At 34.9% G+C, this 72,089-nt stretch overlaps 2 protein-coding genes and 1 long non-coding RNA gene across 19 annotated transcripts in view; 2 read left to right on the forward strand and 1 right to left on the reverse strand.

The window, feature by feature from the left end:
* The first annotated feature begins 638 nt into the window (after positions 1–638).
* LOC125650968 (uncharacterized) lies at positions 639–26,661 on the forward strand. Of its 8 annotated transcripts, none has more exons than XR_008802818.1 (6): positions 639–1,323; positions 10,613–11,127; positions 11,993–18,123; positions 19,507–19,958; positions 26,186–26,298; positions 26,509–26,661. It is a non-coding gene; the product is annotated as an uncharacterized LOC125650968 (long non-coding RNA). The 8 variants fall into 8 exon arrangements; XR_007361207.2 differs by having other exon boundaries at positions 11,993–15,128; XR_008802819.1 differs by lacking the exon at positions 11,993–18,123 and having other exon boundaries at positions 657–1,323.
* A 24,659-nt stretch (positions 26,662–51,320) lies between these two features.
* On the reverse strand, positions 51,321–63,224 carry LOC125652037 (uridine diphosphate glucose pyrophosphatase NUDT14-like). 5 transcript variants are annotated; one of them, XM_048880928.2, is made up of 5 exons: positions 63,085–63,224; positions 59,012–59,055; positions 58,226–58,290; positions 57,856–58,069; positions 51,321–51,732 (listed from the first exon to the last, which is right to left on the reverse strand). In XM_048880928.2, the coding sequence occupies exons 1-5, from the start codon at positions 63,163–63,165 to the stop codon at positions 51,513–51,515; spliced, it is 624 nt and encodes a 207-aa protein (XP_048736885.1). In that variant the 5' UTR covers positions 63,166–63,224; the 3' UTR covers positions 51,321–51,512. The 5 variants fall into 5 exon arrangements, with proteins under 5 accessions (XP_048736885.1, XP_048736886.1, XP_048736887.1 ...); XM_048880929.2 differs by lacking the exon at positions 59,012–59,055 and adding an exon at positions 62,747–62,790 and having other exon boundaries at positions 63,085–63,220; XM_048880930.2 differs by having other exon boundaries at positions 63,169–63,210.
* Positions 63,225–63,226: 2 nt separating this feature from the next.
* Positions 63,227–72,089, forward strand: part of LOC125652030 (E3 ubiquitin-protein ligase UBR2-like) — an 80,891-nt gene continuing 72,028 nt past the window's right edge. For all 6 annotated transcript variants that reach the window (XM_048880914.2, XM_056164578.1, XM_048880915.2 and 3 more), the window contains exons 1-3: positions 63,227–63,395; positions 70,180–70,442; positions 71,776–71,854. In XM_048880914.2, the coding sequence (XP_048736871.2) occupies positions 63,339–63,395; positions 70,180–70,442; positions 71,776–71,854 (399 nt within the window). In that variant the 5' untranslated portion in view covers positions 63,227–63,338. The remainder of the gene's footprint in view (positions 63,396–70,179; positions 70,443–71,775; positions 71,855–72,089) is intronic.

Consider the following 72,089-nt stretch of genomic DNA (forward strand, 5'->3'; position numbering starts at 1 on the left):
CCCGTGATACAAACACAGGATTTTTATATGTCTCCCGTGATACAAACAAACACAGCATTTTTATATGTCTCCCGTGATACAAACACAGGATTTGTATATGTCTCCCGTGATACAAACAAACACAGGATATTTATATGTTCCCCGTGATACAAACACAGGATTTTTATATGTCTCCCGTGATACAAACAAGCTAACATACACAGGATTTTATATGTCTCCCGTGATACAAACACAGGATTTTTATATGTATCCCGTGATACAAACAAACACAGCATTTTTATATGTCTCCCGTGATACAAACACAGCATTTTTATATGTCTCCCGTGAAACAAACAAGCTAAAATACACAGGATTTTATATGTCTTCCGTGATACAAACAAACACAGGATTTTTATATGTCTCCCGTGATACAAACACAGATTTTTATATATCTCCCGTGATACAAACACAGATTTTTTATATTTCTCCCGTGATACAAACAAGCTACTGTAAAATACACAGGTTTTTATATGTCTCTTGTGATACAAACAAACACAGGATTTTTTTTTGTCTCCCGTGATACAAACAAACACAGGATTTTTATATGTCCCCGTGATACAAACCAACACAGGATTATTATATGTATCCCGTGATACAAACAGACACAGGATTTTTATATATTTCCCGTGATACAAACAAGCTAAAACACACAGTAAATATGAGCTTTATGTTTTCCGATACACCTTCGTGAAAATTTGCTAAAATATGTTAAACTAAGAAATTTGCTAACCCAATGACTGTCCCGTGACTTAAGAAAATCAAAAAAGTATTTCACATCAGGCATGTTTATATTTTGTGCTTTATACTTGAATACATCCAGATACACGTGTATGATATTTTCCCACAACATATTTGATTATTTCTTCATTTCTTTCACATTAAAGGGTCTTGAAAATAGGGTATTTTAAACATATCAGAAATATTGTTAGTTTCATCATTCATAGGTATAAATTTCATCTACGTGTTAGTCAATGTTTTGACAATGCATTAAAATGATGTTGTTTTCTCGGGAAGGGTGGTTTCACGGCAAATTCTGTGTGATTTACGAAGAAAGGGTCGGAGGAATATGAGATGCATCCTATTATTAAAAAAGTAAATTTTAGAATGCTGTTAGTTCGTGAGTAAGATTCCGAAACAAGAGAATGAAAATGGAGAAGATATTCCGTGGACCAGCCATCTCAACACGACACTGTCACCTGTTCAGAGAACTCCCATGCAACACACTGTTCAGAGACAGAAACACTCGGGTGAACGGTATATCAGGCAGGGGAAAGTATCACCAAGGTGAAAATTTCTCTCAATTTTGATGACTTTGGTCAAATTTTCTATCTGTAATCTGTTTTACTGAATTTTCGATTTTTGAAACAAATGATATCTACTATAGTTAAATGTATCATTTGATACGAAAGTTTTCAAGTTTTAGTATTGATGAAAGAGGTATATAGATACAACTGTACAATTTTATTTACCTATGCTTTGATAATAGTTACTAATACTGTTTCAATGTATTTCATTTTCCGATGAAAATTTAACTTGACATAAAAATCCTGTATTTGTATCACGGGGGACATATAAAAATCCTGTGTTTGTTTGTATCACGGGAGACATATAATAATCCTGTGTTTGTATCACGGGAGACATATAAAAATCCTGTGTTTGTATCACGGGAGACATATAAAAATCCTGTATTTGTATCACGGGGGACATATAAAAATTCTGTGTTTGTTTGTATCACGAGAGACATATAAAATCCTGTGTATTTTAGCTTGTTTGTTTCACGGGGGTTTTAAACTACATATTCAGCTTCCACACAACTTTGACTCAAATCAGAAACAAATCAGGCATCTCATAAATGTGTGCTTCTTGTCTGTAATATTTAGAACCATTTCATCTAGTTTCAGCGATTATATCCCATGATTTGATCTAATGTTTTGAATATCCCCAGTATGGTTCGAATGCAGATTCAAGAAAACAAATGAGCGCAAAACTACGATGTTCAATTCCATTAATTTCGCTCAAGCCATATTAAATGGTACCTGAGGTAGTCTATGTGGAGTGTTAACCAAATGTAACAAGCATGTGTCCTTAATATAATCATGCTGACTTACTTTGACCGTTTGACAAATATTTTACCTTTGATCTTTCGGTCGGTTGGTAGGGCAGATATTTTATCTTTGATCTATAACCCGGTTGGTAGGAAAATTATTTTATCTTGGATGCAAAAAAGGTTAGAAGTGGCATTTAGTAAGCAATTGTTTCATTTAGGCCTAGGATAAGTGGTTGTTTTTTTTTTTTTTAGTTTTTGTTCTTATGGGGTGGGGTTGTCACGATTAAAAAAAAAATCGAAAAAAAATCAAAAAGCAACAACAACAGCATAAGACCTGTCAAGGATTGTAGAAGTATATAAAGCTAAATTCAAGGTGTTTACGTTTAAAGGGGAAGTCAACCCCAACCCCCCCCCCCCCCAACCCCCAATTTACTTGAAAAATGATAGGATTAATTACATGATACAAATTTGTCATACTATTCTGTTGATACAGCCTAGATAAGCTTCAGTACTTTTGAAAACGTTAAAATTTTAAATTCCCGTCATCTATAGAGGCTGCCATGATGTGGAACCCTTTTGTATTCAAGACCACAAAAATCAATAATTTTGACGTCACACCGTCTATTCCGGTTTCTATGAGATTCTAAGATCATCAAAGGTGGGTATGAGGTAGATTTTACGAATAAATAGGTTGATGCCTTCCTATCAAGCTGTTAATTTCACTATTGCAAAGGAGATGTGAAAATTTATTTTTTTTTCGAAATTCCGGACCTAATCAAGTAATCTGAAAAGAAAAAACTGTAGATCTAACATTTGCGTAATGACAAGTTGAGGTTCGAGACATTTGTATTAAGATACGTGTAACGTCCACCTGGTCTGCTATTCGAATGGACATCTTTTCTCAATTTCTTCTTGAGAAAGAATGGGCTCAAATCTATACAGCTTCAAACTTAAGTATTCGTGACTTGTCATGTTTACAGTGCTGCTGGTGAAATAAACCGGAAACGACGGTGTGACGTCATAAATTGAACTTCAATGGCTGTTCTCTTAGCGGTAGGTAATTTAAAATATATGATAGATTAATAATTGATTTAATAGTTAAGGAAGGATTGTTGTTGTTAAAGACTGTCATTTACGATATCAGTAAGTAATGCTTTATTCATGAAAGCAACAATGTGGTTTGCCTTTCCCTTTAAGGACAGTAGACACACTGATATCTTCTGAACATCATAGTGTGGCTTCTCCATAAAGTATATCCGACATGACATTGTACTTATGCAATAAAAAAAACCCAGATTTGACAAGATTGTCATATTTCTATTACATATGTGTGATGGGTTTACTAAAATAAGAGAGGAGGTTTTGTCGGCGATATAAGAGACAAATTTATTCAATCATTTTAACTAATTGAAAGACATTTGATTGAAAATAAATTTCATTTTTGAAAATACTTGGACATGAACTGCGACGCTTTACGCCAGCATACTTTATGTAGTGTGTTACGCCAGCATACTTTATGTAGTGTGTTACGCCAGCATACTTTATGTAGTGTGTTACGCCAGCATCCTTTATGTAGTGTGTTACGCCAGCATACTTTATGTAGTGTGTTAGCGCTTCATGGAAATAACGCGCTTCATGGAAAGTGCACGGCGTGAAGCGTTACAGTTCATACTCGTATTTTCAAAAATCTGTAAAATTTATTTTTTCTATCAACATTCTACTTTTATTTCTGTCGAAATTCACAGTCATTAGAATACATATACGATATATTTATCAAGACTCGTATTCACATTGTTCACATCTGCATCGCAGTCACGAAGAACTTGGTATCATTACAATTTGTAAAGGTATAGAAGACGAATCATTAATTGGAAATGTAAATACATTTCTATATCTACAATATTCGTCCAGCATGAAAAATGTATTAAAAAGACAAGTTTAACTGCGGTTGTTGTTGCAATTTAAAAGTATGTAAAGGATGGTAAGCTGGGTTGATATCAATTTAATTGGTTTCGTCTATATCATTTCGACACAGGGATTGTATGTATTCAAGAATAGTAGATCTAGGCCAAGTTGTTTTATTTTGAAACATACAAATATTCGGAAAGTTCTTTCAGGTTTTTCTTTTATTTTGCTACTTACTTGGTATTCCGAGCCTTTCCCCTGGCACTATTCTAAAAATAATAATAAGGTAACCTCTCGTGACCTGGCAATTTACAACCGGTAACAGAATGCTACTAATCTTATCAAATCTCCACTGGAATATATCTTTCGCATTTGCATGGTATCACAAACATGAAAAACTGCTCAAAATGATGCTATGAAATATTCAAAACATTTGATATCATATTTCACCAAATAGTCAAAAGACTACTCGGCTTTACAATATGAAATAGCAATAATCTGATACATTATTAAAACCCATTATTCCTCAGAATACGTTATGATGTATGACGATTAATGTAAACATTGCAAGAAACGAACCGCAAAAGTAGCACCGAAGTATATCATTAGTAAATGCATTCAAACAGGAGTCTTTTAAAGTAGGAGTTGTAAGTTTTTTTTCATAAAAAGTTTGATTTAAGCACGTTTATGACCAATGACACGATGACGTGAGTGAATAATTTATTATAGTGACATGTGTTCTACATATAACAAATTCCGTATATAAACAACAAACACAAAAACACCCTGCTCGTCGAACATTTGTAACTTTAAATATTTATTTGTATAAAGCATTACTTTATTTTCTCCTTTTCTTTTTTGTAAGAGTATTGACTGTCTGTAAGATGCGTATAAATGTTCGACAGTTTATCAAGGAAAATTTTGGTAAAATCTAAGTCTGGTGAAACATTGAAGGATTACATCGTAAAATGACAAATTTTCTCTGAACTTTTGTAAAATATGTGCTGAACAAATTGATTTCATCTCCTACATCGTTAAGTGATCCAAAAGAACAAGTCCTGTCTAGTAGGGCCTATGCTCATCAACCAATTTGTTTTAAACCTAGAGACAAACCTATTCAAAAATTCACTTAATCACGCAATAATAATTTTTAAAAATGTGATCCGAATTGACAGTTTCAGATTTGACGACTAACTGAACTGGCCTGCTTTTGAGTCCTATTTCAGAAGAAAACATACTTGTTTGTTTAATCATCATCCATAGAAATCTGCCGGTTCCAATAATGTACAGTGTTCATAATAAATGTATGTCTATATTGTTAAAGCCCACCCCTACCCCCCATTTACTCAGTAAAGTCGGTAGAGGAGTAAATCTATGTACGCCAAGGTAATATCGAAGGACACAATTTTGAACCATTTCAATACAACGAAAATTTTGAAATCCTCAAACTTCACTACAATAATTTTGGACAGGAACGAACATTTTGAAAGAGACTTTCATATGTTGAAATGCCAATGTTTTCGAAAGAATGGATTTTTTTTAGATCATTGCTCCCAGCACCATCCCACCAGCGTTTGAAAGTACTTCAGCATTCTAATGGAAGCTAAGCCTTTAATCGAAAATTACACCAAGATATTTATATTCAGATTTGTATTAAAGAGTTACATCTTGAAGCTTGAAATGGGGTGAAAATAGATTTTTTTTTTTCAAAATCACAGAAATTAGGCATAATTAGAGAGAAACTTCTAAAACAACTTGATTGTGAAATAAAATGATGGGAAGATAATGATTTGGAGTGATTACGTTAAAAAATATTATATGGTAATTCCACAGGCACTTGTTTCTGTAAAACACTTACGACCTCTGTATACTAATAACAACAGTAAGTGTTTTACAGACACAAGTGCCTGTGGGTAATTCGTATACCATTGTAGATTCAGGTATGGTAAACAGTGCCAACAACGAAAAATGATATGATTAATGCAAGAACACAATTAAAATACGAAATAAATCCAGGTGTAATGAACACTTTAAATAATTTTACGCGGGTACTCGTCGTTGGTCATTTTGGTGCTTTTTGTAATTCTTGCATTTAATTCTTGCATCCACGGTGTGGATCCGACACTTATACAAGGTATCAGGTATTGTTGGAAGTCAGTGCTTATAGATAGATAGATAAGATAAATGATTAGATAGGTAGAGAAAGAGAAATCACATTGTAAGTACATGTAGTTTGTCGGACTGATCGGACGTGTTTTAGGAAGTTCGATCTTGTATCCAAAGAACAATCGTGTAGTTTATTGTAGATACCAGCTTTGGTTAGTTACCTTAGAAATTGTGCTGCTAGTATTTATTTGTTTAGTTTCCAGTGACAATGACTTTATTCTCATGAACTAATTTACATCAGTGTAGAGAACATATAAGATACATACATATATACAATACAAATCAGCACATACGCAATTAGTAAACTTCTTAATCAACCTGGAGATTGGACTCTGTCCTTAATATAACTTATACATTTACATAATTTTAACAACAAAATTTTATCCTTTTAGTTCATGAGGTTATTATATTTAAATATATTAGAATTTAAGTGATATATTTCAGGTAAACAGAATTTTCTAATGGATGCAATATCAACATTACTACATTTTAAAAGATAATGATATTCATCTCCAATTTCATCTATGTCGCAAAGTGTACATTTTCTAGGGGAATATCATGCCATCTACCAGTTTCAATTGGTAGTTTGAAATTACAACATCTATATTTACATAATATTTTGCTTTTTATTTGGGAGGTGTATGAGATAACTTTCTAAATTCAGTGTTGTTTTAAAAATTCTGTAGTTGATTGCTTTAGGCGAATTTTTGTACAAATTGATCATACAATATTAACAGTATTTCGTAACCATTTTACACTAGGGAATCTATGAGACAACCACATATAGGATATTCCACGAGGGATATCTTCCCAATTCTCCATACACCATATAATTTGGAGTAGAGTTATTTTAAAAGATGTATTTACAAAATTTCAGGTGTAGTTTTTCTACAATGTCTATGTTTGAAAAAATCCATATCTCACAGCTATATAATAAAATTGGTGAAACAATTTTGTCAAATAAATCTAATTGACAATCGACTGGTAAATTATGGTTTCTACACTTAGAAATTACACTGTACATAGCTTTGTCATATGAATATTTAATCCCCAAACGCCCCTGTTCTTGAAAATAATACACCTAAATACTAAAACTTCTTTACAATTTCAATATCAGAACCGTTATATACAAACTTTAAATCGGTTGGTTGTCTCCCTCTACCAAAAAGCATGACCTTAGTTTTTCCTTCATTAACTTTCAAGTCCCAAAATGAGCAGTATTCACGAAAAATATCTCGTTTATCCTGTAAATCCTCTTTAGATTCAGACAACAATACCATGTCGTCCGCATATAATAGCACAAATATATGCCAATACATGTTGACGTTACTTGGCAATTGTATTTCATTTTATAACTGTCTGAAGAGACATTAAAGCCGAAAGCGCTAACAGTGAATTGTTATTCGAGTTTTGTGTTTCTTGACTTTTATTTCATATACATATATATATATATATATATATATATATATATATATATATATGTCACCTGTATTCATTATACCTCGTCTTTAGCGGTCATTTCAACTTGTCACATGGCCGTTTGTTGTGACGGTATCGTCAGACAGGATCCAGGGGCGGATCCAGGAATTGCGGTTACGTGGGGGGGGGGGGGGGGGGGGGGGGGGGCACTTTAAGAAGCAGGGGATCTGGATTTTACATATTTTATAGGGCTTGAAATATGTCTCCTCATTAGTCATTTGTACTATTTTCTATAATTTTTTATAAGGTGAAATTAATAAAATGACGCAAATTGCAAGGGTTTTTGGAAAAAATAAGTTCTCCCAATAAAGTAATTCAAGAAATCAAAAGATTTTGTCATTATTTACTCCGGAAGGGGAAGAAATTATTGCTTCTTTTAGTACATTTTTCTAAACAAGATACCACGATTTACCTTAAATTTGAACATTTTACGGGGGGCGCGCGCCGGCTGCGCCCCCCCCCCCCTTAAATCCGCCACTGGGATCAACAAGCATTCTGTACGTATTGAACATGTCCCCTATCGACCCAAGTCAACTCTTTTGCCTAATATTCAGCGTGCAGTCCCCTTGAACTCTCAGTGGTATCGCTTTTTTGCATTTTCCTTAATTTTTATATTCAGAATTTGTCAACGGTCATCTGCAAATAAAGATGTCTCTGTCAAATATGACAAGTATGCATTCGTATCCTCAGTCTTGAGTTCTATTGCCGTGTTCGGAACAACCTCACCTCCAGTATTCTGAACAATGAAGCATATAAAGATTGGCATTTTCGTTTCTACCCAGCGTCTTCAACATCCACGTTTCTGTCGACACGTGATCTCAAGGTCTTTTGCGTGTTTGAAAAAATAAATCAAAAATCTATACTCCGATAGTTTGGACGATCGCGCCGGTTTTATTTTTTAAAACCAGGAAATATGATTTAGATCTCTTGTAAATAAATGCGGTGAACCAATCGAACCCGATTAAAATTAGTATACCTTAAATTGTATAGACCTCACACAATAAAGAAATAAAGTGAACTAGACAGAGTGCAAGAATAAATTCAGTCAACCATGTAACTAAGTTTACAGTTTTTGTTAAAATAATACAACTGTAGCGAAAGCGAAACCTAAAGTGTATCTACTAATTCAATAACCACATATTAAATTTAAGATTTCTAAGGCATTATAGGGAATTGTTCGGAAAACTACATTCGGCACAAAGTTTCAAAAATCTTGTTTAAATCACTCAACTGTGACGAAACTTAAACTTGATCTGTAAACGTACAGTAGTAAACAACATAAATTAAAATATGGTGAAAAAAGTCCGGAAAAGTTCATTCAACCATGAAACTAATCTTAAAGGTATATGTGCCGTATCAAACAGTATTTTGTTCAACGTTAAAAACCAGACCAATATTTTGTCGGTATGATAAACTATGAAAAATAATACGATTTGACAATTTCGACGAATTATATACGGATATTAAAGGAATATTGGTCTGCTCAATGTAAGGAGAAAACGATGATTTTCTAATGTATATTTATGAAGAAATTATGTTTATGGTGGATGTGTACAATCGCGCGAGAAAAATATTATTAGAAACACCATGGGAGATTATATCATGTAGTCGTACTGAATGGTGATTTCATGTTAAACATGAAATTTATACACTCCCTCAATTGTACAAAGTGGTTCTCTCTACCTTGTTTCCGTCTGACTGTCTTTTATCGCCGAATGTGTCCCGCCAACAGCCTGCAGGCCGTTCACGCTTTCACGTCACCATGTAATTGTTGACTTTCCAATTCTGCGTGCAACGTCACATGATCATGAATGGGCGTTCACTCTCCGAATTGGAGAATACATAATATTAATAGGAAATTAGCTTGGTTACGTTTTACTCCCGATATCTGATAGGTCAACCGCAACAAAAATGAACTTGATCGGTATCTAATCATTATAGATAACCACAAATCAGTTAAAGCATGATGGAAAAAAGTTTGGAAAACTACATGTATATATATTCGACACAAATTCCTATAAATTTCGTAATAATGGCTCAACCGTGACGAAACTTAAACTTCGTCTGTAAACATACAGCAGTAAACAGCATATTAAATTTGAGCTTCCTAACTCAAAGCATGACGAAAAAAGTCCGGAAAATTAAGTTTGTGACAGACGGACAGACAGACTGAAGGGCGGATGGAGTGCAAACCAGTAGTCAGCTCTGCTGACAGCGGGCTAATAAATGATCACCCATGCCAATCGTAACTACTCGGCTGTGCAAGACCTGGTCGACCGTTTGTGAGGACGTCAACAAGTTTATATACAATAACGTCACTTGCAGGATAGTTTTATGGTTGTAAGTTGTGATTAAAAAGTTTAGATGTTTAGTGAGGTAACTTCTAAGGTGAAACTTTTACATGTAGTATTTCAGAAAAAATACGTTAACTATCTATGAAATGCATGTATTGTTTCTTTGATTAATTGAAAAGTTGAGGAAAGAGAGGGAGAGATATGCATATAATCGATAAAAGTACTATTTGTCCGGAGAGAAACGCAACACGAAAAATTTCTGTAAATACCCATGTGTCAATTGTATACTAGTACCCAATTTTTAAACATATATTTATCTATTACTTTGTGATTTATTCATTTTTCTGTTAAGGATAAATTCAATTCTTAATACAAATATGATTTAGACAACGTAATCTTTTAGATTGAGTGCTTGATTGATTGTTTTGCTGTTTTCCGCCACACTCAACAATTTTTCACGATATTTTTATATGATAAACTATACTTGAATATCTCTCATTTTCATTCTCTATAGAGTTCAAATTCTGTTGATGTTCCTTGCTAAGATATTCTAAGTGCAATTGCCATTTACAATTTCATAAACGAAATACTGGTATTTCATATTAACTTGTTATCCTTTGTTTGAATTATAACATGTTCATCACGGTAATAGTATATTTATATATTTTGATATTTTGGATAGTGATGAAAATAAAAGATCAGCAAAACAGCTGTTGACAAAAACACCCCGGATTGAAAATGAAGAATTTTATCTGATACCAAATGACGACGTTCGGAGATAGTGTGTCATCGCTGTGTTTTAAATGGAAACTTGATGCAAGAAGGAATATCCCTATATTTACAACAACAAAAAAATGGATGGTGCCAAATCACAGAGATTTCCTGTGATAATAAACTGACATTCCCCTATCATAAAGACCCGATTCTGAACCGCGGATTTCATGGGGGAAATGAAATTGTACCGTGGCATCAGAATCCAGTACTGCATTGCATAATGCTGTCTTGCAATATCCAAGCCCTATCCTTTAAAACAACTATATTTACGCCAAGATATCGAATTCAAAACGAGGTGATGTTTTATTGCACCTAAGGGGTAATTTCAACCCCACAAACAGGCGTTATATCAACCCCAACAGCAAAAGATTGGATCATCTCCCAGCATCCACTGGGACAGGCCATTGGAAGGAGTTGTTTGTGGTATTTTAACGACTCGTATTTCAATCCTAATTTTCTTTTAATTCGGAAAGTATTCTTTGTTGAAATAGCCATTTTCGACAGATAAACTCCCCATGAATTATTTACACACAGAAAACAGTGATTCATTAACGGTATTGGTGTTTTGTATATTCACACAAAATCTGACACCTAAATATGAAGGAGAAATGTGTCAATCTATATTAATTCCAAAGTAATTCGTAGATTAACACATATCCTATTGTCAAAACTCACGGATTTGTTTATAATGCAATATTTGCGTTTCCAAGGATAATACCCAAAAAGAGTTGAAAATCAATCACTTTAATGAGTTTCGCCAATTATTGTAATATTTTTTTTTTCATGAACAACGGTTCTGGATCATTTTTCGCAAGACTAAGATCGGTAGTACGGGCATAATATTATTTAGAGTGATTTCAATGTTTAGGTATAGAAAATTAATTGAATTCTAAATTGCTGTTTATATCATTTTAAAAAAAAAAGATTCTGTCAAGTTGGAATTTAAGCATGGCCACGTACGTCAAAGTCTATTTCGTTAAGAATACATTCGCTTTGTGACGAGTTCACACGAAGAGATTGTTGGATATACCTCCTGGAAGACGTGTATTTTCGCGATCAATTGCTGTCTTTTGTTTATAAAATTTCTTGGTACTTTATTTCATACCACAATTGTGAGACGACTTCAGTAGAGTGCAAGGAATAAAAGTTATGTACTTTATTTGTTCTATCGAGATTTTTCTTAACTGGTCATTGTCGCACCTCTTATTATGACGTCATATGTTTATTAGTATTTGGATGTCATAAACTTTTTTTTTTTTTTTTTTTTTTTTTTTTTTTTTTTTTTTAGATTTCCAGGTGAAAAGATGAATATATGCTGAATCAACATAGATCAATTGAATGTAAACATAATGGAGTTGCATGCCATCAAAATTTTAAAGATGGATGTTAATTTTGATATATATGTATATTCAATTTTCTCTAATTCCTACCCTGTTACATTTTTCTTGTATGTCAACATAAAAGTTGTATGTTGACATATTTATGTTGCATTTCAAAATAATTATCTTGCATGTCGACATAATCTACAGGAAAATAACTTGTTTTAGGGGGAAGAAGTATGTCACCGTATTTAATAAGCAACTAAATGTATTGTATAAGTATAAATACATGTACTGTTACTAGAGATTGCAAGGACCAAACGGCAGTCATGCAGTACCATGTGCGGATCCAAAATGTCTTGCAGATAGGTTCCACCCCTGGCATTTTCCCTAGGGATGGGGTGGGGAACAAAATATACAAGGTGTCTAACAGTCAATATTTTATGACTGGTTAAAAAACGGCAGAAATAAGTATTTTCAACTCTGGTAGTCATCGTGTATACCGGTCTTTCATTCAATTGATTGAAATATTCTAAAAGGTATAGTACTAGGTATAGTTGTGAATTCATACGAACTTCTGAAACTTCTCAAGGGAAATTTGATATGCACACACGCACGCACACACACGCGCACACACATTCTTTACAACACATGTAGGTTTCATAATAATTTGCATAATTACTGTCCAAGTATAGACCGTTAAGACCTGATGGATATTAGAAATTATCCAGCTTTAAAAAAGATATAACCCAGAATGCACATTACCTAGGGATGCATGATTTTAGTCTTATGTGTCTGTGTGTTTATCGGTGACTAAGATTATATCCAAATTACATGTTAACCAAGTTTTCAAAAATGATTTTGATAACTGGTAAAACTTGATTGAATTTGGGTAGAGATCTTTGTGTATGAAATGTATTACATACAAAGGGATATCAGGGAGCCGCGGTGAGGGTGTGCGGTCTTTAAACACTTTTGTTCAAAATTGCAGCAGCATCAATCTTGTCAATAAAAAGGTGTATTTATTTTAATTACGTACCTTATGACGTTTTAATAAACTATGAATAAGAAAAACAGCACCAAAAATTGTAGTATGCTTCCAAATCCATCCCCCCTACTACAATGTAAAAACGACATATTGTAGATTGGTTGTGATCTATAAGGAAAAAGAGAAAGAAAAAATAATGAGGAACTTTTTCTGCCAAAGAAGCACAAGGGTATTGCAAGTGCTCGGTAATTTGACTGCCTAGGTAGGTCTTTTTCTCCGAGACAATTAGCTATCTAGTGAGCCTGTGGCATTCTTTTACAAAGGTAAAAACAGCCAGACTCGGGTTCAACTTACTGCAAACACGAGACGCATTTTCCTCAACGGTGTTATTAAGGTAGTAAAGGAAGAAAAAACAAATTATACGGAAATAATGTTCGTCCGAGTGTTTATGCGACTAATTCTCCTGAACAATAAAAGACATCAGCGAGTATCCTACAGCATCTTTAACGTATTGTTCATGGATCCAATTTCTAATTGCGAACCCGATGCCACGTGCACGAGTAATTTTTTCCTTCTCTGGGTAAAATGATGCTACCAAAGTATTATTTACGTAATAAGCAAAAGAAGCTACTTGCTGGCTTGCACATGTCTTTTCATTTTGCCCGAAGATACGAACGCTTCTAGACCAAATATGACATCGAGATTAAACTTACCATTGTCAAAAAGAAATAGTGCTTTACTAGCTATAGATAGCTTATTGTTTAACACACACAGGTAACCAAATTCAAATTTTTTTTAATATCATGTCGTGAAGCGATTTGAAACCAATACTGTATCGTTTGTCAATAAGAATACAACTCTCTCTTTATTGTGCACAGATACACGTACATATCAGCTGACAATATAAAGGGGATGCCTGCAGATTAACACGTATTCAAATTATAACTGTGGTCACTAATTATCATAAAATATCTCTAAATGATTAATTAAAACTGTTTTCAATAGAATTAAAGATATCTTCAATATACAAACAATAAAATATATTCAAATCAATCAATCAATCAAATCAAATCAACTACTAGAGAGATATTTAATTCATCTGGATGAATCTCTAATTTATTTTTTGAACTATAGTCATTTTTAATAAATAAACGAACTAAACTTCCCTAGTTAAATTATTAATCTTCATAAATAAAACATTGAATTCTCCACATGAATTTAAGTAGGGTGCCTTAATTCGAGCGAGCTTTAGTAGAATTCGACAGAATATTTATTCATCGAAAGAATTAAAATTATCTCCATATGAATTTTATTTTAAAAATCTAAAGTAAGGCATTGGCATGTGTTTTCCCAAGCTCCCAGTTTTTCCTAGCTACGCAGTAAACAGGTGTTTGAAGTAAAAGTCGCTGGTTTTTCAGATATATGCCTACATGTAGGTCAGAGCATTTCACCGAAAGCTAGTGACGTGTCTAAGGAGTGAAGGAGTCTCGAATGTGACGTGAATACAATTCCTGTATATAATTTTTCAACATCAATAGTTTGATTTCACTGAATATGACTTGAGACACACCATTTTGAAATTTTACATAACTTGTAATTGATACAGTATGACCACTGGTTCATGATTGTGCAAACATCCATCACATGGTTAACCCCTTGCATGTCAGATACGCATTATGCATCTCTGTTTTCCTTAAATGCATTTTGAATTTAGAATTGTCGTTGATTCTTGAATTGTGTGAAATTATATATGACAAACACTATTTCTGGAGTCGATAACATTTTTATAGGCCTCTCTGTTATTTTTCTCAATTTTGGCATTTGGTGACTTCGGGGGCTGCAAGAGATATCAATACCATAATCCTCCATAATTAACCCGATTACTTGTATTGATCGTTTAATATGTTTTAGGATAAAGTTCAAATGTTAAAATAGATAAATTCAAAGGTTGTGGTTTTTTTTTAAGACAAGCTATCAATAGGTACCTTAAAAGCCCGGGTAGTTCAACGTGTGTTACAAAGCAGGCCCATGAGGTCGAGATGTATTCCCGCGAGCCGTTTTATTTTACAGCAATACATCTCGAAGTCAAGGGATTATTTATCAACAATTACGAAGAGGTAATTATTTTTATTCTGCTACGGTGATGTTAGTAACATGTACAAAGTACAATAATTTATTTGTACGAAACATCATGATGTAGAATCTCTAATATTTGAGGTTACTCAAATATAGTATGTCGTGTGTTAGAAATCTAACACCAGCGTTCGGACCATGGTAGAAAATATAGTACACACCATATTATCATGTACAACATATATACATATTTGCAGAGATATAATTTAAAGGAAATATTTCTAATGAAACAGGAAAGCTTAAATGAAATTTTGTACAATAGAAAAAATATAGTTGTTTTGAATTACATGTGAAAATCATTTGTTACTTTTCCCTACAATAAACCAGATTTTGACAATAAAAGTTCATTTTGTACATTAAAAGAAGTAATGGTAGGCATATTCAATTGTGGTCATATGAGCAACTGACAGAATATATGATGTGTTACGGGTATACTGTCCTCTCTATCTGCCATAAACATGTATGAATATGATAAAGAAAAGAAAAGAAAAAATGAAATGAAATATTGTATTGCATGAATTCAGGGAAGCGAAACAATGCAACTAAAGCCGTATATAAGAGAAAAAGGACAAAGAAGAAAATGAAACTGTAAAGCCGAGATATTTTTTTTTAAAAATCAACAATTAAGCATTCAAAACCCTACAATGCAGAAAAGTTAATGCGATACCAGTTGTAAATGATAGTGATTGATCGGATCATCGTCTGTGACAGACCCAATGATAAAATCTATCTTTAAGCAAGCAGAAAGTATATGAAACAATAATTTCCTGTTTCGATGACAATAGAAATACGATACAGATATTCCTTGTATATTTTACATTTTATGCAAAAAAGTTATCATTATACGGAAATTTCATTTAATCTGGTATTAATCTTTAATGCATTTGATACAATTTAGTTACATTTTCATCGCTGTGTTTTTATATTTATTCAAAATCTGAAATTAAATCGCACCCGTCCCTATTCCACATCTGTAGTTCGTCCTGTTATTTAAGATGATGATTGCAAACTCGTGTATATCGTGTTTTATTTCCGCATTTGAAAGAAATTGGTGTCTCCAGATTTTGTTGTTGCGATTTATAAAACTGTGCCTGAAATTAGTCTCTGTAGACGCACATTAGCACAAAACTTGTCCACCATTCAGAGTGCTCTGTTTTCTTATGTGTATATTTACATTCAATAGATTTTTTTCCTCATCAACTCTGTTGTAGAGTTTCAAGTTCATATGTCAATTATGCATAAAGCAGAAGGCATTATTTTACACAATTTGTAGGCCATGTGTCGAATGGAAACGACAGGTGTCAACTTTCCTTGATCTAAAATATTTATTTGGAATAGATATAGAGACTGCTTGTATCTGTAAATTTCTTAGATAGTTTTCAGTGCATTATCACATGAATCCAAAAGAAACAAACTTCGGACTTTTCCGCCAATTAAAAGTATGTGACCATCTGTGTTTGTTGTTACATTTAGTATTTTAGTCTACGTAACATGATTATCATAAACCTAAAGTTTCAGCCCTCACTTTGTTTAGTTGGTGTTGATATATAAATATAAATAATGAAATGCTTACGCGCGTCGTTACATTTTTCTACAATCCTTCCTTGTGACAGTCATTTCCCAAATCATGACAACAAAACCACACTTCATTGTATAAATCATTATTTCTCAGGGAAAATATCGATTATATCTAAAAGTTGTCAAAATACAGGTTCGTTTATGGATATTGAAGAAAAATTATTTACATGTAATAATGGTTACGCTCGAATTGCACATGCAAAGAATATTTGTTTTGCGTTAGATACATCACAACTTCCGAATGTTAATTTCTATCTTTTCTACGGGAAATAAGCAAATATATCGATATCACTTCCGCATCATCTAAAGATTTCGTCGAAAATATCAATGTCTGACCGAAATGAACACGGGGAATGATTTTCAGACAAGATATATCATCCACGAGTAATTGAGATCTATTTTATTCAATTAGCAAGCTGTCAACACATAAAAAGTTATGAAGTGTTATCAAAAGACAAAGTCCAACCAAACTTTAATCAATCATTTTACATTAATTTCATAGTTGCTGAATCATGATGACATAGTTTATCAATGAACTAGCGTATTTAGGAAGGTGTGAATCAAAGTGCAATTACTATTCAATAAAACAAAACTTAGGTTAAAACATCTATCTTTTTTAACCACCCTTTTTAAAAAAAAAATCTTATATACTAAAATGCACATTCAAAGATATCGGTTTACTGCTTCGTTGAAAATCTAAAACTTACTTGTCAGATAATTAACTTCGAGATGCATTGTAATTCTATTTGCGTATCTGTATCAGGTAACCCCCTCCCTTAAATTGATAAATTACTTCGCTTTACCTCACAGAATTTCTCTAACACCTTGCTTTTGTGTTCAGTAAACAATTTGACACATATTTCATAAATTGTTCCTGCCCTCCCTGATGGTACGTAGATAGGACGGGGGCTCATAGTAATACACTCGCTCAGCTGACATTTTGAAAGACAATTGTCGGGATCAGGTTTCGGTTATATCTGTTAAACCGGTCTCAAAATGAAAAATGTATTTAAAATATGGCAATATATCCAGGATTGGGGAATTGATAAATTGAAATTTTTACAGAAAATATCAATCCCCCGTAGTATCAGGTTTCCTTATCACGGGAGCATCACAGCTTTAGTCGGCCATTTTGTTTTTATTATACCGTGAATTATGGTCGATACTCAAGACAAATTATTTTCTAAATTTGAAATTGTTTTTCCACGATGAAAACTAGAAAGTTTACGAGAGAATTAATGAGACGGGTACACAAGATCGGGATGAATTCTATCACCTCAGATAAGATTTAATGTGATAAGTGAAAGACATCCATCATATATGCAAATTATTATCAAACACGACGGATTTCGGTTCTCCACTACACTACTTAACCAGTGACAATGATACAAAAACATATAGGTGATATTTTCTACGCTATCTACTCTGTGTAACTTAGTATATATATATATATATATATATATATTATATATATATATATATATATATATATCCGACTGCAGAGAAAAATCTAGGCATTTGATTGGACGACAAGCCGGGAATATGACTGTTGAGGCCATGATGAGATACAAAATGGCTTCGATAGATGCTTCGTAAATTAAACATTATTTGACGCTCTGCAGTAGGGAATATTCGTTGTATGGATTTTTGGCAGAGTATATATGAACTCGCATTTCCTGTTAAAGTGTATATTCTCCCTCGCCTAACGGCTCTGGAGAATATAAACTCTGACAGGGGATGGAGTTCATATGTACTCTGCAAAAAATCCATATAAGTAATATAGATCTTCTCTTGGGGCAATCTCTCCTGCTTTATAAAAAAAAAAATCAAATATAGTGTGTATTTTTTTTTACGATACTCTTTTAATTATGTCAAATTTCTGTGTAACGAATCACAGCGTAGCGAGAATTCCATCGTTGTCGAAAACAATTTTTTAACTTGCCTAGATCATGTAGATGGTCGAGCGGTTTTACGCGCTGGTCACATCCTGCTAGGAGAATAGTTTTGCAGGTCGTGAGTAAAACTCCGGGAAGTGGTTATCTATGTATAGTGATTTTCTCTGTGATTTATATAGGTATTCCTGGTCATACCTTACTCTTACAAGTACATGTACATATTGACTGTGTTTAAATTCAAATAATGCGAAATGACAACAAACACTGTTACAAATCGCATTATCACCCCTCAACTGCAATGGCAGTATAAGTCACGGTAAAATAAGGGCTTAGTTACACAAACGGTATTTCTTTCACTATCAGAAAAGCCGTCCCCTCATGACAACAATCAATGAATACCAGTCTTGAATATTTCTTTAATATGTTGAGAGAGCTACTGTTACAGCGAACGCAGCCTATTTATATTTGAGCGAATCCAGATTTTTTTTCCAGGAAAGTGGTTCTTCCCCATTTATATTTAGTGGTCCAGTTGAAACTATGGATTCTACAATTGTAAGTGCATACAAATAGGCAAATGTATTTATCATCTTCCTAGCCCAGAGGTGTTGGGTTTGGACCCTCAATCCACCCACATATGCGTGACTAACATAGCCTATACCAACGGGATTAAGATATATCATATATGATTTTAAAAAAAACATTAAAAAAAACCCGGGAAAATCTGTAGTAGACTGCAGTGTATTGAATATCGCACAATAAGAATCTGGATAATAAAATCTTAAAAAATCATTAATGGCAAGACGGTGATCATCCTGAAAGTTTATCTAGTAATCCCCATGTACAGTAGGAATGACGTATTCTAATTTAGCACGATAATTGAACATCTCAGCATTCCATAATAGCGTAACAGGAAGGGAGAAAATGCAACAGACCAGACCGAGATTCGGACCTCCAGTCAGGTGCTCTACCAACTGAGCTATCTGGCCACCGGCGATCGAACCCAGCTGACTGCTACATTCCCCCCTCCCTCATTTGTCTTCGTCCTTGAAGACATAAGCCAGATTCTTTTCGTCCCTGACAGGACTTTCACCTGCAAACCTAGGGGTGGTCAACGACACCAAACGTCATCCAAATATCCACACAGCCATAGACAGGAGGTACATACTGAACAGCGCAAATATGTGGACCTGAAGTAATTCATATGTCCTAGGCCAGCAATCCACCACGATCTTAAGGATGAAGCAGCCAGGAAAAGGAAAGCGGAGTCAGAATCACACCCCATGTTATTTGACCACCATTCTACAAATCCAAGAGACTGCCGTTATCTGTTGGACTCCAATGGTAAAGTCAAGAAATTTAGATTTGAAAAACTGTATGGACATATTATTCTGAAATTTTCATATCTTGTATTTCAGTTAATTAATCAAAACTATTTTGTGAATATTCTTTTTTTTATAACAAAATTGTTAATTTTGTTTTTATTGGGAAGGGGGTGTAATAGTTTTGATTTTTGTAATTCCAAACCGTGTCTACATTTCCTTATCTAACGTAGTTTTTAATGTTCCCTTTACTGTTCAATTATTCTTCCTGTCCTTAATCCTTTGATTTCTTTCGTGTGTTTGACTATCCCCACATTTATTTTGTTTTGAGAACGCACATGTATTTCGACAGGTAGTGATCGTCCATTTTGACAGTTCTCTCGAACAACATTTCTGATTGGTCAAAAGTCTTAGCTTTAAACGTTTCAGATTTCATGTTTCACTTGTGCGGGGTATTGTAAAGTCGAGTTTGATTGGTTAGAGGGGATATAAAAGCGTGATCGCGGCCCGTTTAAGTTACTGTGCAGCAGGGGCCCTACTGGGCAGTCTGCACTATAAATCTACAACATCGTCGTTTAAAGAGACACTACAGCTCATTTTGCGCAAAAATCATGACATGACAATTTTCCTAGTGCTTTCTCAATTTTTGTTGCATTGTTGAAAGTATGAACTTTGCGAAAATAACATTTATCTAAAGTTAAAAATTATCGTTTTAACGTAAAAATTAATACTTTTTGATGGCCTATACAAAAAATATCGAGTCTCCTCCTTTCAGTCTTCAGACGCATGCGCATAGACAGTAAACAGTGCAGCATGTCGTCCAGTGAGAGAAAGTGTAGTTGATAGATCTAGAATTTTGACAGATTCTGTGAGAAAAGAGGTAAAAATAGAATGAGATAAAACTCATATGTGAAATAGAATTTACCATGGTATCAGTTTGACCGTTGGAAAACAAAGAGTTCGGAGAAACCCATGTAACTCAGTGGCGGATCTAGGATTTCCGAAGGGAGTGTGAAAGTCAAAGGTTAGCCACAGTAATCGGCCATTCTGGTGCAAAATTTGGATTTTCATTCAAAATCTGTGGCGTAAAAAGGGAGGGGGGATCCTGCCCCCCCACCCCCCCCTAAATCTGCCATTGAGATTAGCTGCTAAGACACTACTTTTAAAAGTAAGTGCTATTTTTATCTGAACACGACACGTGTTAGTTGTAAAAACATCGATCAATGGGAACATGGACGGGTTTCTGTTGAAATAATGATTGATATAATTACTTATTTTAAGGAGCAGGGAATACTCTTATACTTGAAAGGTGAGTGTGGACCTCCTTGAAGGGGAATTTAAATAATTTCCTACACAACACCTTTGCTGTCATTCAAAACCACGTGATGTAAATAAGCATTCAAAAGTCCGAGTCAGAATGAAGAAACCTTTGAATTCCGAACGATCTTCAAAGCGCAGTTGAGAGTAAATTGATGCATCCCAATTGTTCAAAATTGTCAGTATCGATATGAATTTTATCATTTTATCAATACATGTTTTAAAAAACACTTTATTAAAATGTGGAAAATGAGCTGTAGTGTCTCTTTAAGTTACTTTGGGTTGTGGTTAAGGACCTCAAGGTCCGACCACTTTTCTTTTCCCTTCTTATATAAATAGGCAGTGTGCGGGCTTTTGCTGCACGATTTTCTCGCCTAAATTCTCTTACTGTCCCGTTTTGGCAATGAATTAATTCTTTCTGTTGTTAAAATCTAACCTTAAATTCTGGCTCAAGGTGAATTAGATCTCTTACCTAAGGAAACTTGATTTACTTTGTTAAATAAGATTTTTCTACATAGGACTTATATAGAATTTATAAGTAGTAGTTTTGTATTGCCACTGGAAAGATAATGTAAGATATTTTGAAGGTATTTTCAAGGTTCTGACTCACTTTGATTGATTGATTGAATATTGTTTAACGTCCCGCTCGAGAATATTTCTCTCATATGGAGACGTCACCACTTTGAAAAGTATGGTGGTCCATTAGTGTACTTTATAGATATATCTTGTTTTTCTTAGATCTGCTCTTTCCCATGATACTCAGATTATTTTTTCCGATCTTTTCACTTGTTATTTTTTTATAATTTCAGTTTTTATTTCTATATTACATTAACTTTTGACCTGTTGATAAATAATTGTAAACTCTTACACTGCTGTTTTCATTCAAGAATTCTGGTCTCATAATATCTTGAACCAATTGTAGTATTCATCCTACTTTGTATATACAGTGTGCTCTGCTTATATTAAATTCATCGACGTATGAATACGCATATTTAGAATTGAATTGAATTACATTCTAAAAACAAATGATAAGTTTGTGATGGCCCTGCAGAGTTTGGTATAGGTAGAGAGCACTGTAGACATGGGGACAGACTGGTTCTGATTACAATAGTAAATACCTATGGTAAATATCTATCTATTCAATTTAATTCTTTTATTTCTTTGGTCCAATTGGACACAATGATAATTGTACACTCTAAAAACAATGTTTAGGTTTGGAACACTTTTTAAACGTGTTTAGGTCTAAACGTGTTTAGGATTGTGCTTATATCCTAAACGCGAAGTGTAATAAACATGTTCTACCCTAAACATGTTCAGACTGAGAACATGTTTAGCTATGCAAAAATACAGTATCTAAACACAAAATAACATGCTAAACACTTGCTAAACACATTCCTAAACGTCTAAACACAATCCTAAACGTCTATGCGTTTAAGTTTTGAACATAATAAGCTTAGTAACATTGTTGACATTAGTTTTACAGTCTTCATGTAGAATATTCCTGTCTTCTGTAAATGAAATTCGAATTGCAGAAAAAATTGCATGTCAGAATTGCCATACTTCAAACTGCTATAGTGTACCAGGTCCCGATAGTGACCATAGTGTACATCATACGCCGTATTGCAAGTATACACTGTCGAGGTCGATATCCAAAATTGATGGAACCATTAGAAGAGCCGTCTATGGGCTTCAACCCTTTCCTGTTGGAAATGAGCAGAGTTTAGGAGTATCCAGAAAATTTTAATCTGGAATTCCATTTCAACTTGAACAGGTCTGGACACATACATATTGAATTTTAAAAAATAGTGTAATTCATTGTCTCTGGTATTAGACGTGCCTTTAGTGTTAATTTAAACCAATGCATCACTCTTACTTTGCATTGGAACAAAATTCATTTAAATCTTGTGAAAGAGAACATCAGTTGCAATTGATGCCCCCCCCCCCTTTTTTTTAATTCAACATGTGACATTGCCTGTTATGCGAAAACTAGCATATCAAAGACAAAAAAATTGTTGAAGTTGTACTTGCCGGATGATATTTAACCATGTATAGTTTACTTCTTTAATGTGCATAAGTGATTTTTAATGGTTTTGTCTTTAACATGTATCGCGGAAATGTCAACCGTGTTGTTTCGGCAATTAGAATATAGAAATAGACTTGCAATGTAATTTGAGAAGAACCGCCTAAACCCGTGTAGTGATTTTGGGGGGGTGGATTTTTAGTATTTCTGGTCGGGCTCGGAGTCCTCTGAGCCTGCACGTGATTTTCTCTCTCTCTTACCCGCGAAATCTAGGCAATCGGACGTGTTTTAGAAAGTGCAGCAGTGTAGTTATTGTATTTGTTAACCCCTTGTAAGTTGTTCTGTGTATTTGTGAATATATCTGTTTATAAGTGTTTTCCGGTGTTCTTTGTGTGTAGGAAATCACTTTACCCGCATTGTTCGATTTGAAACATCATGGATCCCATAGACACAGTTTGTAATGCAAGGGATATTCTTGCTAGATTTTGCAATGTTATTCTCCTATAATAGAAGAGAAAGCTACTATTTGAGACTCTTTAATGCTGTGGATTGAGTTTTAAATAGAAGGTTAGCAAATCATTTTGTAATTGAGACAAAGTCAAAACCTAAATACAAGGAGAACTAAACATGTTCAAAACCTAAACACAAAAGAGGTAAACGTGTTCAAAACCTAAACACAATAAGGGTAAACATGTTCAAAACCTAAACATAAGGGTTAAACATGTTCTACACCTAAACATAAAAAGAATTAAACATGTTCAAAACCAAAACACAATTAGTTAGACGTGCTCCAAACCTAAACACAAAAGAGATTTAAACATGTTCAAAACCTAAACACATTGGGTTGAACATGTTCAAAACCTAAACGTAAAAAGTGTCAAACATGTTTAAAACCTAAACACAGAAAGTGTTAAACATGTTTAGATTTAGAACGCGTTCAAAACTGTACACAAGAAATGTGTTTAACTTTGTGTTTAGGATCTAAACACCATTTTTAGAGTGTAGGTAATTCAGAGAGTGAACGTACAAAGTAAACAGGTAACAAAAATTAAACATCAATGTGACATTTTCTTTTAAATAGTATAGCAGCACTCAAAAATTTTCCCAATTTCAACAAATCGCTGTCATTACTAGTAGTTAATAATTGAATCAATTTAAAAACATTTGGTCTAGAGTAATAATACTTTTTCAATCCCCCCCCCCCCCCTCAAATCATTATACAGTGGACATTTCAATATGAAACGAAATTCGTCCTCAATATCACGGAGATCGCAACATGTACATAATCTATTAAAATTAGATTTGATAACGTTGTAGTATCCACCTAATTCAATATTCAAAAGATGGTTAAACAACCTAAATTTAGTTAATGACCTTCCGTATTTTTATCTATGGGTTTTGTTAAACATGTTTGCAAACAGAAATTATCGATAAGGTGTTGATATAAGTAGCCTTTTGAAGATCTAACAATATTTTCAAACAAATTTTGTTTATATACATCTAGAAGTCTTTGCTTTATAACAGAAAAATATTTTAAGTCTACGTGATTTTTCTGAACATATATAGTTTAAACCAATCTGTTTAAGCCCCTTTCACACATTCCCGGATTGACGGCGTCTCATCCGTGAATGTGTGAAATGTAATGGTAATACTTTGAAATCCATTCACAAACCTAGAATTAATCAAGCTAATCACGATCATATGATGCCAAATGTTTTCATAGACACATGTATATATACATCAATGAATTTCTCTGTCATGGCACGGCTGATGTTCATTGTAATGTACATGTATGCTAAATTCACCCTTCAACTTATGATTTAGACCCGCCACTGCTTCAATTGAATTGGTAGACCGTGGTGCCATGCACATATCGTCTGGTATTCTAGTAAATTCGTTACACACCAGGCCTAATTTTATGTGCGCACTGCATTGTGTAAGGGACCATAAGACTAGGAAGACATTTTGATAATCTACGTAGGTTCGTAATCTGAGACGAAGGAGATGTAACTTTGCGAGATTTCAGCCATTTTTATGAGGGAATTCTAGGATTGTGACCCCCCAAAATTCTAGGTGAATGTGCAGTTTTTAACTTGGACAGTTTTGAGCGCTTTAGTCCTTAGAGCTCACAGTACGTTAGAGCTCATCGTACGAGTCAGCTGCGCTGGCTTGCTATAGGTCTAATATATCATTGTGACCTTGACCTTCAAAATGAAAGGGCACCCACTAAGTGTAGGTCAACTAGACCTATAACACTTTGATAAAAAAAAAAAAAATCAATAAACAATTTTTGTCCAAACCAGCCATCTGTTTGAATGACATTAATTGTTACATTTAATTCTGACAACGAAGTGTGTGTGTGATCTTGACTAATGATACTTTGACCGAGAAATCAAAAGACAATTTTTTCTTCAAACCAGCCAGCCATCTGCACAGCATGTGTGAGACTGACGATGGCCTTGACTTATACCTGTTCACGCAGAAATCAAGATGTATCATTTCCCCCCGCTTTCTCCGTAGTGACTATGATTGAAACTGCAATTTGGTATGGTGCCGTATAATGCCACTTAAGTTGTTATAGTTAATTACTAACTATGACGCTATGACTCCGAAATCGATTTGAATGTACATAGTATATCTCCTCTATCTGTCAGAAGGTAAGAAACCGATGACTTTATTCTGATTACTGACAATGACGTTGACCTGTGACTTTTGACACTGAGGGGATTTTCCATTTCTGGAGAGAGCATGAAATGACGCACGGAACCACACTTTACACAGGTAAAGTCTCAATATACCTGGCGAATTGCCAATACGAAGCTAAAGTGACCAGGGTTAAAATGTAAATATGTTAAAAGAGTATTTATAGAATTTAAATAGTTTCATTGTTATTGATATCTGTATTAATATAGGGAGGTGACCATTCTACATTGATCCATTGCCTTTTTATGGGATCCGAAACTGTGACTGTGAGATGTATGAGAGTTTGACTTCTAGGCGGGCAATTCTACTTTCACTTTAAACGGTAAGTTGAAAAGAGCATGCTGCATCTTTGATGTAAAATATCTCGAAAAGGAATCAAGGACCCTGTTGCAAATTTGGCCTTGTTGGAAAGGTTAGGAATTTTGCTGAAAGTTGATGTCTGTCATTATACTGGGAATTTTTTTTTTTTATGAATTAGGATGGGTTGAAAATGGGTATATTTTCCTCATTTTTGTTGCTTTTTTACTTCCAGGATGGCAGGTGCCTGAGTGTATCTCGACCCATTTCCAGGCTAGCATCAGATGTCATGATGGACCTTTAAAATCTTTCACATGTGTACTTTCAAGAACCATATACATTATTTTTGATAATTGGTTGCCATGGTAATAAAATCTGAAAATTAAAACATGGGCTTCTGAAGGCGAATTTTCCTCCATTTCCTGGTAGTTTGTGACCTAAGTTACTATATTCCCTAATATACAGTGTAACACCACATTGTCAAACTAATTTTAAAATGTTGTTATTTCTTCATTTTTTAAATTATCCAATCATTGTTATTTAAAAAAAAACTTTGACTGATAGGTGAAAAGGTTTCTAGACCCTTTCGTGACAAAAAATGAACTGTTGCCCTCGATTGATCTGTTGACTGGCTGCTATGCAAGTTACGTGGTTATCAAATAGTCCTGAAAAAGGGAAGGTGTAAAACAAACCAGTTACTGACTAGGTTCTCGGACAACACCAGCTGTTTCCCCGAGAACACAGTTAATGACTATTTGCTTCATTAATAAAAATGGAATTTAGATATCTAATTATGATCACTCATCCAAAAATTACGATAGTATTTTGTTAAACACCATTCTTGTTTTACGCACAACTCTGAAGATTAAAAAGATGCTGAAGTTCCCCATTCACAATATCTATGAAGCCCTTGGAGATCAGGTCTTCCAACATTCAGTTGGAATCTCATGGGCACATATAGTGCTTCTTTATTAGTTGACCTGTCTTTGCATTCTTATGAGGTAATACTTTAAATCGTATATCGATTCGACATATCCCAGTGAACGCTATCATATTTTCCACATCTGTTTCATATTTGGATGTTTTACTGAACATAGATGTTCCAGACAAACATGTTAACAACTCTACGTTATGACAACGGACTGATTCTGCGCATGATCAATTTTAAATACAAACAAGCTACTGACAAATAAAATGATGCTACAGGGCTTTCAACAGACTGATTCTGCGCATGATCAATTTTAAATACAAACAAGCTACTGACAAATAAAATGATGCTACAGGGCTTTCAACAGTCTTCTTCAAAGTCAGCTTGATGGTTATCGTGATCTTATTTGCAAACACAGCCTGCTATTAGGTCGAATGCTGCTTGGTGTGTTTCATACAAATTGTTAGGTCATTTTTATATACCGATTTTGACTTCGGATCAATCCGATTACCTGGTCAAAATAGATTGATTGATTGATGTTTTCCGCCAAACTCAACAATTTTTCAGTTTTCTGATGGCGCCCAATTTTTATTGGTGGAAGAGAGAACCCAGATACAATGTACCTGGGAAGAGACCACCGACCTTCCGAAAGTAAACTGGGAAACTTCTCACTTACCGGCGCGAGCGGGTTCGAACCCGCGCCGACAGAGGTGAAAGGCTGTGTGCTTTTGAGCGCGATGCTCTAACCACTCGGCCACGGAGGCCTCCTGGTCAAAATAGAAAGGACACGGCGAGTGTAACCGGTCAACAGTGGATTCTGACTCCTCCTAGGCACCTGACCCCACCTCTGGTGTTTACAGGAGTCTGTGTTTTGTCCTGCTCTCAATTTTGTACTCTTTACTGGATTTGTGAGATTGATCACTCTGTTGTCTTCATCTTTTTTATTTAACTACCCAGCATGTATTTCTACTAGTGGATACTCTGTCCCCGATGATACTTGTCGCTCGATATATACTCAGTATTCTATCATGAATATTGACAAGAATAACGATTCCATACTGGCTGTCACATCGCCCAGCATTAAAAGGTGTCACTCTGTGGGGACGACGAGAGTCACAGGCTCTGAGATAACGGTTGGTGCTCCTCGGATTATCCTTCGGAATATCAAAGATTTTTTTATATGTACAGTCGTCAAATGGCCAGTTCTGGTACATATATGCAAAGTTTCAATGAGACATCTTTGATAATTTCTTTTCGGACATGACGTGCTCCATCTGTAAATGTCCTGTCAAACACTGTAAAACGCGATACATGTATTTTGATAAATAGAAATTTATATGTTAGTAGTCTAAATACGAAACAAAATCATGCAATGTTTAGGCAAGTGACCTATTTGGAATGATTTATGTGGGGGAAACTAAGGGGTCACTTAACATAAAAAAAATTCGGAACATAAATTCGAATTACGTATAGAGGTAATCAACCCTTCTATAAACATTTTTGATTACCCGGATCATTCTATCTTGTCTTTGAGGGTAATAATTCTGAAAAAAAAGTTTTTACCATAACTCTAACAGCTCAATTTTAACTACCCCTTTTTGTAGACAACGAAAAGATCACTAGATTAGAACACCAGGCACCGCTACACTAGGCATCGCTTTCCCCACATTGGTGCAATGATAATGTGTAGTCTTACAGTGCATGTGGAAATAATGTGAATGGGATGGTATTTTTTCACATTGCATAAAGATTCATTAAATTAGAATTTGCTAACAAAGGAACAAATGCCGTCAACGTAAGGATCATTCTTTGTCATGATTGCATACCATGGGCACGTGTATTCCATCATATCTAAAGTTCAAGTCGACACCCCGTATTTTCTTCAAGTATACATGTACATATGCTTCTACTACTGCACCCGAACTTTTAATTACACACAATGAATAAAAGATACCACATCTGTTTCATACTTAAGATATTTTCTTGAACATAGATGTTTCGGCAAACTAACAAATCAACTTTAATACAAACGGGAAGACCTAGCTTCCCCATCATCAACTTCCGGCATTTATCACTTGATGCTGTTAATTTTGTCAACGTTTTGTGATTTCAAATTTACTAAATGTTCATTGAAATTTTTGAGAATCCACATTTGATTTACACCACTTCTCGCATATGTTGTGGCACAATACGTGTAAAGTTTCTCTGTCAAAGCAGTTGATATTATAGGATTAAACATTCTTTTTGAAGAATGTATCGATGTGTAAACTCCGGACATTTTACTCACAAACTGAATAAAAGCGCGAAGCACTTTTATGTTAAGTTTGTGAGTAAAATGTCCGGAGTTTACACATCGATAAATTCTTCAAAAAGAATGTTTGATTCTTATAAAATGTAATTCCACTTCATTCACTTTATTATCAATTGCAAAAATTTGAATAGTTTCCCGCACTATGTTATTTGTTTTCAGGCGTGTATGAATACATCGCGTTTTCGGATTTATTGATGTATAAACTCTTGTTCAGCTTTATTTTTGTTCAATCAAAACAATTGTAATAAATAACATTGGAATTGTTTTCGTTATAATTAAACATAGGGACTTGTAGAACATTTACTGGATCCTGCCATGTATCTTCGTTTGTAAGGGGTTTGTGAAGTTTTGAAATCCAGTATAAGTACGGTAAGTTAAATCCATTCGTCCCATCCACGGTGATATTAGATGTGTTTAAAATTGGGACGTGATTTTGAAGAAAACCCATTCTTTTAACTGTACGTTAGATAACCAAATATGAAAAAAAGCAAAGTTCTGTTAAAATGTAGTTGTAATGACGAGCTTTACAAACGAAGACAATATTGTTACATGGTTTGTCAGCTAGAACCCTATCTAATTCTTTCATCACATCTGGTTAACTAAACACAGAAGGATAGATGGTACGTACATTTGTTTTAGCGTGACCAATACAATATTTTAATATTTCTATTGTACTCCACGCTGACCAAGTGTCAAGGTCTTCTTCTTCATAAAAAGTCTTGCATAATCTTCGACATAATTCAAAATAGAGATGAAGTTTTGTTGTCATTCGAAGATCAGGGTCCCTGAATTTTGCATATTTTAGAATTCAGGACGTAATTTTAACTATATTTACATCACCAGTAGCGACATAAACAGCTGAACTATAATTGAAAGAAAAACAAGGGCATGTAAGAGGATTTTGTATAAGGTAACCTATATTTAGGCGCTGTAGAGTTTGTGTGAATCTCAACTCCTTTAAATAATATAAAATAAAAGTAGGACAAACACGGATTCCTTCATATACCAAAGGTAGGATCAGGTGCCTAAGAGGGGTAAACATCCCCTGTCGACCTGTCACGCCCACCGTGAGCCCTATATCTCGATCGGGTAAACGGAGTAATCCGTAGTCAAAACCAGTGTGTAAAGAACGGCCTCAATTGGTAGATAATTTTAATACAAAGTATAAACTCTGCCGCTAAAATTTCAAATATCCAAAAGAAACACGCAGAGATTTTTATATGAAATATCATGTTCAAAAATGGAAACAAAATTATGAAACAATCTAAGCTGAATACCCACTTTAAAAATACCTTTAATATATCATTTATGTAAGAGTACTTGAGAGTTTCAAAAGAATTATAAATGAAGGAAATATCAATTTTTAGGTTTCAATATTGGATGTGTCCGTATTAAAATGCAGCACAATTTAAAATAAATCATCTTAAAATCAGCAGGTACGCCTCAAAAGATCTTAAACTTACAAGTGCTACAACATGTATATCAAGGAAACTCAGAGAAAACATATTTAAAAAATATGGACTTCACCCAAGTCTGTTTATGAAAGAGATGTTAGGCACAGGCAGCCAACAGCTTTATAAAAAACATGATTAGTTGAAGTTTAAAACTGAAACATTATTTATTTCCAGAATAGATTGCAGCATACCTACTTAAAAATTCGATTAGTTTTACACCAGATTTCATTATTAAAATATACTTACCGTAAAGACCCGGGGTCTTTACCCCCTTTGGCCCCCATCAGGGCAAAATGGGGACCAACAAGCAACCAATAGACCCTTGTCTCTCATACTTTTTCCAACGCTACTCTAAATTAAAATCCTAAACCCGCCCATGCTTATAAGGCAACATTGCATTGAAGAAGCTGAATTGATCTATAAAATGTTGAAGTACCATCATGATGACATGCAAATGAAGCAAACATGAATATCATTAGATTTTTAATTTCAATAGATTGCAGATACCAAATACATGTATGCTTCAGAAATGTGGTGTATGTATTCAATTTATAATAATTTTATTCACAAATAGTGAAAGGGGTTGGGCACATATAGCGTATTTTATCCCTCTCCCAATGTGGTGAATGTGTCATATAGTGTATGAATAGAATGTAATGGCAAGACATACCCCGGATATATGTCACTTGATCCTGGCTATATTATTTGCTAAACTGGCTATACTTGTCTTAAACTCCGAATTTCGCGTCATGGATTTTAAACAGAGCAATAATCAAGATATACATATATAAAAATATTTGCAGCTCCAGCATATTCAATCCAAAATAACTTTTGTTTTTATAAATTCATTCTAATTAATATTAGGAAAGTCATAATGAGTTGCATCTATATTTTGCACAGTGCCATTCCGGGGATTACTTTTAAAACTTTGTATAAATCGTAAATTCATAATATTTGTTTAATAATGAATAAAAATGAAACGTATTGATTACAGTTATCAACTCTTATATATAAATGTACATTTTTAAAATCCTTTATTCAGAACTTTTATAAATGTTATTGATATTAAGGAATCATTCTATCGAAACAATACAAAATTATTTCTCATTTTCCCATGCGCACTTTCTAACACAACCACAAATAGATCGGCCGCTCCTGGGGCCGATGATGAAACACGTCAGACAGCATTTTACCCAATGACAGCTTGTATTGGCAAACTAGATCGTTATAACGACCATAAAATTTGCGAAATGCTTTAAACGAGATTGTTGAAACCCCTGTAATATGAACTTATTTGTCAGTAGCCTGCTTCGATTTAAAAACTGACCATACGCAGAACAAGCTCTTGCACACCGAATCAGTTGAGAGACATGAACATCATATAGAGGTGATAATGGAATATCGCTACATAAATATGGGAAGTTGACGATGGAGAAGCTGATTTGTCATAAAGTTGAGTTCTTAATTTGCCATTAACATCTACAATGATGTATATTCAATAAAATATCTAAGTATGAAGCAAGTATGGAAGACTTTGTTGTGTCTTTTATTTCGAGTTCACTGGGATGCAAGGTGAAGATAACGAACAGTGATCAATCTCATAACTCCTATAAGCAATACAAAATAGAAAGTTGGGCAAACACGGACCCCTGGACACACCAGAGGTGGAATCAGGTGCCTAGGAGGAGTAAGCATCACCTGTTGACCGGTCACACCCGCCGTGAGCCCTATATCCTGATCAGGTAAACGGAGTTATCCGCAGTCAAAATCAACGTGCCAAGAACGGCTTAACAATTGGTATGAAACACGTCAGACAGCATTTGACCCAATGCGAGGTTGTATTGACGAACTAGAGCGTTATAACGACCATAGAATTTGCGAAATGCTGACTTCAATCGAGACTGTTGAAACCCCTGTACCATCAACTTGTTTGTCAGTAGCTTACCTCGATTTAAAAACTGACTATACGCAGAATAAGCTCTTGCATATCGAATCAGTTGAGATATATAAACACCATATGCAAGTGATAATGGAATATTGCTACAAAAATATGGGAAGTTGACGACGGAGAAGCTGAAATCATCCCGTTTGTCATACAGTTGAGTTGTCAGTTTGCCGTTAATGTCTACTTTCAATAAAATATCTAAGTATGAAGCAGAAGTGGACGACTCTGTGGTGTCCTTTATTTCGAGCTCACAGGGATATATCAATTCGACATATGAATGAAAGCTATTATTGTTAATAGACAAAACGTCATCGATATATCTATATGTCGAATTGAAGGCCACAGCGAGGGGTACATCGAATCGATATATGAATGAAAATGACTATTGTTGATAGATAATAGGTCGTCGATATATCTAATTGTCGAGGTGAAGGCCACAACAAGAGATTTTTCTTTTGATGTAGAAGCTTTTAAATACATTCTGTCTCGTAAGAATTTAAAAACAGGCCAGCTAATAAAGGAGCACAATTCCCGCCCATTGGAATTCCAACAGACTGTTGGAAGACCTGAACATCAAAGACTATGAAAATATTGTCAATGAGGAACTCCTGCATTTTTAAATGTACTTGTGCATAGAATCGGAGTGGTGTTTAAGAAAATGATTTTTTGAATGCCTGATCACAAAGTATGAACATTTCCTTTTTCCATTTTAATTGAAGAAGCAACTTTCCATGATGTATTTAATTTATCACGATGAATGGTCATGTAAAGTGTTGAAAAGTCATACGTTTTGATGTTGTTAATTTGAGAAAAATTGTAATTTCAAATTTACTAAATGTTCTTTTGAATTTTTTAGAATCCACATTTGATTTACTCCACTTCTTGCATATGTAGTCGCACAGTACGTGTAAAGTTTCTCCACAGCATGTAATATTTTCGTGAAGAGCAAAGATAGAACATTTAGTGGATCCAACAACGTGTCAATGTTTGTAAGGGTTTTTGTGAAGTTTAGGAATGCAGTATAGGTACGGTAACTCTTAGTCATTCGTCCCATTGACTGGGACTGATACTAAAACATAATTTCGAAGAATTTGATCTTTTGAAAATGAAGCTGGAGAATAAGTAGGATTGCCAAATGTGGAATTAATGTCAATTTGATTTAAAACACGGTTGTGATAATGAGCCTTGTGTGCGAAAGATCTCAAACCCAGCCAATTGCAAGGAGGAACAGGAAGGATGATAGCAGATATACTTGTCAGACACCAGTTTTTACCTCGAATGATCCAGTGGGCTATCCTCTGTGTATGACCCTGCATGCCAGTTGTTCGTAGGAACTGCGTATATAAAAAAAATTTGATACTCATTAGTGTCAGAGAAACCTTTATATCGTCTTTTTGTCTATGCAGTCGAATGCTTTTACATAACCTAAGAAACTTGAGTATAGGGAGAAATTCTATTCCTCACACCATTCAATAATGATGCTTAAAGTTGTTATCTGTCCCGCTCCAGATCCATTTCTACAAGTCAGCTTGTTGGTCACTTCAAGTTGTCATCAAATTCTTTTTTCCTTCTGTTTAGTATAATTACATGTATGTTGAATCCGTGGAATATATAAGAGAGTGATACTTTTTAATTACTGTTTTTTTTTTCTCTTTTCTTTATTTTTCTTTTGTTATCCACTCTTTGTGATGGTAGAGGGGGGGGGGGTACTTTCTTTTGTTATCCACTCTTTGTGATGGTAGAGGGGGGGATGGGTACTTTCTTTTGTTATCCACTCTTTGTGATGGTAGAGGGGGATGGGTACTTTCTAACAACTTGAGATGAAGGTATCCTTTATGTCACCCAGAAGAATCCAGTGTTACAAGTTCATTACAAACCTGTAGTACTTGGTATTTGTTCTTTACAACTATTTAATACTCTTATAATAGTTGGATATCTTTGAAGAGTCTGGTACTGTATGTGCATCTGTGAGTTTATTAGTGATTTATTTTTATGAAGCTTCAGCTTTATGTGTGTTACCAATAGATAATGGTCTGCTGCACCTGCTGCTCGTTTCACCCTAGTATCTTTAAGGACCTTAGTATCTTTTAGCTCTCTTCTGATTTAAAAAAAAATTATTCAGATATGGTCTATTTGGTTTTCAGCTGTGTGATCTGATGATACCCATGTGGCTTTGTAGATCCTCTTTGTGTGGGAATACTGTGCCAGCTATAATCAATTTGTTTAATGCCCAAAAGTCTGCAAGTCTTTCTCCATTTTCGTTTATTTGACCTAATCCATACTGCCCTATTGTCTCATCACACTCGTTGTTATCATTACGATATTGGCATTGAGGTCTCCCATCAAGATAGTAACATCTCTTCCTAAACAGATGTCAATACCCCTTTGCCACCGGTTTTAAATTGATCTTTTTGTTTCTTCCTCTGTGTTATTTTTTGGAGCATAACAGTAGATGACAATTGAGGCTTTTTTCTGTTCATTTCTGAAGCTATGATAAAACTAGGTCCTAACCTCTATTAAAAGAATGCTTTCTGTGCGGTTTTGGATAGTATTATTGCTACATTGTACTGCCGGGGTACGTGATGTATTATGTTCCTTGTGATCCGGGTATAGTGATAGTTCACCAGTTGTTAATCTGCACTGCCCTGATTGTATCCATCTTGTTTCATTAATGTTTAACAATGTGAGGTTACAATTTCTTATTCCTGTAGCTAATTACGCCATTTGTCTTGCTTCATAAATGGTTCTCGCATGCTATATTCTTACACGGATGGTTCTGTGTACGAGAAAGGTATTTGTAGTTTCCGTCTTTCACCACGCCGGCGGCCTTCGTCTTCCATTTGAACCTTCTCTTCAAGAATTTGAGAAGTCTGGATCAAATCTTGTTTGTGTTTCTGTAGCACTTTGGTAGGAGTCCCATGGGCGTACGATTTTAAGAGCTCGTTTTAGGATCGATTTAATTTGATCCAGGAGCGATAGTATCAGGACTGGGAACCACACCAGGCGTAGATATTCACAAATTGGTCTTATAAAGGATTTGCATATTCTAACCAAATTACTCTCACTTAATCCGGAAGATTTCAGTTGGCGCAAGTAGAATAGACGTTTTGAGACTTTTTCAGTTGTGGGCGCCACTTCAGATCTTGTCTTATAACGTCTCCAAGAAGTTTGCTCTTTGACACCCGCTCTATTTCAGTAAAATTTATGTTTAATATAGGAAATCCCGGTTCTTTTACATATAAAATAATCAATTTTGGAGGTATTTATACCAATTAAATTGGTTTTCAAAAGACCAATTCTAAATGGATTTGACGGAGGATACCATCAATGAAAGTTGGAGATCCGCCACCATGTGGATAAATAACTCTGGACTCCTTGGAACTCCTCCATTGATAATTGCGCAGCCTGATATTTTGTTCCCGTCGATTTGCAAGAACCTAGCAAAGTTTATGCTGTCATATAATGATTAGGAGGGGTAGACAGGGTGACAAAAATGGGAAAGAGAAATGAGTGGGAGGAGGAGAGTACAGAGAGGGAGAGAAGGGAGGGAAATGTAGGAGGAGAGAGAGAGGGGGGGAGAGCAGAAGGGTCTGAAAGGAGTAAGAAGATACATGGGGCGGAGGAGAAAATAATTCTGATATGTGATTTATGGTATATGGCGAAACGGGACGTTTCCCTATTTATGTGTATACTAGAATGTGTATAATCTATCTATTATTATATTATTTATTATATTAAATCTGTATTATGTGTATACTAGAATGATTTCTTGTTGGGTCAAATTAACATTTAGTCATGAAAACAAGATAGTAAATATTCTTTACAAATATTTATATACATAGTACTATAATGGCACATTTAAAATTCCATAGTTTGAATGTATTCATAGAATTTTGAACATATGTGGACTAACTAATATATGGTATGAACAAGGTACTGTGAATGAAAAATGGATAACAAACGCTTTAAAACAAAGTCTTAAGGATCAATTTGTCCAGACTTGGTCAAGTGATGTTTTCAGCTCTTCCAAGGGTACGATGTACAGAATTTTTAAAACAAGTTTTGGTCTGGAATCTTATCTTGAAAATCTGCCTAAGAAACTCAGTAGCATCTTTTTGAAATTTCGTACCACGAACCATCGCCTCCCAGTAGAGACTGGTCGATGGTTTAGTATTCCATATAACGAAAGAGTATGTGTTTAATGTAATGAAACAAAAATTGCAGATGAATATCATTTTGTATTAGAGTTCAGTGCTTTATCCGGTATAAGAAAAAAATATCTACACAGAAAATATTGTACGAGACCAAATGTATTTGAAATTTTATGAAATCATGTCAACAAGTAATGTTAAAACCTTAAAAACCTGTGCATGTTTATTTTAAAGATATACGAATTAGTATGTTTCCCTTAACACATAATTTTTTGTACATATTTATGTATATATTTCACTTTGTTTATTTGCATACCTATATACATTCCTCTGACATTACTTGTATTGATACTTGAAATTTCTGTATTGTACCTCATGTACCACTTCCATTGTGGTTTGAGCGAATAAAAATGAATGAATGAATGTCATTGGCTAACATCTACTTTCCGTCTCAATATCCGACAAGTCAACATCACAATCTGACAATTCGACATAATTATCTGACAATTCAACATTATCATCTGACAACTCGACAAAATATCATTAGATCAACTTGTCGGAGCATTTAGTTGACTTGTCAGATCATTATGTCGACTTGTCAGATCATTAAAAGGATGACACATATTGGATGTGAAAGCATTTTACGGTTATTTTCTCACTTTTTATTATTTGACAAGTGGACAGAATCAACAGACGAATCGACATAATTAACTGACGAGTGGACATGATTTAACTGACAAGTTGGCGTAATTAATTGACAAGTCGGCATGATTATCTGATAAGTCGACTTAATTATCTGACAAGTTATGGCAGAAATATGCCTCTGATAAAATAGAATATTTTAGTGCAAATAATGCAGAATTTCAGAAACGGGAATTGTATATCAGATCAGGAGAACACGTCATAGGACAAATTTACTGTAGAATAGCATTGCAATCGACACTAGCATTGAGTCGACCCCCATGGTCTAATAAAGTTGCAGAAAAGATAAAAATAAATAATTCAAATTTCCTAATATCAGCCAGGGTGGATAATATTTGTTACAATAATTCTGGTGAAGTTCCGAGAAGTCTATGAAATTAACATCTACAGAATATCAGTATTGAATAACACTATTTGCATATTTATTGCATATTTATCGGACATTTAAACCGGTCTCAAAGTATCGGTGCATGCAAAATTAATTTGCAAATAGCTGCTCTCTGTGTATATTTCACGTGTAATTCCTTTTCTTATTAGTAATGTTCGCTAATTTTAAGCATTTACTATAAATTTTGAAATTTTATCATTGACTAAAAGTGCCAATATGTTATAAGGAGGGAGACGAAAACCTATCAGTCTGTGCAACGAATTCCAAGTACGGGGCACAGGATAAAAATCTAGCGACGAGTGCAAGCGACATTTGGCAAACCGCGTTTTCCACGAAGAGGGTCATCTTTGTCAATGCGCAGAGGTCGGCCCATCTGCCTCCAGTCGTCATAATGACGCAATGAATATTTGATCGCACAAGAACGGGTATGATTACAAGATTAACGAGGATTTATTACGAGTGCCTTAACGAACATCCGTAATGATAAGGCTAATTTGGATAAACTGAATATGACAGGATTTCTTTCCTCTTGTAACTTGGTTTGAGGAGACACTTGGGAGCTCGTTCATTGTAATATAACATTGACAATAACAAGCTATATGTTCAACAAAAGATGGAGACTGTGTTGTACACTTATTTCCGCTAAATGCATGCACATGCACACAGCTTTTGAGGGACTGTAACCTTACCCTCAATGATAAGTCAGTTTGACGTTTTCAAGTAGTAGCTCTGATATAACGTTTACTCCTGCGAACAAGAGCCCCAGCTAACGTCCCAACGCTCCTTATATACCTAGGAATTATAAGGTATTCTAAAAAGTATTCTCTAAGAATTAAAATAAAATTAAAATTAAAGCAATGTAAAAAAAAAAATGAAAATCTAAAATATTATACAATGAAAGCAAAATAATACGTATAATGCATATATTTGATAACATAGAATAAACGTATCGCCGCTGAACCCCGATGTTAACTGGAACAGCGTAACATGTGTTCACTTGGAGATTATGGCCGGTGTAGACTGCCAGTCGGATCAAAATGAAAGTGTAAAAACCCTTCATCATAGTAGCGCCATTTCCAAGGTCTTACATCATAGCAATGTCTGCAACGTTATAGCAAATCCTTTAAAAGATGAAGTAAATTAACAACTTATTGGTGCAAGCGTTAACCCCGACCGCAACTCAAAACTACATAAAAGCAACCCATTTAGAAACCTTCATGTTTTCATGTCGAAGTTTATTTTTTCTTACATTCAGCTCTTCACTATAGTTCATTCTATCACTTTAAGTGTATTGTTCACATTTTAGATAATATTCTATCACATTAAGTGTATTGTTCACATTTTAGATAATATTCTATCACATTAAGTGTATTGTTCACATTTTAGATAATATTCTATCACATTAAGTGTATTGTTCACATTTTAGATAATATTCTATTACATTAGATAATTTGTCATTGTATTAAGTAGCTTTCGTCTCTGAAGAAATGAAAATCACTCATATGTACATACTTGTAGAATGTACCCGGTATGTAATTATTTAAACAATAAAATGCTTTCTTTGTTGTTTCTTCGGATGATGAAGGTAGCAAGCACGTCGGAAAAAATTCATAACCCGCATAATTGAAGAAAAAATTAAAATACTGATTCTGTTCTTTGAAGAAAATTATGCAGATTAATGATGCCCATAGGAGGCGATTGAGGGGAAATAATCTCCTACATGTAATATATATATATATATATAAATATAGCTTTTCAATGAAGATAAAAAGCAATAGCATATTTTTTCATTTACCTTATCAATGAATTAGAAGAGAAATGAATTTATAATTTCCTTTAAAAACCCTTTTCACAGCAATATTTTACAAAATCTTAGCAAAATGTATCCTCATGATGATTTGTAAGATGATAAATATGAGAAAAGATATAATGAAATAGGGTGATGAAGTTTTAATATCTTTTGATATACAAGAGTAATACTTTTAATACCTTTAGAACCGGTATGTAGCTATTGTCTTTTGTTGCATGAAAGGTAGTGTTGGTTTATCCTGAATATGTATCAGCAAATGTAATGTTTCAAGTTCATTTTATCTGTATGTAGCAAATTTATAGACGATCTCTCATATCATTTGATGTGACTTCACGAAAAATTGTATTTGAAAGTTGATTATGGCATGAAGATAATAAAAACTGAGCTAACCACCAAATAGGGAATATCGAGGTCAAGGTCGCAGGTCAGAAAATAATGCCACAGTTGATGATTGATTGTATCTTGCTTAACGTCTCTCTCGAGAATTTTTCACTCATATGGAGACGTCACCAAGACCGGTGAAGGGCTTCAAATTTAGGCCTTTGCTCGGCACTTATGGCCTTTGAGCAGTGAGGGTTCTTTAGCGTGCCACACCTACTGCGACACGGGTCATCCGTTTTTAAGGTCATCTCCGAGGACCCGTGACATATGCCGAGCGTTTGGCTATGGAATTTAACGACTTAGGCCTGTCGCGGCCGGGATTCGAACCCCGGCCTCCTGCATGCGAACGTTCTAACCTCTAGGCCACCGCGGCGGTGCCACAGTTAAATAGCTACCATTAATATGTATCAGTGTAAGAGATTTCATAAAAATATTGTCAATAGTTGCTTTGAAACTGAGCTAAACATAAAATGGGGATCCCGTGGGGATTCGGGGTAGAATAGGTCCTCAGTACCCCTCAACCTCGGGGATCCGGGGTAGAATAGGTCCTCAGTACCCCTCAACCTCGGGGATCCGGGTTAAAATAGGTCCTCAGTACCCTTCAACCTCAGGGATCCGGGTTAAAATAAGTCCTCAGCCAGTATCCTTTGTTTGTCGTACGAATAAGACCACAAAAACCGAGGTTCCGTGTCGCAGTAGGTGTGGCACGATAAAGATCTCTCCCTGCTCAAAGGCCGTAATTAAGCGACGAGCATAGGCCTACATGTTGCAGCCCTTCACCAGCAATGTTGACGTCTCCATGAGTGAAAAATTCTCAAGCGGAACGTTAAACAATATACAACCAAATAGGGAGAAGTGGGGTCAAGGTCAAATGCAATGTCAAGGTAAAATGATATTGATGCAGTTGAATATATGTCACCAAAGTGTATCAGCATGTAAGGTTTGATGAAATTAACTCTAATAGTTTCTTCGAAACTGAGCTAAACTAAAGTGGGACGGAAGTCGGACATGGCAAACTCTATATGACCCGGCCGGTCAAATTCATAGCGGGGCGTAATAAAAATTACCTGAAGAAAAACCATGAAGTTAAGTTATCTCTTTCAATGCGGAAGAAGTAGTACGAATTAACAAATTCCATTAAATTCGCAGAAAAATCCCAAATTACGGTATGTATGGAATCGTGATAATGTATATGTAACTACCGTAATTTGATCGATCCTCGTGTGAGGGTTTTGCAAAAATGAAATGAAAAATCTGGTAAACTATTGATACTGTTAAAGTTTACATTTTCCATAGATAATCAAATATTTATAATAAAAAATGTTGTCAAGGGGCTCCTATGCTGATATTTTTCTACTGCATGTCTATTATACAATGATTTCCCCCAATATCTACAATTAATTTATACATATTTCTGAATTAGCAATTATTTTTAAACTGCTGAAATTCATTTCAACTAGTTTTTATCTATTTTAATTATTCTGCATAATGAAAATGTGTAATTTTCTGATGTTAACATAGACTTCTGTTTAAATCTGACATCTTTAAAAAAGTGGCAACATACACATTTTCTTTAGTTATTGAATAAATTCAACTATACTGAATGGAAATTAACACAGTTTTTCAACTTTCAACCATTAATATTAATAAGTCACATGAGGATCGATCAAACTTAATTAATAGAATAATCAAATAACAAATATGACTCTTGATAATTAAACCCGTCATCACCTATAATCGCCCTCCACCATGCAGTCCAACCAACGATAAGAACAATAATTAACAAACCCTATCAAAACATCCATCTAAATTAAGTTTAAATACTGGTAGAATGAAAAACATGGTACATGTATTAGATGATAGGTATGGGCTTGTCGGCTCTCGTGAAGAAAATACGCGGATGCAATTTTCTTCCATTAATTTACATCATAACCCCGTGAAACTTACTGGCAGCAAGATGCAATGATGTTTATTTATTAAAGTAATTCCACCCTCCTGTGATGGCATCAGATTTTGCAAAATCAATGATTTATTTAAATATATGCATGATAGGAACATAAATTTTATTGGAGTCTTTTCCTATAGTTATTGTAAAAAATCTTGTTAAAAGTAAAATATTTCAAAAGTCTTTAGTTATAGATGAATAATCAATGATACGTTTGATGACCTATGTATTTTATTTGATGATTTGTTAGGTTTAATTCTAATGAATGAAAATAAATACACATTTTAAACTTGTATCAGATAAAACTGCGAGTATGGAGTTACCTTAAGATGGTTATTTATTAAGAGAAAATCGATATGAATCGAAATTAAGTGAAGGATATGCACTATCATATTTTGAAATGGAAATTTTTTTTATACCCCATTTTACCTCAACTCGGACTCAGATCAATGATTTACATGTACATATCGGCGGTCGACACATTAACGCAATGAACTGTCCAGTTAGAAAATAAATTGTAAACCTACAAGGAATATCTTGTGGTAGTGTGAGTGATATGGCATTCCTTCTAGCTCTGGCTAGTGGGTTACCCTTTAGCTCGATTGGTAGAGTGCTCGACTTGTCCGGGTTCAAATCCTATCAGAGGCATAAAAATGTCTCTGTTACATTTGGCGCCCAGTTGGGACCTGGGCTATCTCTGACAGGTGAGAAAGATTGACCTCAGTACTTCGCCCCACAGGTGTTGGCACTCCGGAAGAGTCTTGAACGACTCTAAAAAGGAGGGGGACAATGTGGTAGTGTGAGTGATATGGCTTTCCTACTAGCTGTGGCTAGTGGGTTAACCCTTTAGCTCGATTGGTAGAGTGCTGGACTGAAGAGAGAGAGAGAAAAGAGTGTTGGACCAGTGTGTCAGGGGCCCGGGTTCAAATCCCATCAGAGGCATAACAATGTCTCTGTTACATGATTGCCGATATTTATTTTTCCATTTTTTTTTTTCGAAAGGAAGTCAGTCATTATGACGATATGTGTTATTCCTCCTAAGTATCCCATTGTAGAATATCTCATTGTAACATACTACACCGACTGAAGACACATGGTCCCACAGATTATGGGCGGCGGAAAGGGTAAAAAAAAAAAGACCTTAATGCAAAACGAACTATTAATTTTCAAAAACATACTGAAATACAAAATAAACGAGTTTAAAATAAAATCAACAGACTCTGTTGCAAAACCAACGACCACCGATGCAAAGCCAACATTCATTAACTGAATTGACGCCAGATGGCGTTCCAAAAAAAAAGACAAAACATTATCGCTACATATGTAGATGGCGCACGAGTCTATCTACGTAATCATTATATGTGTACCTATTTTGAGTAATTCCCGCGAAATTGCCAATCATGTCGGACTCTCAGAACGCCAACATATCAGAAGCTGCAAAACTTTTGAAAGCTATGGCGTCGTTACTACAGGAAGTAGGCCTAACCAAGGGACCAGTAACAGCAGCATGGTTAGACCTACAGGAAACCAGCAGACAAGCATCCTTGCAGAACATCGCCAATTATTCAGCAGCCGCAACATGCACGCTAGACCAAAGCCATATCATTGACATTTGTACATGTAATTAACATTTATCATTCTTAGGCTTAGGGTAGAAAATATTGAACTCTTTAATATTATAATATGACTCCGGGGCCAAAAGTGTCTTGCCCCCCACCCCCACCCCCACAATATATAGATTTAGATAATTTTTACCAAATTAAAATATTAATATTTTGGTGGATTTTTTTCGTCCAGTTATTTTGCTCTTATGACTAGTAAAAAGCAGGCCATAGATCTAATTTTATAATTTAGATTGCAGGGCCGTAAATTACATGGAGGCGGAGGAGGCAGCTGCCTCCTCCAACTTTTGAGCCAAAAAAAAAATAAAATTTAAAGTTCATTAGAATTTATGTTGTTTCCAATAACTAAGAACATGATACCTCCCTTAAAAAGCATTCCAAATCTTTCTTTTAGAATGAGTTAGTCAAGTAACATCTTAGAAGGCCCTAGAATCAAGGATTTTGCACGAAACGTGTTCAGTGTGCACAAAATGTGCTCAGCGTCTGGGGGCCTAGGCGGCCCCCAGACCCCCGCCTAATTTCCTGCCTCCTCCAAATTGAAGGTTAATTTACGGCCCTGGATTGAATTGGAATGAAACAAGGAGGTTGAAAAACAAACAACAAAACACATATTCATATTGTTATTCTGTTCAAGGTAGAAATGTTTTGCAGCTTCTAATATGTTGGCGTTCTGAGAGTCCGACGTGATTGGCAATTTTGCGGGAATATGTACACATATAATGATTAGGTAGATAGATTCGCGCGCCATCTAGCGTTAATTCAGATAATGTTTGTCTTTTTTGCTCGTCATCTAACGTCAATTCAGATAATAACTGTTGATTTTGCATGGATGATCGTTGGTTTCGCAACGGAGTCTGTTGGTATTATTCTAAGCTGGTTTGTTTTCTATTTCAGTATGTTTTTGAGAATTAATTGTTCGTTTTGCATCAACGTCTTCTTTACCCTTTCCGCCGCCATATCACACCCCAAAACAACCAAGTGTCATCTTTACTTCTACAAACAGGAGAAGTAACGAATTGACATGCAGCCAGAGAAGCCGTGTAGAACCTTAATCTAGCATACATGTAGTATTAAAGTCGTGAAAACCCCCGTTCTCACACCCAATATTTATCATTAATCTTGGCGTATCAATATTCAATTTACTTATCTGAAATGCAGTGTAATATATTTAAGTCAATTTATGAAACATAAATATCAAGACAATGAAAATCTCATAGAATAAGGACGAGATATTGCAGAGATCGACTAGAGCGCAATAGAGATTCCTGTACAGTGTACATCACATTATATATATATAAACGCCAAATCACAAGGAAGTAATTTTCTTTCTTTAAAACTCCTAAATTCGTAGATTTAAATATTTTATTTCTTGACCAAAAAAAAAAAAAAAAAAAAAAAAAAATCTCTATTCAATTCGAGCAGAAAAACAAATTTAAAAAACCCACTAACTATCCATCGGAGAATCTAACTTGCAATAATTTCAGTGTCCTTTTAGTCTGCGTACGATTCTAAACTCTTTTTCAAAAAGAGCAAAGTAAATTGGTTTTCTTTATTAGCAGTCGCAATGCATAAATTGATGAAGTGGCGACCGTCAGAGTTTCAGCCTTGCGGAAACTGTATTTTGCATCCGTGATGAGCATGGCCATACATATATATACAAGAAACATTGGTGCACGCACCAAAGTTATGGGCCGAACAAATTTCCAAGAGAGTATCATTGTTTCCATAAACTAAAACTGTCTCGTAAACATATTGATTGGACAAGTGTCCAAATTCGACCCATTAACATACAAAATGAACAGTAATCTGTTACTCCTTAAAGATCTGTGAACTACGTGTATGTCCAGTAGGCAAAGGTTCTCCAGTGGACTTTTTTAAAGAGCAGTCTGAACCTTAACCTTAAACCATTGTGACCTCAGAATAATGTGTTTATATGCTGCTTTACGTCTCATTCTCGAATTTTTCACTCTTATAGAGACGTCACCTTCGGGCGAATTCAGCAGTGAGGGTTCTTTATCGTGCTAACGCCTATCGTGACACAGGACCATGGCTTACAAGCCTCATCTGAATGACCTCAAAATAATAGATATGGGTTATTCTGCTCCTTGGATGTTATAAGTTTGATGAATATTTACAATGTTCATTATTGGAAAATATTGAGCTTTTATCACTTGAATATATTAAGCAAACATTTTCTAATGTGCAAAATAATTCAACCAATGACTGTTGCATGAATACTGCATTAATTTAATTTCACACTTTCCATATTAAAACTGTGACATTTAATTTGGGTTATCCAAATATCATAACCTTTCGCTATGAAATAAATCAGATTTATTCAAGATTGAAAATTTTATTGGCACAACCTGTGACAATATTTAACAAAATAGTATAATGCAATAATCAAAACATTCTTTAGCACCCTTGGAATTATGCATTTTTCAAAAAAAAAAAAAAAATGACGCCACCTCTATAAATAGGTCAGCAGATAAGCGCACGTGACCTGTGTGTTACACAACCAAAAACAAAAACAAAAACAAAAAAACAAAAAAAAACAAATGTTTAAAAAACACCACCGAATTACTTTACATACAAAATGAAAACGTATCATGATAATCAGTAATCCAACTTAAAAAAAAAATACACACTCATCCCGCAGAAACTCATACACTTCTCAAATTCTTATTTCATAGAATGGGCCGGCTCGTGCCGGCCCATAACAATAATGCTACACATTGAGAGTGAAGAATTGTGTTTAGTATACATTTTCATATAGCTTATCGGAGCCTTATCCAGTATAAAAGTTTTACTTCAGATGTACAACATCTACTGAAAAAGGCACCGGACTGAAGACAGCAGCCACTAACCAGCAGCCAATAAGCCTGTAAAAGGTGGCAATCACTAAGGAAAACCATCAGAGGACTGAGAGTACTCATAGAAAATTATTTTAAAGGATTTGAATTTTAAAATTTTTGTTTTGAATTAATAAAAGTCAATCTCAACACGCATGAGCAACTTAGCTCACATGAGAGGTTACACATTTATGGTGAATTGAATTTATATCAGTAATTTGTAACGGAAGGATGGAAGCAAATAAAATTGACCAGACTATTACGATCTTAGTCATCAAGTACCAGTGAATAGATTTATGATAGGGAAAACTATATGATATGAAGTGCTTTATTATCTCAAGACTGATCGTATTTTCATGTGTCAATCCGTTTAAAATTATATTGCATTCAAAAACATTTACTGTAAAGCTCACCTGAAGAGTGATAAGCATTGCTTTCTAACAAAAGAAATCAACAAAATAAATCTTTTGGGAAAGTGCGGTAAGGAAAAAGGATTAAATAATGAAACAAACACTTCCTCAGTAATGCCTGGGGAATGATACATGTACCTCCATCCGACCAGTGTTATCAAAATCTGTGGATTAGCTCACCTGAACTTTGACATTCCGCATGACCTACTCAATACAGAAGTTTCATGACAGCCTCTTGTGCTGCTGATGCTTAATGACAAGGCAGACCGAACAGCGGAACAAGATAGGGGACCCCTAAGCCTATCATTTCTCGCCTTTAGTTTGAGGCTGTAGGGGTACCAACCGGTGGCTCCTAGGGGTCGGGATTATTTCTACTCTGTTGTGTAAGGAAGGGACAAAGTCTCCACTGGTTGGAGTGCGGGATCTTAAAGGTGTCTCCATGCCATGCAGACAAAAGGTATGTGATATCCAGAAGTGTTGTTTAGCTCGCCTGAACTTTGATATTTTTCGTACCTCATAGAGAATAAAGGGGTCCGATGACTGTTTTTAAAGCTGTAATCTTTGAAGATAAGGCGGAAGGAACATCGGGGCACGATAGAGGACTCCTAGGGCTATTACTTCCCGCTTTCAGTTTGGGGCTGTGGGGTACCAGCCAGTGGCTCCTGGGGGTCAGACAGATTTGGAATCCCTATTTCTATTCTATGAGGGGAGACAAGGACAAAGTGTCCATTGGTTGCAGTGCAGATTCCCAAGAGGTACTCAATACCATACAGATAAGAGGTACTCAATACCATACAGATAAGAGTTCTCATGGTTCTGTGATACCCGGAAGTGTTGTTTAGTTCACCTGAACTTTGATATTTTCTGTATATCGCAGGCAATAAACGGATTAAATGATTGTCTATCTAGCTGTAATCTTTGAAGACAAGGCGGAAGGAACACCAGGGCAAGGTAGAGGACTCCTACGGCTATTATTTCCCGCTTTCAGTTTCGGGCTGTAATGGTACCATCCGGTGGCTCCCGGGGTCGGTCAGATTTGGAGTCCCTTCTTCTACTCTATGTGGGAAGACAGGGACAAAGTGTCCATTGGTTGGAGTAGAGAATGCGAAGGGGTACTCGATGCCATGCAGACAAGACCTCTGTGATACCCGGAAGAGTTGTTTAGGTCGCCTGAATTCTGATATTTTCCATATCTCATAGAGACTACTCGGTACAATGGCTTTTGTCTAGCCATCGTAGATATTCTCCATATCTAGGCTTATCAATCCACGCATTGTTTGAAGCCGTAGAGGTACCACCTGGTGGCCCTAGCAGAGCTCGACAGATTTAAGGTCTCTACGTCTATTCTTTCATCTACTCAGGAAGGGTCCAAGAGACCACTGAACCTCGTTGGGGATCCTATAAGGTACCGAATATTTCCTCCCTAGTTGGCAAAATATGTGTGGTACCTCAAAGTGTTTTTAAGCTCGCCCACAGGAGCTAAGCCCGTTTTGGGCCCGAACTCTGTGATACCATATTTATGGTATCACAGAGTTCGGACCCAAAACGGGCTTAGCCCCTGTGAGCTCGCCTGGAAAAAAAAACTTCTTTAAAAGTCAGCATTTCGCAAATCCTATGGTCGTTATAATGATCTAGTTTGCCAATACAATCTATCATTGGGTCAAACGCTGTCTGACGTGTTTCATATTGATTGTTAGGTCTTTCTTGGCATACTGATTTGAGTAGTTTTACCTGATCTAGATATAAGGCTCACGGCGGGTGTGACTGATTGATAGGAGATGCTCACTCCTCCTAGGCATCTGATTCCACCTCTGGTGTGTCCAGGGGTCCGTGTTTGCCCAAACTCACTATTTTGTATTCCTTTTAGGAGTTACGAGATTGATCGCTTTCTTATCTTCACCTTTCATTACCCTTTCAATTTTTTTTCTTTTCTTGAATGTCTCCCAGTGAAAGGGAAGGTGCTTCTTCGTTTGTACGAACTTGAATTTTCTACACATAAGGATACTGTATGCTAGGTTTCGTCGAGAAGATGAAATTGTGAAAAATCTGACGGACAGAAGACGCGACACACAAATTTTGGTTTCGTGCGCACATTTACCTGTCGACAGTTGATATCAAGAACATTCGTATGACTTTATGAATTAATGATTAGTAATTGTGTGCGTGTTTTACAATTAAGAGCATTGTTGTTTGTCAAACTTGCGGTTAATTTACAAAGTAGACCCCAACCCCTACCCTTCTTTTGACAACGTTGGTTTTCCGTTATTTTACAGTAAGGTATATCGGCTGACTGTCTCCTGTTTACCTCACCTGATCCAAAGACTCAAGTGAGCTTTTCCGATTGAAATTAGTATAGAGTCTGTAGTGATTGTCTTTGTCTCCTCAATTTTTCACATATTCATATTCTCCAGAGCCTTTGTGTCAATTTCAACCAAACTTGGGTGATGGGAAATCAAGTTTTTTTTTTCATGAATGACCATACTCCCTTCAAAGGGGAGGTATTCAAGAAAAGGCAAAAATAGGGTGAGGTTATATAAAAATCTTCCCAAGAAGCACTTGGCCAGAAAAGTTGAAATTTACATGAAAATTTTCTCACATGCAGAAAATTCAAGTTTGTTTAAATCATGGCCCCCAGGGGTAGGATAGGGCCACAACTGGCTATCAAAGTATATTGGAAAAATCTTTGAAACTCCTCTCCTCAAGAATCACTGGACCAGAAAAGTTGAAATTTACACATAATCTTCCTGACATAAGTGTAGATTCAAGTTTGTATTAAGTTCTGTATTGACATTGACCATCAACCTTTTGACCCCAAAATCAATAGCTACATATTTAATTCAATTAGCGACAACTGACAGTTAAATTAAGTGGAGGCCGTCAGAAATTAAGTAGCTGTCGCTGGTTAAATTAAGTGGCAACCACCATATAAATCAAGGGTCAGCCGCCAACTAAATTAATATTAATTCTCTACCCTTCACTTACCGCCTTTCATACAAAATACACAGTATAGTTAGTACTATGTGAAATTTTCTAAATCCATTACATACCTATCCTATTAAACCGTTATCTTCTCTATGAGATATGAAAAATGTCACAGTTCAGGGGAGGTAAGCAACACTTCCAGGTATCACAGACCTTTTGTCTGTATGGGATCAAGTACTGAATAGGATCCAATACTCCAACTAGTGGATACTCTCGTCCTTCCTCTCTTTGTTGAGTAGAAATAGGAACTCCAAATCTGTCCCAACCCTCCCAGGAGTAACTTTTCTGGGTAATACAAACTTTTTGTATTCAAGGCATCGACTACCCAATAGGGTCCCTTACTCCAACCAGTGGACATTTTCCCTCTTACTCTCTTTGTAAAGTGAGGAACTCCAAAGCTATCCCAACCCCCAGGAGCCAACAGGTGGTACCACTACAGTCCCGAAGCGAAAACTCATAGCCATATGGGTCCTGCACCTTGCCCTGATGTTTTTTCTGCCTTGTCTTAAAAATTACAGCTAAAAAGGCAATTACTCAATCCCTTTATTCTATAGGAGAAACATAAAATGTTAAAGTTCAGGTGAGCTAAACAACACTTCTGGGTATCACAGTCATCTTGTCTGCATGACATCAAGTACTCCTTAAGATTATCTACTCTAGCTTGTGGACACTTTGTCCATTACTCCCCTCATAAGTACAAATGCGGACTCCAAATATGTCCCCATCTCCAGGAGTCACCGGGTGGTAACACTACAGCCCCAATCTGAAAGCAGGAACTCATAGCCCTAGGCCTGGTCCTCTAACTTGTCCTGATGTTCCTACCGCCTTGTCTTCAAAGACTTCAGCTAGCTAGGCAGTCATTAAACCCCTTTATTGCCTGTGAGATACAGAAAATGTCAAAGTTCAGGTGAGCTAAACAACAGGTATCACAGACCTCTTATGTGCATGACATGGAGTACCCATTAGGATCCCCTACTTCATCAAGTGGACACTTTGTCCCTTCCTCCCTTGTTGCGAGTGTCCTAATAAATAACCTATGTATGATTTTGAAGAAATATCCGTTATATAAGATTGTTTTAAAATTTGGGCAGGACTTGATTTACATGTTTATACTGCAAACACAACATTATATGATTAATCTACCATGAAATGATAAAGATAACATGTCCAATTTTGACCTTTATACGAAATTTTACATTTCATCTCTTAATTTTGAGATTTTCACACATACATATCAATATATCATCAGTGCATTTGTCATAGTTACATCGTCATTTGATTATTGACTGTTGAAAACGTGAGACATATAACTGACACTAACAATTAAGTCAATAGCACAATACTTCCTATAATTTAATTCACTTATTTTGAAAGTACCATAACACAGCAAACAGCATTCCTATTGGTTTGTTTATGCTTTCATCCATTACAAATGTCATTGCCTCTGATTTATGAATTTCAATGACGTCGATCATCTCCCCCTCCTCTACTACACCACCACCCTTTCCAGTCCGCATTTCCTCTGTTACTTCTGCATAAAATAAAAACTGCTTGGCTCCAGTAGTTCCAACACCAGCCCTGTTTAAAAGAAAATGAAATGAGTTCCTATGATCACATTGCTCACCTGAATACCAAGAGGTCTGGAGCAAACAGATGTCAGTCTAAGCTTCATGAGGTTGCTTGCATATCAATTTAACAATTCCTGGAATGATTAATTGATTGTATATTGTTTATATTCCCTCTTGAGAAATTTTCACTCATATGAGGACATCACCATTGCCGGTGAAGAGCTGCAAAATTTAGGCCTATGCTCGGGGTTTATGGCCTTTAAGCAAGGAGGGATTTTTAAAGTGTCTCATCCAAATGACCGTCCCACTTAGTCGCCTCTTACAATAAGACCTGTTCTACCGCAGACCCCATGGGATCAATTACTAGTACATAATTAATTCCAAATATAAAACCACTGTTAAACTTTGAACCCATTGTGGCTCCACCCTTAACCTTGGGATAATGACAAATCTGAAACTGCACTTCATGAAGATACTTATACATTACATTAATTTGACAAACTGTATCCTTGTGGTTCTTAAGTGATTTCTACATAAGTTTGAATCTTATTGTACCCCATCCTAGCCTCAAGGTTTCTAGCGTGAACAAACTTGAAAGAACATGTCATCAGGATGCTCTCATGTTGATTAAAAAATCTGTGTCCTGGTGATTCTTGAGAAGATTTTCAAAATATTTTTCATTTTATAACCAATGTTAAAACTTGATCTTAGACTTCATGAGGATGCTTACATGCTAATTAACAGTATGTACCTTTACTTCTTGGGAAAAAGATTTATCAGATTTTTCTTCAATATAACCAAATTTAAACTTTGAAACCCTATTGTGCTGGCCCTGGCGGTCAAAGTATCAATAAACCTTATAAAACATTATATAAGGTTTGCTTTCCAAGCTGACAATCTGTACCCTTAAATTTTCTTAGATAAAGATTTTCAGAAATTTTGTCTATGCGTAACGAATGTTAACCTTAATTTGAACCCCTAATGTGGCTCTGATCTGACCCAGGATCATGGTATGAACAATCTATACTACATGAGAATGGTGAGAGAACCCCCTATAGTATCCTGGACCCAAGGGTCAAGATGTAAACACATCTGAAACTACACAACATGAGGATGCTTGCATTATCAATATGGAAATCTGTGTGACCTAGATTTCTGAGTTAACCAATGTTAAACTTTGAACTTTTACTGTGGTCCTTTGGGTGAGACTGCAAAAACTGAGGCTGTGTTTCACAGCAGGTGTGGCACGATAAAGATCCCTCACTGCTCAATGGCCATAAGCACCGAACAGAGGCCTAAATTTGGCAGCCCTTCACCGGCAATGGTGACGTCTCCATATGAGTGAAAAATGCTCGAGCAGGATGTTAAACAATATTCAACCAAATCCCTTACTTCCTGGGATCATGTAATTTACAATTTTGGTAAAGGACTACCTATTCCTTCTAAATATCCATTTAGTTTCAATTCAGTATCAATAGCATTAAAGATGTGTTTTTAAAATGTTTTACACTTAAACGCAATACACCAATTTTGGCCCTGCCCTGGAGTCAGAACCTCTACCCCGTTAATTTTGAAATTTAAAATTTTGGTAGAAACCTTCTTGCTCTACATGAATGTGCATTTAGTTTTTGTTACAGATGTGTATTTATAAAGAAGAAGATATTTGAAAATTGGTCAATTTTTGCCCTACCCCTAAGACCCCATGGGTGCAGTAGTCCTCAAATTTACTTTGACCTTTGACCTGAAAATCAAGAGGGGTCCTCTTCTACTCATAACCAAGACACATATGAAATATCATTACCAATCTGATTAGAATCAGATCATATGATCCACTCACTATACTAGTATAGCAATCTACGTCAGCGGATCATAGGATCTGATTGTAATCAGATTGTATCATTACGATCAAGTGAATGGTTCTCAAGATATTGAGTGGATAACATCGGTCTACTGACCGATATACAGACAGATTAACAAGTGCAAAGCATGAAGTTCCTCTTCCTTAAAGGGGGCTTAATTAACCTTTGTGCCCATTTGTTTGGTGGGTTTTTTTTTGCCCAACTAAGTGCTCCCTCTCCAATAATGTTTACCTCCTCTTCTTTGCAATTTCTTTTGACCAAGATTTAAAAATCTATTTGCAAATTTAGTACTGTCAAATCCTGCAAATGTTAGCAATCCTTTCCTTTGCTCTTTCTTTTTTTTTTTTTAAAGCGAAACTGCATTACATAATAATCATCCTGTTTAACTTACATTAGTGAAATCTTACAAAATGAGAACTATCAGATGAATTTACACTCACTAATATCAATTTTCACAATGTATTGACAAATGCTTAAATTAAATCCTGGGAATGAAGCAAAACTTTTATTCCCAAAAGAGAATATTTAAATGCAAGAAAAGGACATCATCTTCAGATGCAAAATACAGTAATGTAACCTTCATAAACTAAGAAATTAATTTTCACAAAGAAGTAAAAATAACACCTCATTTTCACACAAGAGCTATGCATACTTCATCTTTGTAAACTTTTATTAATCACTTGATTAACATAATCTAATGCTTAACCACATATTCCTACTTGCAGATGAATATGCTAAAAGGGATTACTATTTTATCCATATGAAATCTAGATCTTGCAGGTCTATAAAAAGTGTCCTAAAACTGACATTGGATTTATCCATACAGGCCTATTCCCACCAATCATAAATATCTTGAATACCAAGGGTTAGACATCTTGATCTGTCAAATGATTGTGTGATGTGAGTTGAGATTGTGTAATATATTTTTAGATAAATGACCTCTATTGAGTGGGTTTTTTTCCCCATTTTCCATGACAGTCCTATTGAAATCTTATTTTATATTCATGCCAGATATTCTAAACTCTTCTATCATTCTAGACCATTGTACATGGATATTGAATCTGGACACTTTGTGGTGATGCATAAAGCTGTACAATTAATTGCTGTAATAGACACTTGGTACATGCAACTTAAATCTCATGTCTTATTCTTATGTTAATGAACACTATATTATTTTTCCATATTGCTTTTTTTTATGTAATACATGCATACCAAAACTAGATGACTTCTCAAGACAGCATAACAAACAATTTATAGGATTCATCATTTACTTATACGTCAGGGCTCAAAATTAACATATGTCCATCAGTCTGTGACTGGTTAAAAGTCTGGTGGACTGACTGACATTTGTTTTAGTCAGTCCGATGGGACTGGTTAATTTTCTAAAGCATCATTTTGGAAAATATACTTATGAAATCTTATACACACATTTGGCATGCTTCGATCTGTAGAAATCAGACGAATCTGATTCGTAAATATAAATCCCACATATTAATTTATTGTTACAATATTGTCTGAGGCATATTTTTCATTATTTCTGGAAAACTCTGTTGGACTGGTAAATTTTTCTGCGGACTGGTTGAAATTATACCCCATCAGTCCGGCTGGACTGGTGACATAAAAAGTTGGCTTCAAGCCCTGTAGGTTATTAATTGAATGTTGGGAACTAGATGAAACAAGAGTACTGGAAACGTCACAAGATTATGTAAGGTGTTTTTTCTTAATGCATGAGTGAGTGCTATGGGATGAGTGAATGCTATAATGCACTCATCCCTGCATGGTGAAAATTAATAAAATTTTCTGATATTGCTGAATTTACTTTTATTTTTAAAAAAATATTTTAAAATCATTTTTCTACAACATTCTGACTGAAAACTACTTTGTGTTGATGTTACCGGTATATAGAGTCACCAGTCATATGTCAACATACTGGGGATTTGTGAAAATAATAGACAAACCCCATAAAGTAAAACACACTCATAGCAAAATGCTGGGGACAAACCATTTTCATTCATTCATTATATAAGTAATTTGTTTTAACCGATGAGTTCATAATATGTTTTAAAACAACGGGATAAAAATCACTTCGCTGTAAGTGTGAATTTGTTATAATTGTGTTTGCTGTATAAACCGTGATTTCACTGTATCCAGATAACTCTTTTAAACATTTCTAACATGTTAAACTTCAAAAGCAAAATAAATAGAGAATAAGTTCATGTTTATATATATTTTTGCAGGTTCTTTTAATCCTACAAACAGTTATAAAGTCATTAACTCACGATGCATAACAATTTAGAGCATTTCTGGAAATTCAAGGGTTTTGCTTTTGATCACAATTTAAAGCATCTCTTTGCAACTTAGAAAGAGATGTCAAAGAAGTGAACAATCAGGAGTGTTGTAGTCTTACTTAGAGTTACTTCCCCTTGACTTAAGCTTGAACTGGCTGGTTACATTTGTGTGTGCTAGGACTAAAAGACCTAACAGGTGGGAGAGGAGGGGGGGGGGGGGTGTCTCTTGATCAGACAGTAACATTTATTTTGGGGACTGAGAAATAAATTTCTTTACAGTTTAACCATGACAAACATGACACTCCCTGGGGTATGATTATGCTTCATATAAATGTCACGTTGATTTGAACGTTTTCTTCTATATTTGTCAGAATATAATTACATTCTTAAACACTAAAATCTTTCTCGACAGTCCCATTACACTATATATGTATGTGGATGTGTACAGGTGTGGAGGAGTAGATAGTTCACAGAAACAAGACTCTAGTAATGTACACAGTTTACTCTGTTATGAGGTCAGTGCAGCATTTCCCATGTGTCTATGGAAGTTTGTAACTAACATCTCCATAGTACACCAATGTTAAGAAAGTCATCCATGTCGACAAACACAAGTTTATACAAGTACTGCTTGTAGTGTGATCACAATGTAGCATATAATGTAGCAATTCCTCACATGTTTCCGTTCCTCATGGTAATACACACAAAGTTTATTGCTCTTTCACTCGGGGGCAGATATACATACTTTTTAAAGAAGAGTAATGGTTTACAGACAGAGGCGGGGGTGAGGTGGGTGGTGGGTGGGGGTGGGGGGGGGGGTGGGGTAAAAGAAAGGTGATTGTTATCTTCATAAATATCCAAGGTATTCTAAACATACTTTTCACTAATCAAGTTTAAGATACAAGGTAATTTTGATGGTGTCCCATGTGATACACACTTCATAAAGTAGTCCTGCATGAAGCGTCACAGTCCATCATGAAGTGTCACAGTCCATCATGAAGCGTCACAGTCCATCATGAAGCGTCACAGTCCATCATGAAGCGTCACAGTCCATCATGAAGCGTCACAGTCCATCATGAAGCGTCACAGTCCATCATGAAGTGTCACAGTCCATCATGAAGCGTCACAGTCCATCATGAAGCGTCACAGCCCATAACCTCACGTATTTTCAAAAACGAAATCTATTTCCTAAATATACTTTCAAGGATGTTTTCTTTATGTCTGAATTTTTTCTGGCTACTGATGTAAAATGAAATCATTAGAGATGGCATTCCAAGTTTATAGTTTGCAAAAAATTCCTAACAAGTTATTTGACCATGTTGACATAAGAAATTCATATTAATTTCTTGATCTGTAAAATATTATGGTAACAAAATTGTAATAACAAAATATTTGGGATCTTTATCAAATACACAAAATTTATTCAAATATGGAGGAAGTAATGTTTTAAATGCCTTAAGAACGTATATTTTTCTAGCTTTCAAGAAAAGAAACAGCTTTATTAAGTCTCAATAAGGTTGACATAATATTTGTCATTATCATATCTATGAATTGTGTCATTTGCGTCATTTTGTGTACACAATCTTTATTATTATGCTTGAACCTGAACCTGTAAATACATGTGACTTAAAATGTATTATATATTGGGCCAGTGGTGTTGAATATATTGACTATAATGATCAACAGCAGTAGAGTCTGCATTTAAGGAAGGTAAAACACTGTACATAGTTTAAGGTATCTTAACAAAGAAAACTTTTTACCAACAACAAATACCCCAACCACAGAGAGATATCATCCATGACAGTTTTCACTGATGTACTATTCATAAATACAACTCCTTTATCCTCTTACAGCATATTCTTATTCATCAGTGCCAATTAGATTAACCATTTTTATTTCATCCTTGAATTATAATTAATCCTAAAATGCATACTTGGAATTTATTTTCTCTCCTGCCTAGTTTGGATATTTCTATGACAGACTCTTTACCTGTACGATGTCACATGTTCAATGGACTCTAGAGGAACATCAAAACCACATTCCTCTAAGATTTCTAGTTTGGCAATCTCTTTTGGACTGGCATCTTTGTCTATTAGTCCTGCACAGAGTTCATAGGTTATCCCAAGTACACCTGGGAATTTTTCCGAATTGATGGTTACTTTGTTGTTCTTTTGTTCCGTTTCAGAGTTATTCAAATAAATGGCTGAAATAATATAATGCCTATTCAGAAAGTTGAAATATTCTGTTTATTAGGATTATTTTTTCCCCTGTATTAAGAATTGAAATAACCTCATGATAAAAATATCCTGTTATATGCAAACTCAAATTCTACATACAACATGCTTATGAGCTTTCTTACCTGGTCTGAACTGTTTTACAAATACGAAGGAATCTTTAGATTTGTTAAACAAAAGAACAGCAACACTGAAAAGAGAATTTGTATCTTGTAAAATGCAATATTCCAACAGAAAAACAAATCATACATAAGATTTACCAACAGCAAATACCCCAACCATATCACCATAACCTAATTGTAATAAGGCCATCATTAAAATTATTTTTGTTTGATGTACTCTGACCCACATTTTTCAAGGTGGGTCGGTAGATAGGTGTTTTTGTTTGTTTGTTTTTTAATGTCATGAAATTTTTTAATATTTAGTTTTAAAGTAAGGAGAATTTTCTATTTTTCAAGGGAACCAACAAAAAAAAATGAAATTGAAAATTGCTGAAAAAAATGATCGGGTAGGAGCAAATTTAACGGGTCCGTTGGAGTACATCAAACAAATCAATTTTTATTTTTGGCCTAATTCAACGTTTGTTCAAAGTTCACTGGCAACTAATCAGTATTACTGAATAAGCCTTTTTTCTCTTCAGTTTGATCATAACAAGAAACTTTTTAAAAGTGTTGGTTAAAAAAATGAATTCCTCTACAGTTAATTTTATTTCAGATTAACTAAACTAAAGCAAACAACAAGAACAATGTATATGAAATTTGAATCGTCCAAAATGGAATGTTAATATGAATGCAAACTAAGAAGGATAACCCCATCAATAATGAATTATATCAATGTCAAGATTCCAGTTACACATGTACCTAACTACTCGAGTTTTAGAATGATTTGTATTTCTAATTTAGCTGACATACCTATTATGAACTTGCATTGCATCCCAAATTTTGTCTGAACCATTCTGAAGAAAACAACAAAGCCTGAACATAGTGCTTAAGTGTATATTAAAAAAAATTTCATTCAGTGATTGTTTGTATATTGTTATTCTACTCATACAGAGACATCAGTAGCTTTAGGTGAGGCTGTAACAGACATATCTGAAAAACCCATGACTTTCACTTCTTATAATGTTGGGCGTTTGGCAAAGAAGTCACTACCTATTTTCAACGTCTTACTAGATTTGACCCTGGCATGACGGCATCAAGCACTGAACCAATCTCTAAGCTACAACCGCAACCAGTTTCATTCATTGACAATCATGACTTGCACTGTTGATTACAACTAGGACATGTGACCCATGGGCTACCTTGCTCACCTGAGTGACATTGACTATGCCACTGTTCAGCTGTTGTAATTTTTAAAAGATTTTTTTTATCAATCTTTATTCCCATGAAAAATTTTGACCCCATATTATGGCCCCAACCTAGTCCCAAAGGATCACAACATAACTGAAACTGAATTCACATTACACAGAGATGCTTCAACACCAATATGACTAACATGATCTTGTAGTTCTGGATAAGACCAAGGTCATAGATCATGGTATGATATCAAGATTTTGCTACGAAAACTCTACATACAGAATACAAAAACTTTATCTTAAATAGTTCAAGAGATATTGAATAGGTTAAATTTTTATTAAAAGTAGTTCAAACTTCCAGGTCAAGGTCACAAGATCAAAAACCAAAGTATATCAAGATATTCCCATAAAGAATCTATATACAAAATATAAAAGCTTTACCTTAAATAGTTCAGGAGATATTGACTAGGTCAAAGATTTAAAAAGTGGGTCTAACTCTAAGGTCAATGTCACACGGTCAAGCTTCAAGAAATAAAAAGGTCTTGCCATAAAGAACCTATATACAAAACATGAAGGCGCTACCTTAAATAATTCAGGAGATATTAAATAGGTTATGTTTTCTTAAAAGTAGTTCAAGGTCACAATGTCAAAGATCATCATATTAAATGAAAGGTCTTGAAGAAAGAATGAAATATATACAGTATATACACAATATATGAAAGATTTGCCTTAATAGATAGTTCAGGACATATTAGATAGGTCAGAGTTTTATTAAAAGTAGGTCAAACTTCCAGGTCAAGGTCACACACCATTGCATCACATGAAAGGTCTTTCAGAAAAAAAATGTATATACAAAATGAGAAAGTCCTATCTTAAAAAAGACTTAAATAGTTTAAGATATTTTCAAAAATTTAACCTATATATCAGCATACACTTCATTCTCTATTGTGGCTCCACCCTACCCCAGGGGTCCATTCAGAATTGCACAAACTTAGATCTACTCTTTGTCAGAAAGCTTTCATGTAAATTTGAACTTTTTTGGCCCAGTGGTTTTTGAGAAGATTTTCCCTACATGATACTCGCATGTAAAACTTTGATCCCTTATTGTGGCCCCATCCTAACTCCGAGGACAATGCTTTTTACAAACTTGAATCTGCACCATGTCAGGAATCTTTCAGGTACATGACCTCCCCACTTTAGCTGTGACATATGGCCCCTAACAATTTAGTAAAACATCAAAGTTTGAATTTTGCCATTTACAATGTCCCAAGATGTTCATTAATACCTTAACTTTCAGGTTTGGTATTTTATTTTACTGAAAAATTCATTATCATTGAGAGCTACGCCGTCTTTCAAAGTCGGGGTTGTCTGTTTTGGTCAAATCTCTATTGGTATTCATCAAATGACCGGTTTTCAAAGCCTTTGTTTATATTGAACACAAGGTTGTCCAAACTTCTCCTTTCTATTATAATTCTTTTTTGTAATAAAGAAAATTACATCTAAAAGGCAAGACCGGACAATCTCATGTCGGTGATGAAATTCATAAAAATCTCCAAAAACTACACATTTTCTTTCTACCTCATTTACCTGTCTTGACCCCATCTTGACCTGCTGAATATCAAATCAGCCACATGATAATCTGTGCCATGCTAATGCTTGAAATACTTGTCAGGCCGCACGGTATTGTCGACTACATGTATACATACTAAATAGGGGAGACGGGGAGGGGGTAGCCCCTTCCTCCTGTTGCTACGTCCCTGTGTTATTTGGATTTTAATCGACAAAGAATACACATTTCAAGATTCTCTCTCTCTCTCTCTTTCTTTGAAAAGAGGGGTGGTAAAAAGGGACCACAAGCTACAGCTAAAGTGGGGAGGGCCTTTCAACTTTCCTGGCCCTGTGGTTTTTGAGAAGATTTTAAAAGATTTTTTCAAGATATCAGCATGTAAAACTTTGATCCCCTATTGTGACCCCACCCTACCCCTGGGGGCCATGATTTGAAGAAAAAACTGAAATCTGCATTATGTCAGGAAGCTTTCATGTAAATTTGAACTTCCCTAGCCCAGTGAGAAGAAGATTTTTAAATGACACCACTCTATTTTTGTGATTATCTCCCCTTGGAGAAAGGTGTTGCCCTTCATTTGAACAAACTTGAATCACCTTCACCACAAATGTTTTTTGCCTAGTTTGATTTAAATAGGCCAAGTGGTTCTGGAGAAAAAGTCAAAAATGTTAAAAGTTTACAGACAGATGGACAGATGTATGAAGGACAACGGGTGATCTGAATAGATCACTTGAGCTTTCAGCTCAGGTGAGCTAATAATGTTGTCCAGTCTAAATTTCCAATTTTTAAATGAAACATCAACTAACTCAGCATAAATACTTTGGACAGTGTTTAAAAATTGGAAGTAGGGTGGCCGGAATATGGCTTGCCATTTTACAACATGTATTTATTGCTCATTTGTTGATTCCTCATGATATCAAGAATCATGATTTATTGACATCAAGACTTCAAATTTTTATGTTGATGATCATTCAATGGTATACATCAGATTTGATATCAATAATTTGATTGAAAATATATATCAACCCTTTTGGAATTCAAGTATTATTATAAGTCATAAATTAATCAACATATCTTTTATCATAAGAGGTTTTTTTATTTATTTTTAACATATATATATATATATATAAATTTGGTATGCAATGCAGATCGAGGAAGGTATTAATTACAAGATTTATGTGATATTTTAAATGTTAAATAGGAATCCTGCATTGCATTCATTTTGAATCAAGGAGTGGAACACCATTGATGACTGTAATGCTGATTCCATGTTTTCCCAAAGATCTTGGAGACCTTTTTTAAGACAATTGGTCTTCACTTTCATAACATTCTTGCTATCTGCCAGAATTAAAACTATCATCTTGAAAAACAATTAGATTTTGATTTCTGCCTTGGTGGCTAGTTATTTATTAACCAGGTATACTAATTATAAAATTTTGATTTAGTGTGAGGCACTCGAGGTAGTATATGCCTTTCGATTTAAAAAAACCCACAACAGTTTTACTGTTAATTAATACACTTAAAAGTTTGAATGTATAAAGAATTTTATATATGTTTTTAATTTATTATTTGTGTTTCGTTTTATTCTTACTGTATTGTCTGTTAATCAGTTCATTTCTTTGTTATTGTATACATCATGTGCCAACACATGGAGTACTACAGTACTGAGTAGTAACTATCATTTATCAGGAGCATGTGCAGTTATATAACTACAGTACATGTATGTGCATCCTGTACTACACTGCTATGTAATGTCAGTTTGAGGAATACCACACATAAGGAACTTACTCATCATGTTCCGATATAAGGTCCCAACATTTATCTTCTTTATTCTACAGGAAATATAAAGAAGATAGCATTTTTTTTTATACCTGTGAACAGGTTCATTTGGGCACAATTCAAGTATATATAAAGTGTAAAGTGTAGCATGATTGAGATGAATGATAATCCACGTTTTATTTTTATTTTAAAAAAACCCTCACAATTATATAAAAAAAAAAAACACCACCCACAATTATTTACAATATTTATAGGTCTATATCGCATTTTTGGATTGAAACAGAAAGTATGATGTCGATAGAACAGAAAAAGTTGACGATATTTCACCAATCATTGATATGAATCACCTGTTTGTACTTTAATCGAAGCGGTTTTATATATCTAGATTTTGTACATTCCTCAACATAAACCTCAGTAACTTTCTCCATTACTTCTTGAGTTCTTCACAGTCACTACTTCAGTTCCTTTCGTTTCTCGTTGGTGTTGGTTTGAGATCGGGCTCGGTTTTCAAAAAGTCTGGAGATGTGAAACGCTTGTAAACAAAGACCAAACGAAGAATTGGAGATCCACATATTTGGTAAAATAACCAAAATTATGGAAAATGGCGATGAAAAATGTTTTCTCAACGCCTGAATATAGACAAGATAGATTGTTAGAGGTATGTATTTACGTCATAATTTGCATTTATAAAATGGCAGTTTGACATTTTTCCCCCCATCGTATTCACTTAGATGTTTGTGTAACATGATTAGTAGATCTCCTAAATTGTGACATAGTAACATAAGAGGCTAAATATAATCGAATCGAAATATTTCAGATTGAAATCATGAAAATTATATGCTTTTTAATGCTTTTTTAAAAGAAATCTTATGAGTGTGAAATATGCAATTTCTCAAAATCAGATTTCTGTCCTTTCATGTGCAGCTGATGTGGTACAATATGTGACAGCTGCTAGGGCAATCTGACTAAAGCCAGACCTCTAATTATGCTATAGGCTATAGTATTGATAGCGTAAATAGAGGTCTGGCTTTAGTTAGATCGCTACTAGGGGAAACCCGGGCAATTCGACAAGGTTGTCACTAGGATTTTCCAAGGCAAATCCTGACCTAATCTCAGCGAGATTCGTCGAGGCTGTATATATTTGGACTGGCACCTCTTCCGAATCTCAGACCAGTGTCACACAAAGTGATTTGGGAAATCTTGCCTGAACTTCGGGCGCTTGTTGCGATTAAAATAAGTTAAACTGAATTTCTTGACTACTTCAACTTCTCGCCTTAGACATCCTATTACCTACTTATCACAATCATGACAATGAAACATGCATTTCTTACCTTTACATAGTGTAAATCCCACAGTAAATAAAGCTGACTATTTTTGAATCTGTTGCAAATGGCCATTATTTCATATTTACTTCTCAACACGGAACTTGAGTTCTGATAGCGTATATATTTCATGATAGTTTGTACTACGATTGGAGATCATAAAGATCAACTTACTGATTGTCTGACAATTACTTTATTCAAAGCATTTAGGCATAAAGATTAAAAGCAATGAAAAGAAAACTGTAATTTTTAAAGAACCTATTTGAAGGCGTCCTAAATAATTGGAACTCTTCAGTGTTAAGAAGGTAAATATGAAATGGTGGCCATTTGCAAGAGCTTCAAAAATAGCCAACTCTAATTTTTGTGGGATTTGCACCATATATAATTATGTGTTTTACTAATTCAAAAGCAGAGAACATCCCACTATTTCGAAAAGTTTTAAGGATTAAAGCAAAACAATTTTACGCATTTACATATCTTGTCATATGTGGACAACAATAATGTATTAAATGATTAATCACTTATTTCAAATTGATAAATTAAAATGGTCTAACTCTATAATGCCACCCTGTCCCTTGATATAATGTCAAATTAGGCTGGGACAAAAGCTGGCGATATATCAAGGTTACACTGTAATTAAATGAAATCATTCGCCACAAAGGACTTGGAGTAGCAACAATAGAAGACTTTTGAATTACTGCTGGAACACCGTTTTATTCCGAATTTACATGCTGCAGTCATGTGAATTGAAAGTTTTGATAGCCCTCAATTCTTTTGGTGCAGACCATTTTCAAGTGTCTTTCACATTGATACAAAAGAAGTGGAGGCAAGGGTGTTGACCATCGCCCAAATAATTTTGCAGAGGGAGGGAATAATAATAAATTTATGAAATTTGTTACTGTGATCTTTGTCCATTGGAGCAGCAAATGCAATGGCAATTGTGGTCAGTGGAGCATAGAAGTTTAACTCTATTGTTTATTTTTGGATGCTTTTGAAAGGATACAGAACTATCAATGCTTGGATAATACAGGGTTCGATATAATTGATTGCACAATACGCAATTTCCGAGTTGCCCAATATTTCTTTCTCTTTGTGGAACTCTTACGCACAGTGAGACGCAAACATACTATCGTCCACACGCGGTGGGTACAAATGCTTATCGCTGCTTCATATATTGCCTAAAGGCCGATTATCGGACATCATGCAATCACCCAAACTGCAGGGACATACAATATTAGTAAGTTTATTAGTATTTAATAATAGAATAGCTCAAACAAAAATCGATAATCACCATTTTTCTTTGATTGAAATATCACTTGTGCAGAAGAGGAAATAAAAAAAATTCATATTTAATTTAATGGCCTAATTCAATCAAATATTATTCTTGATATGGTCAGTTTAATGTATACCAACAGCCGATATAAACAAAATTTACACTTTCATCACTTTTATCCGTATTTACATAGCTAGTCTATAGTATATGTATTCATCTTGTACCCACCCAAGCGTTCAACAGAACACTGAACATACCTCCATCACAGAAGAGCTGATAACTTGGAAGTTGCACATAGGGCTAGTTTTGTGCCCTTGGGGCTAGTTAATTCACATACTTGTCAAAATTCGTATATATATACAATGTGTAGTCGTCAGATGATTCCTCGACACTTTACATAAAAGTGAGCAAGGTTTGAGCCATACGAGAGTTCCTTGTGAGTATATCTCAGAACATGTGTCTTAAGCTGCGTGTTTCATAGAATGAGATGTGTAATATTGCAACGCTTTCGTAATAACAATAACGCAAAAATGTTACCCCAAAAAAACCTAATACCATTAAAATTTTCATAATTATTTTTTATTTTAAAAATTAAGACATTTACATGAGTCTTCTTCACATGTATTATTAGATATTCATATCATGTATCAAATCAAAGCGAAGTTTGAATTGTAAAATCTCTTATTTGGAAACAAAACACCTTATTTTATCATGGAAAAAAATCACAAAAATTGATACATGCATAAAATAAATGAGAGCTTTTATCACTCTTTCAGTGGTGAAATCATACGTCATACGAGGTATTTTAAAGAACCATTAAATGAAATTTTGGCATAATTAGCCACCTTAATTAAGAAATCATGGGAATAAATTACATTCCAAAAGGTAAACTGTATTCACTTTACTTATAAAAACATTAATTTAGTTTTCATTTTCATCATTTTTGAAAAAAAGTTTTGTTTGTAGCAAGTGTTGTTAACCCCTTACATGGCAAGACAATAATGTTGTTTTCAGTAAATTAAAAACATATAACAGGATAAATAGCTCAAGTTTCCTGTAGTGGGCTTGTAATTTAGATAGTTGTCAATAGTTTGCAGGTTTCCTTGAGTAAATGAAGGCACTATTAATACTGCTATCATTTACTTTAATTAAGGGCCCGGGACCATAACTGCAAACAATGAAAAAAGTCAATCATGTCAATTGAAGGGTTGTCATAATGCAAAATTTACACAAGATGCAAAGCTAAATGACTGAGGAAAAGCGAGACTGTCGCCACTTAATTAGACTAAGTAATAATTATATGTATGACAGATGCATAGAAAAGCTTAACACAGAAATATTTAGGTGGTTTTATTAACCATATCTTGGGTTCTCTATTAAAGTAAATGAAGGTCGACTGACTTGACTCTGTACAGTTTGTATTTAGAGAAAATTAATGGTAGATTAGAGTAGGCCTAGTATACATATGTATATGAAATTGAGAAAAAATCAATGGTTAGTTTTTGAGGAGAAACCTGTAAATAGCTACTGTAATAGATGAAAAAAATCAAAGAATTTTTGAAAGGTGTATGTATTCAGGTGACCTATTGCAATTGGTTTGAGTCCGTTGTTGTGTGTCATGTGTTAACAATTGAACATTGATAAATACCATTCCAAATCTTTTCAAATTTGGTAAGAAGCATCTTTGGGACAAGAGAGACATAAATAGAAAATTACAGGACTCCTCTACCACAGGGGCCTTAGGGGCAGGGCAAAACTGCCAAAAATTGACCAATTTTCAAGCCTTCTTCTCTGCAACCACATATGTGAAATCTTCTGTATTACCGTACATCTGTAAGAACATTTAAATGCATAGTCATGTAGAGCAGGAAGACCTCTACCAAAATTGTAAATTTCATGATCCCCAGGGTAGAGGTTCTGATTTCAGGGCCAAACTTGGTATATATAGTGTTTGTATAAAACATTTAAATGATATTGATACTAAATTGAAACTAAATAGATATTTAGAAGGAGTGAGTAATCCTTTACCAAAATTGTAAATTTCATGACCCTAGGGGTAAGGGTTTGGTTTCAGGTTAGAGCCAAAATTATGAAAGTGATTATTGTCTTTATCATTTTAGATACTTCTTTAAGTTTGCTGATACAGTATTAAAAACTAAATGCATATTTAGGAAAAACAGAAAAGGTTGTACCAAAATTCTGAATTTTGCAACTCCAGGGTTTTGACTGTAGGGTGGGTCCAGTTTGGTTATATCGTGTTAATGTTACATATACACCTATTATTATATTATGTAAAGCCTTTCATCAATATAGGCACTATCGAGGGCAATTGAGTTTTAAAGGGGCATGGACACGATTTAATTGAGCTGAAAATTTTCGAATTTGGTTTTTCCAATTTTTTATGTTTAGAATGCTTAACTGAGGTATCTCTAATGGTCAGCAAAAACTTGAATGTCAGTTGTTGATGTACATGGGAGATACAGAACTCACATTTCTTTGTTATGTAAACAAAGCTCGTGCCTTATTGTTTTTGTTTACATAGGTTAAATTATGCTAATAAAAGTTTGTTTAAAGCAGATTTTTTTCAATTCACAAGTTAATTCTGAATACAGTTAGATATATTCTAGTGTTTGGCACTTCTCATTTTCTATTAAGCAACCTATGTTTAAACAAAAACATGGCATGAGCCTTGTTTACATAACAAAGAATTGTGAGTGCTGTATCTCACTTGTAACTCGAAAAACTGATATTCAAATTTTGGTTGACCATTAGAAATACTTAATTGAATCATTGTAAACTATAAAAATGGAAAAATAAAATTTCAGCTCAAATCGTGTCCATGCCCCTTTAAGAACACGTATACTCAGGTGACCGATAAGGTCTTTGGGCGTCTTGTTTTATTTCAAAGGGAAAACAGATTTAGACTTTTTCGTTCAGTTGCAGTCATTGTGGCTTTTGTTCATCACGAAGACTCAGCCAAAGGAGCATTTCTGTTGAAGGACATGTCTTCTCTTTAAGACAAAGCCATTATCGACTGATATTTAACTTGAAGAGAAGTTGCACAATTTCCACAGTCTCTCTTATACCATCTTCACACTCACAAATTTTTCTTACGAGTCCTTACGGATCTCCGACTCGTAGCCAATTGCAAGCATTCGTAAATTACTCGTCGGTATCTGTGTCTAAATCGTAACAATCCGTGTACCTTTACGGATTTGTGGAATACGTAAGGATCTGTAAGAAAAATCTGTGAATGTGAAGGTACCATTAAAGGAAAGGCATAACACCGATTACATGACATACCAAAAATCTATTATGTCAGAAATTTAATATCATAACAGTGGTAGTCTTTACTAGCTATGACATCACAGCCTACTAAACTGTTACGAGATGTAACGTAGTGGGCTGTGACGTCTTAACTATCGCTTTACCAGACGATGTCACAGTGATAAGGCTCTCAAATCCGAGGGAAATAAATATCACTGGGACATTTTTCTGCCAATTAATTCTCCTTGACTTTGATGAAATATCAGAATAACCTTGATTTGTTTTGCTCTTTGTTACCATTTAAACATATATGATGATAAAAAGACGTAGTAGTGAGTGCACAAAGTTCAATGTGGCCTAGCTCAACATTGAGGTCATCTTGAATAAGAAGTATTCAACCAATAATGCTGAACTAGTAGTGTGAAAGAGTGTGAGAATGTATAAAATGATTAATATGTATCTTCATTACTATTACTGATGATTATGTGAATATGGAAAAAGAATAAATTATAAAAAAAAAAAAACCAAAACATTGAGGTCATCTTGAGCATTTCTTATTCAATGCCATGTCATGACAAATTAAGTAATACAAAGAAGATATTATATTTTATGCATTTTATTTTCATCTGGCACATGTTAGTTGTAGATTATATAAGTAATCTTTGTATCTAGCCTACTGTATCTGAATCTGCTTACTTTGTTGTATGTATCTAGGAATATGCATGTAAAGGTATGGTCATGACCCAGTCATGCTGATGTACATTTATGATACCTTTTTATGTTTAGTATTGCTTACCCATGATGCCCCAAACCATGCTCACATAGGGTTAGGACCCAGTCATGCTGACATATGACACCTTGCCATACTTATGCATGATACAATGGTCTTCGTGTTAATTCTTGAAATTTAGAAAAATTTCAATTATTTGACCAAGCTCCCCATAGTTCCCTGGAGATAAGTTTTGTAATTTTTGCATTTCAGTGTCATTTAATCAATCACTTGTGTAACATTTTGTAATACATGTATTAATTTTGTAGTAGCTTTGTGATTATTACATTTATTGCAGTATTTTCATCCCCTCGCGATTCATTGCAAGGGGGATATACAATGTAGTAATGGGACAGTTCATTTGTGGGCGAGTATGTGTGTGTGTATAACACTGAACTGGTAGACACTCTACAGGCCACATTTTTTGCTCAATTGATTTCATTTTTTCACATGTAGCTTTGTTATCAAGAGAGAAAGAACTCTATTGATATTTGGGGTCCAAAGGTCAAGGTCACTATGGGACTTCGTAGAATAAGCTTGTAGACACTCCACATGCCACATTCTGTTGCTTGATTGATTTCATACTTTATATCTAGCTTTGTTATCAAGAGAGGGAGAACGCTATCAATTTTAGGGTCAAAGGTCAAGGCCACTACAGGACTTCATAGAAAAAGCTTGTAGATACTTATTGCAAGGGGATATATCCTGCCCTACCAAGCTCTTAAAGTTGTAATGTTTGATTGGCATATTGTAATTCAGGGTATCTGTTTTATGTGCTTCTTTTGGAATAATTGCATATAATAATTCATAGGAATGGTGGACTAGCTGTGAACAGGGAAACCTTTTATCTGCACTGAAGAAACATTTGAGAACATTTGTTCTCTGTGTCTATGGCAATAACCATGACTCAACAAAGGAAGAACGACTGGCAAACAAGTTCCTCTTTCGGCCGATGGAGTATTTCTTATGTCGAGAGGACCCAGAGGTTGTGTTTGAGGAACTCAAGGCCAAAAATATGCCGTCACAGCTTTGTGGAAAGGTCTTCAAGACAGGAGAGCCAACCTATTCATGCAGGTACTCAATGAAAGATGTTAGAAATAATTCTTGAAAATGTAATTAAAAGATAAGTAAGAAGAACTTACAGACCCTGTACCATTATACTAGTGTACCACTATACCAAATTGACCAGTCTGTTCTTGAATAGAATCATTTCATTCTCACACCAAACTGTTCTGTTTAAACCGTTCCCAGGCCAAACCTTTTGAAAAATAAACAGTTACTAGATATAATATTTACAGAAAAAACAAAACAACAACTGGGGAGAAGGGGGCCAAAGTTGTTTCTTTTCGATTCCCTTTAAAGGGGCATGGACTCAATGAAAATATTGTAGTGATAATTTATTGTACATTCCCTTATGTATTTTTGAATACACATTCAATATAAGGTCATGAATGAATTGCACTAGCTCCAAGGGATGATATCATAATATATTTGGAATGAAATGTAAGAAGAAAACGCATCCTATCGGTTATAAAAATCACAAAGTTCTAACTTCATTCTGTCTACCAGTAATTTTATAGATCCTCAAATACGCGACAAGAATAGGATTCTTCAAAATCATCAGTTGTCAAAAGGATATTAGAATATATCTTTAAGGTCAAGGTTTATATAGATTCATGACTGGAAAACTTATGTAGACCAAAAATATGGAGTTCGTTAAAATATATGATTTAAATTTCATTAATTTTCTTCCAATTGAACGCAGCTGTGGTCTAGAGATAGAGCGTTTGCTCCACATGCGGAAGGTCAGGGTTCGAATCCTGGCCGCGACACTCCTAAGTCATTAAAACAGGTAGTGATAGTTCCATCGCCTAATGCTCAGCATCAGGTGGGAATGTCATGGGTCCTCAGAGATGACCTTAAAAACGGATGTCCTGTGTCACAGTAGGTGTGGCATGCTAAAGAACCCTCTCTGCTCAATGGCTGTAAGCGCCAAGCATAGGCCTATTGGTGACGTCTCCATATGAGTGAAAAATTCTCGAGAGGGACATTAAACAAGATACAATCAATCAATCCAATTGATCTAGCTTGCCAGGTCTACAATTAGCGTTTTCTTGATTAACTCTCATCGAGACAATTCTTGAAATGTTTTTTCTTCAATCTTACCTATAAGGAATTCTATAAAGCCTCTTTGGCGTTTGATTAAGTTTAAATTTCAACACATAATTGTAATTATGTATGGGTGTGGATGTGTGAGTATTTAGCATTACATCTTTTGTAGACTAGAATATTTATAGAAAATAAAGCATTATTTTTTTTTTTTTTAAAAAGAAGGGTTTACAGTATTTAAAAGTGATGGAACTTCTCGGCTTGCTTTGAATTTTATTGATTGGTTTGTTTACTTCAGAGACTGTGCAAATGACCCCACATGTGTTCTGTGTATAGACTGCTTCCAGAATGGTGCACATAAAAACCATAGATACAAGGTAGATATTGGAAATTTGTTATGTAGATGATTATTAATCGTGAGTGTTTTTGAGGGAATGTTGCATTTAGTTTCTTATACTGCCAGACCAGAATATCATTATGATGCTATGAAATGCATAAAAATTCATGCTGGAAAGAATTGAACTAAGAAATGAATTTTGTTGATTTCAGAATTTATGTTCTAATTCACCTTTTCAAATGAACATAAATTATTTATAAACTCAAACACAAATA

Source organism: Ostrea edulis, chromosome 5 (genome assembly GCF_947568905.1).
Source record: "Ostrea edulis chromosome 5, xbOstEdul1.1, whole genome shotgun sequence".
Taxonomy (NCBI): Eukaryota; Metazoa; Mollusca; class Bivalvia; order Ostreida; family Ostreidae; genus Ostrea; species Ostrea edulis.

Coding starts and splice junctions, on each gene's coding strand:
- LOC125652037 (XM_048880928.2), bottom strand. CDS start 63,165: ATGGAGAAAGTTACTGAGGTTTATGTTGAGGAATGTACAAAATCTAGA. Junction 59,056..63,084: donor TTCGATTAAAGTACAAACAG/GTGATTCATATC, acceptor TGTTTTCTTCAG/AATGGTTCAGACAAAATTTG. Junction 58,291..59,011: donor GCAATGCAAGTTCATAATAG/GTATGTCAGCTA, acceptor TTCTCTTTTCAG/TGTTGCTGTTCTTTTGTTTA.